Below are 57500 nucleotides of genomic sequence, written 5' to 3'. Positions count from 1 at the left end.
AAAGTATCGTTCACCAGATTGCAGGAGAAAGCAGCAACCGGGTCAAAGAATGCCTTCAACAATTTCGTCGTACAGCACTTCACAGAATAACCAAACAAATAACTCTTCTTGTTTTGTTTGTATTTGTATTTGTATTTGTATTTGTTGCCAACCGTGCCTTTATTTCATATTTGGAATTAAAGTGTTGAAACAGTAGTAGTAGTAGTAGTAGTAGTAGTAGTAGTAGTAGTAGTAGTAGTAGTAGTAGTAGTAGTAGTAGTAGTAGTTGTAGTAGTAGTAGTAGTAGTAGTAGTAGTAGTAGTAGTAGTAGTAGTAGTAGTAGTAGTAGTAGTAGTAGTAGTAGTAGTAGTAGTAGTAGTAGTAGTAGTAGTAGTAGTAGTAGTAGTAGTAGTAGTAGTAGTAGTAGTAGTAGTAGTAGTAGTAGTAGTAGTAGTAGTAGTAGTAGTAGTAGTAGTAGTAGTAGTAGTAGTAGTAGTAGTAGTAGTAGTAGTAGTAGTAGTAGTAGTAGTAGTAGTAGTAGTAGTAGTAGTAGTAGTAGTAGTAGTAGTAGTAGAGTTTCCACTGTGGTTGTCTTCGGAGAATTCTACGTGTGTCATATCTGGAGAAAGCAACGAACGATGAAATTATGTCAAGATCGCGAATGCCCCAACTATCCACTATCCACGATGATCATGCTCAAACGGATAAAATGGTACGGTCACATCCAGAGAATGGAACCAGGAAGATTAGCCCGCAGTGCCTTCGATTGGGACCCGCCCGATCAATACGCCCATGCCAGACGCGCTCCTGGGGGGGCAACGGAAAACGTGGATGAGTCAAATCGAAGGAGACTGTGTACGAAACAAAGTATCGTTCACCAGATTGCAGGAGAAAGCAGCAACCGGGTCAAAGAATGCCTTCAACAATTTCGTCGTACAGCACTTCACAGAATAACCAAACAAATAACTTGTTTTGTTTGTATTTGTATTTGTATTTGTATTTGTTGCCAACCGTGCCTTTATTTCATATTTGGAATTAAAGTGTTGAAACAGTAGTAGTAGTAGTAGTAGTAGTAGTAGTAGTAGTAGTAGTAGTAGTAGTAGTAGTAGTAGTAGTAGTAGTAGTAGTAGTAGTAGTAGTAGTAGTAGTAGTAGTAGTAGTAGTAGTAGTAGTAGTAGTAGTAGTAGTAGTAGTAGTAGTAGTAGTAGTAGTAGTAGTAGTAGTAGTAGTAGTAGTAGTAGTAGTAGTAGTAGTAGTAGTAGTAGTAGTAGTAGTAGTAGTAGTAGTAGTAGTAGTAGTAGTAGTAGTAGTAGTAGTAGTAGTAGTAGTAGTAGTAGTAGTAGTAGTAGTAGTAGTAGTAGTAGTAGTAGTAGTAGCAGCAGCAGCAGCAGCAGCAGCAGCAGCAGCAGCAGCAGCAGCAGCAGCAGCAGCAGCAGCAGCAGCAGCAGCAGCAGCAGCAGCAGCAGCAGCAGCAGCAGCAGCAGCAGCAGCAGCAGCAGCAGCAGCAGCAGCAGCAGCAGCAGCAGCAGCAGCAGCAGCAGCAGCAGCAGCAGCAGCAGCAGCAGCAGCAGCAGCAGCAGCAGCAGCAGCAGCAGCAGCAGCAGCAGCAGCAGCAGCAGCAGCAGCAGCAGCAGCAGCAGCAGCAGCAGCAGCGAAGTTTTTTGGATATACCATGGGTTTTCACCGTTTATGTCATTATTGAGTAAGTTTTTGAAGAGTACCGCGCCATCAATGTTTTATTTAAAAACTGCTGTTTTTCAAATTATTTGAATAATTATGTTTGAAACCCGAACTACTTTTTGACACTCTAACTCAGCAGCTTTTGAATCTTAAGGACACCAATTTTTTTGGAAAAAACCAAAAAAAAACTCGAGGTTCAATGGTGTATTTTAAGTCAAATTATGTCGAATTCAAATACGCTTGATTTTGAACCCTATTTTTTTTATCAAAAAACATATATGAACCGATTTACGATATTCTAATTTTTAGGGAGTACTCACTTAAAAGTTCGAAGATGGCATTGTTCCTTGTCGAATCCCGACACCAGTTCAAAATTCCTCTTTCGGGTCGTGATGTTAAGACGTCAGACTCGTATCGAAAGTTGATTTTCAAACAAAAATAGATTTCTTTTAGAAATCAGTACAAAGCTCAATATTATAGGTTGGAGGTTTTCTGTTTAAATTTAATCTATGTCGCCACTTTAGTAGTCGCCCGCGCGCAATACTCTGTCATTGGCTAATTGAGCGTGGTACTTGGTAAAAATGCAAAGTTAGAAGTTAAATTGTTAAGTAGATTAAGGTGAAGAAAAGTTGGTTTAAATAGATTAAGATTTAATAGAGTGGTTAGCTCTGATGGTAAGTTTGGTGTTCAATGAATGAATTCAATCCTTGTTTTAGTCGGTACCCAATATGGATTCTATCATCGTGGTAATTTAACCGATTCAACAAAGATATGTCAGTTTCGTTGATTTCGCTCGAAGCCCGAGATTTGTCTAATCACAGGTCTATTACCTTAAATCAGGTAATAAATCAAGTGTTAAAATGAATCTTTAACCTTGAAACCCAAGGTTTTTAGTATATATTTATATACGTGTGACACTCACACAGTTGTCCCGAGCCTGCGATGCATCTTTTCACTTATCTTTCCCTGTTTTATTAGTTGATGCAAACATCTATTTAACAATTTCTCAGTTTTTATGGTCCACTTTCTCCATCACGAGCCTCAAAGTAACTAGTTGCTTACGAGCCTCAAACTGACCATTACTAACCTCAAACTCCATTACTAGCTCCAGACTGACTAATTGTTTAGTTGTCACTATTTTTTTTAAAAATAAATATAGGCCTTATAATCTTAAGCTCGATTATTAGGAGTCGTTATCTGTCGTCCAAATGTATTTAAAGGATTTCGACTTTTCTACAGAACGCCGTATTCTGCAAATCAAGTTGCAATTGAATGCTCATATAAGACTAAAGCGTTAAAAGTAAGAAACTAAAACTTGCGTAGGTTCTTCGGCTGTTTCTCCATTGAGAACAGTTCTGGCTCGCAAAGTTTCCTCTGGCTGTTAAAATTGTAAAAGTTTTTATCAACTACCTGTTTTTCCAAACATTAACTGCAGTAACTCTCATTTCTTGGATCTTTTCAGTTTTTGCCCCCCCCCCCCCCCCCCCCAGTTACAGAGCACGTGCCATTAAATAGTTTATCCTTTTGTAAAAATGTTTCACTTGCGTCTGGGGGGGGGGGGGGTGCAAATAATCAAATAATATGCACCCACTAAGCTGGGGGAGGGGGGACAAACGGAAAAGATCCCATTTTTGATAGCATATGTACCATTGTTCAAGCGATTGGGGTAAAGGGTCACTATTTTATTGTTCTGATTATCATCAAATATTTAATGATTAGCATACGGGAACTTGTCTTCGGTAGCTCATGGCCAAATGTCTGAAAAGAAAAGACAATGCTGCATAGATGTTTATTTCATCAGCTCATAAGTACTGTTATTTAGTGCTCCTAAACTGTTTTGTTGACATGTAAATAGAAAATCTACGATGTTAGCCGTGAAGTGAACGAGTTCATCTGGGCCCTAGCAAGTTTCGTCATGTTATTGAATCCAAGGTAAATGGTCAACAATGGCCTTCGTCTTGTTTGAATTTGAGTTCCTTGTGCTTTTTCGAGGCAAACAAATTCAAGAGAAAGTGTTAGACAGCCATAGTAGAGTTTTAATAGATGGCGAGCTTCAGTCTTTTTCTCCTATTTTCAGTAGGTAAGTTTTTATTTTCGAACAAGTTAATTACATTTATAAACCGTTGTCTAATATTATAAGCCAAATTTATCACTTAAATCGCCGTTTGAAATTAAAATTACAGATGTCCTATTTTTTCAGATATAAAAATAAACTTTAAAATATACCGTATTTCTTTCGATTTGTTTGCCCCCCCCCCTCAGCTTACTGGGCTTATATCTGTTACACCCCTAAGCGCACGTGCTATTTTTTTACACAGTAACGTGCTATATAACAACAGATAATTTGCTACTGGGGATTAAAAAACACTGGGGGAACCGGAGTAGATCCTTTGATCTTTCAAAACGTGATAAACAGGCAAAGCCCCTCGGGCATTGTTTCATTAGAGGCCCAAAGTGGGCTTTAGTAGTCCTTCAAGTGCTTAGAGTGGTGCAGCTGCTGGGATGGCCTTAATTTAAGGTTAAAAGGTCATCTTTAGGAATTTTTGGGCTCTAAGTAGTGCAATTTTTCTTTTTTTTTTAAAATTTTCTGAGTTTTTTGGTTAGTCTTAGGTTGAATTTTTTAAAAGTAGATGAATGTCTTTTGCGAGACAAATTTACTCTGTTATGACCATTTTATGAGCTATATTTTTTAGTACTACAAACACGCAAAATAATGCTAATTTTTGCAATTTCTTTTCAAGTTTTTTTTTGAAAATTTTGTCATTTTTAGTGTTTCCAGCCTCAGGGGCCATGGAGTCTACTTAAGGTTTAATAATAGGGCACTGCATAGTTTCTAGTAACAACGGAATGGAACATCTTAATATCTCGATTCTTTTAGCATGTTTTTGATAAATCTGCAATTTTTAAGTTTTCCTAAAATTTGTCAATTTTTGATATTTGTCCAGTCTCAGGTGCCAGAAAAACTATTCCATGGTCTGATAAAAAGTTACTGCATTGTTGTCAGTGTCAATGAAATTGTTTTTTAAAAAAACATTTGTCTTTTAATCAGTTATTCTTGTCTCAGTAGCCAGGCAACCTCCACCAGGGTTTGATTATTGTATAGTTATTAAGGGGCAATGGAATGGTTTTCAACATTTTAATAGAACGAATTTCTATTTTTTGAAATATTATATTTTTTCTTAAAATTATTGTCTATCGATGGTACTGAGCCAGTGAATTTTTTAAGGCTCGGAATTGGGTTAATGGATGGCCTCTAGAGACACAGAAATAATTCTTAAGATATTATTATCACGATTCTCGGCAACATTTCTTTAAAACTTGAAATTGATTTAGTCTTATAGAAAGTTTTGTCATTTTCCGAGTTAATCAATCTTCAAGGACAATGAATTTTTTACAGGTCTTGCTGATTATCTTGGACCGAACATAGAGACAAAAATTGTTTTTGAACAAACGGAAAAGATCCCATTTTTGATAGCATATGTACCACTGTTCAAGCGATTCGGGTAAAGGGTCACTATTTTATTGTTCTGATTATCATCAAATATTTAATGATTAGCATACGGGAACTTGTCTTCGGTAGCTCATGGCCAAATGTCTGAAAAGAAAAGACAATGCTGCATAGATGTTTATTTCATCAGCTCATAAGTACTGTTATTTAGTGCTCCTAAACTGTTTTGTTGACATGTAAATAGAAAATCTACGATGTTAGCCGTGAAGTGAACGAGTTCATCTGGGCCCTAGCAAGTTTCGTCATGTTATTGAATCCAAGGTAAATGGTCAACAATGGCCTTCGTCTTGTTTGATTTTGAGTTCCTTGTGCTTTTTCGAGGCAAACAAATTCAAGAGAAAGTGTTAGACAGCCATAGTAGAGTTTTAATAGATGGCGAGCTTCAGTCTTTTTCTCCTATTTTCAGTAGGTAAGTTTTTATTTTCGAACAAGTTAATTACATTTATAAACCGTTGTCTAATATTATAAGCCAAATTTATCATTTAAATCGCCGTTTGAAATTAAAATTACAGATGTCCTATTCTTTCAGATATAAAAATAAACTTTAAAATATACCGTATTTCTTTCGATTTGTTTGTCCCCCTCAGCTTACTGGGCTTATATCTTTTACACCCCTAAGCGCACGTGCTATTTTTTTACACATGAACGTGCTATATAATAACAGATAATTTGCTACTGGGGAGTAAAAAACACTGGGGGAAACAGAGTAGATCCTTTGATCTTTCAAAAACGTGATAAACAGGCAAAGCCCCTCGGGTATTAAGTTTCCTTAGAGGCCCAAAGTGAGCTTTAGTAGTCCTTCAAGTGCTTAGAGTGTTGCAGCTGCTGGGATGGCCTTAGTTTAAGGTTAAAAGGTCATTTTTACGAATTTTTGGGCTCTAAGTAGTGCAATTTTTCTTTTTTAAAAAAATTTTTTTCTGATTTTTTTGGTTAGTCTTAGGTTGAATTTTTTAAAAGTAGATGAATGTCTTTTGCGAGACAAATTTACTCTCTTATGACCATTTTATGAGCTATGTTTTTTAGTACTACAAACGCAAACACGCAAAATGATGCTAATTTTTGCAGTTTTCAAGTTTTTTTGAAAATTTTTGTCGTTTTTAGTGTTTCCAGCCTCAGGGGCCAGGGAGTCTACTTAAGGTTTAATAATAGGGCACTGCATAGTTTCTAGTAACAACGGAATGGAACATCTTAATATCTCGATTCTTTTAGCATGTTTTTGATAAAATCTGCAATTTTTAAGTTTTCCTAAAATTTGTCAATTTTTGATATTTGTCCAGTCTCGGGTGCCAGAAAAATTATTCCATGGTCTGATAAAAAGTTACTGCATGGTTGTCAGTGTCAATGAAATTGTTTTTTAAAAAAATCATTTGTCTTTTATTCAGTTATTCTTGTCTCAGTAGCCAGGCAACCTCCACCAGGATTTGATTATTGTATAGTTATTAAGGGGCAATGGAATGGTTTTCAACATTTTAATAGAACGAATTTCTATTTTTTGAAATTTGATTTTTTTTCTTAAAATTATTGTCTATCGATGGTACTGAGCCAGTGAATTTTTTAAGGCTCGGAATTGGCATAATGGATGGCCTCTAGAGACACAGAAATAATTCTTAAGATATTAATATCACGAATCTCGGCAACTTTTCTTTAAAACTTGAAATTGATTTAGTCTTTTAGAAAAAGTTTTATTATTTTCCGAGTTAATCAATCTTCAAGGACAATGAATTTTACTTTCTTGTCTTGCCGATTATCTTGGACCGAACACAGAGACAAAAATTGTTTTTGAACATATTTTTGAAATAGGTACATTTGTTGGGATCAAGTTTTGTTGGGATCAAGTTTTGGGAGCAAGTCTTTCAGGTCTTGCTGATTATCTTGGACCGAACACAGAGACAAAAATTGTTTTTGAACATATTTTTGAAATAGGTACATTTGTTGGGATCAAGTTTTGACTTCGGAGTTGTAGCAATTAGTATATTTTTGTTAAGTTGGGTGATTGTTTTAGTTTCTCAACTTTTGAGATAATTTCATTTGTGTTTTGGCTGGCATTGTTCAATTGAATTCTGCTGGTCAGCTAGAGTACTTTAAGTTTTTTATTCAGTTCTTTGGATTATGTTTCAGGACTTTCCGGCTATGTTTTTTATTCGTTTTCTCCGTCGATGATTCTTACGACCTGACTTCTTGGAATTGACTTTTTCAATCACTTCAGTGACTTCTATTGCTTTGCTGTTAAAATTTGTGTACGTGACGTCATTTGTTTTGCTCTTAGGTCAATTGCGTGACTTAGCTCACTAAAATTGGCCTCTGAAATCACTTAATGAACTTTAAATTTTATGAACATTTACTACTTAAAGATCAATAGTGCGAATCCAAGTAGAGTCAGACGCATAATCACTAATTCTTGAGTATTAGAGTCTGGTCAATCTTTCTATCTCATTTCTTTAGTTGTTTAATTTCATGGAAGGCCACAAGCGTCTATCGCGGCTATTTTCCGGCAATCTGCCGGCTATGTTTTTATTGCGTTTTAGTGTTTTCAGTTAATTATGTCCATGGATATTACAAGGAGTCGTACAGTTTCATTTTACCCGACAAAGGCAGCCCGCTCGGCAGACAATGCGCAAGATATAGGTAAGCTAAATTTTACAAATTCTCGCAACAGCGTACCCGACCTCGAGTCACGTTGTTTAGTTACTGTTATACTCACATGTTTTTGTCGAGTTTATTTTTCAAGTAGGACTGAATCGAGTGTTGCTGGAATGAAGTATGCTTTAATAACGGTGATGTGATTTGTATTCTACAAGTACTGATGCAGTTTGGATCGAATTAAGAAGGACCTTGAAAGCACTAATGGAAAACTCAATTTTATACATTTACTGATCTCATTCTCTCAAACAACACGTGACTATCAAAGAATCGACAAGGACTGTTAATGAGCTGCAGCGCAACCAAATAAGTCGATGTAGCTCAGCCAAAAACCGTAGTTAACTAAGACGAAGTAACTTAAAGGTTTAAATTGGAATTAAATTTGAGCTCTCGAATTCTCCTTATTATCAGGTTATTTACGATACTTTAGGTAACCGAAGCTATAGCGGCTATCTTATAGTAATCTGGCTACGTATAAAATTCCGCTGCTCTTTGATGTATCCTTAAATTAAGCTTAAATATAAATTGTGGATGTTCCTAATGAGTTTGTTTACAGCCTTGCAACCAAGAAGAAATTATCATTCAATTTTATTGAAGCAAGACCGACCGTGTCGCAGTATCCAGGATTTAGTTGTGTCATGAATTTTCTTGCTGAACAACACCGAACCGACTGCTAATACTAGTATTAATAGCTGCAATAGCTGATCGGAGTAATGTTGACCCTCTCGTGGTTTTTTATTTCAGCAAGATTTTCGTTACAACCCTATGACGTCACGCTCAATTCAAATCAGCTTTTCTCCATCCATTCGTGCAATTTTCTCGACTGCGTTGCGTGGGTGACGTCATTTTCAGCCTTACTGGACGTTTTTTAGAATTTTTTTCAGGTCTCTTTTCATCGGTTATTTGAGACTATAGGTCTACAAAGCTATCGCATCTTTTTCTGGCAATCTACTGAGCTTCGTATTATGGCGCTGTGTTAAGATATGTTTACAGTATTTTTGAGTTTTGATTTTGATTACACTGAATTAGGAAGGGGGGGGGAAGCGAGTAATTTTGCGGCGTGAAAGTCATTGCTCTAATCATAAAGTTTTTTGTTAACGAGTGGATCGGATATACTTTGAATTGTATGTCAGGACATGTCTTGTTATGTTTTTTTGTCGCAAGATTTTCGTTACGACCATATGACGTCACACTCACTTCAAATCTGCCATTTGTTCATACAGTCATGCATTGTTAGCTGAATTGCGTGCGTGACGTCATTTTTCACTCTGAGTGTTTTGTTTGTTCGTGTGATTAAGTTTTTGGTCTCACGTGACTTACATCACTCTGAAAAATGACTTCTTCACTCTGAAATTTACTTTTTCCTACTTTAATTCCAAGAGATAAGGTCAAGTGAGTGCGTGTCACTCGAATGAAAGGTTATTTGTCAGCAGCGATAACATTTCAGCATTTAATAAAAATTTCCTTTTTTGATCTGTTTCTTATACTATCTTTTTGAGACTGCAGATCTAGGAATCTAATGCTGCTATTTTTTGGCAATCTGCCAGGTCTTTTATTCTCTTTTTCTTGCTGTTGTTCTATTTTTTATTATCAAAGGGTGGTCAGTTATTGAATGGAGATTTTTTTGTGTTGCGAGTTGTTTGTTTGACAATTGTAGTTTCGGTGCGCAACTTGGCATGAAATATTATCAGATATTTATCTGATATAATTAATTGCTCTTGAACGAAGTTCATAGCAATTATTGTAAACATGTGTGTCTTTTTGCGACTTAAAGAGGAGTATTGAGATTCTACAGGTTTTTTTGAGCAGAAAGCAAGTTTGTTCATGACTTGAATTTTGACTTCTTTGTGTTCGAGCATTTACCTCCGTTTTTGATGGTGGACTTCTGTTTTCGAACATCGGACTTTACCAGTAGCTTTGTTTTTAATGTAAAGTAATTAGGAACTGCTTGTAATGTTCAAGGCGTAGAGGTCATTTTGAGATTTTTTGTTCCTATGTAACTCACCCCTAATTATCTAAACTACACAGCACAAACTCCCCCCACCAGCTATCTACCCCCCCCAACACCACCTACCTAAACCCCCCCACCGCCCCCGCACGACCCCCCCCCCTCCCCAACCTACCCCCCACCTACCCCTACCCCCTCCCTTCACCTAGGTACCCCCACCTACCCCTTCCCCCCCAACTACCCCAGCACTACCCACCTCCCATACCTATCTAACCACCCACCTACCTACCCCCCTAAACCTACCTACCCCCCCCCCCCACCTACCCCTACCCCCAAACTACCCCCTCCCTTCACCTAACTAACCCCACCTAACCCCCCCCCCCCCCCCCCCCCCAACTACCCCATCATTAATCACCTCCCCAACCTATCTACCCACCCACCCTACCTAGCTCCCCTTTTAAAAACACTTTAATGTGGTTTGTTGGGCTACTTTTATTTTTTTCTCTTGTCTATTTTGATGTTCAGATTTCGTAAGCTTAGGTTAGAGATTATAATGCACGACGGTTCGAGTCGTTTCCGGTATTCTGCCGGCTATGTTTTTATGCAAAATTATCGCTTGACCGTTTTGACTTCTCGAGTGACTTTTACGCCCTTGATTTTTTGCGTTTCGCGTGATCTAAAATTCTCTCTCAATCACAATATCAAGCAGCTAAACTCATTTGGCGGCAAATTAATGCTAAAAGTCAAATGAAAAGTGCGCCGAAACTTGTGCATTTTTCTTAGTCCCATTTAGGCTCTCCCTCACCCCCCCTGACTGAAGCAGGTTGCAATTGATTAGAGCTCCCACTAGTCGTTCGAGAGCAATTCTTCCGACGTTTAGTCGGTTATGTTTTTCCTCCTTTCTCATTTTATCTTTTCTCCTAGTTATTGCATATAAAATAAAACAACCCTATTCAGATTGCTGCTACCTGTTTCAGTGTTCCTCATAATGTGTTCAAGCAGTTAGAGTTTACTTTTTAAATTGTCTTTCATCATTGAAAGGTTCCTTGCCCCCCCCCACCCCGCCTCCAAAAAAACCCACGTCTCATTCCATACCTAAAGCTGCGCGCCTGAGACCCCCCACTCCACTCAACCCCCCCCCCCCCCCCTCCCTCACCACTTAATGCACACATTGATACTGGACTCCAGCTGGCTTCCACCGAAGCACTTCGCTTGACTGTAGTCGTTTATATTTAATTGTGTTAAATAGTTCAAAGTCTTAGGCAAATGTTGAGGCGGGTAGCATGTAGGAGTCCGTTGAAGTAAATGAGATCTGAAGCTTCTAGGTTGAATGCGAAAATCATAAATATAACAGATTACTCCTTAGGGAAACAGACATCGTAAAAAAGTTCTGCGTGGGGTGAGGCAATAGAAATGTCCTCGTAAACAATATAAAAGAGAAACTCCCGCTTTAATTAATAGTAAGAAAAGTCCTCAAAAAAGAAATGTTTGCTGACAGAATTGTCCTCCGTAAATAATAAAACTTTAAACTTAAATATTTTTTCGTATGATTGATGATATTGAATGAGAGTGACTTCGGACACAACATGGTAATGAAGCTCGACTATTTCCGAAGAATTCATAGCGGAAAATGGGAAGAGTTTTATGCCCTAATAAATGTGCAACTCGTGATTTGATAGTTTTCACCCCGAGGGAGATATTTATTCAGTTTCAGAAAAGTAACTGATGAACTAGCATTGCAATCTTAGTTTTACGGTGACAAAAAACAGTTGCTGCAAGTACATTTAAATCGTTCAGTATGTTTTCAGTATGTACAGTATTTCAAAATGAATTATTCTCGAGGAGAAATTTGATAGACAGGAATCTTTTGAGTAACATGATTTCAATTCCAATGAAATAGCTGACTGAAAAGGCAATGTTTCAAATGAAGAGAGCTATTTGCAGCGATGAGTTAGGGTTGTCTCTTTCTCCGATAAAGTAGCTACATTTTGTTCTAATACTTTACAACGAGGCTTTTTCATGCCAGTGAGGCATGGCAAGGGATATATAGATCAATCGTAAGGAGAAATAAGTTTCTTTGTGAATATGCTTCAGCCGACTATTTTCTACATTAGTACCTGCCTGTAAAATCTTAACCAACATGACCGAACCTGTGATTTGCGATAGTATTTGTTCGTGTGTTTAAATATTATTTAAAATTTGGACAATTAGTCTGCTAGATGGGACTGACTCTATTTTACTATTTCAGTAATGTGTACTGCTTCAACGGCTTCAACGTTCCCGAGCTGCAGAATGGAAGATTCCCAATGCCTGGCGACGCAGGAATGTTTGCATCCGCTGTTTTGCCTTTTTATCAACGGTTGAATTGGTTCGCCCTGAATAACCCAACAGGCCTAGGTAAAATATTACTTTAGAATACATTTTTTCTCATGTCACGTACTTTGTATGTGTTTTTGTGGCAAAAACAAAACTGATATGCTTACCTGAACAAACCACTGCGTGAGTTTGCGCGAATAATTGTTCAAGAGGAGTAGCGTTTCATGTATCCATGTCTATTGCATCGTTAAACCAGCCGGAGACCAACTACTGTATCGTCAGACAAACCAAGATTTTTTCAAAGCTAAACCGCTTATTTACGACCGAATGTATTCAAAATTATTTAAATTTCAGTACAAAAAACATAAGAATGGTGCCTGATTAATTGCTCTCAAACGAAGTTTGTAGCGACTATATTAGTCTTGTGGTCTTTTAATGCAATTTGCTGCTTGACCGATTTGTTGTCTGACCCATTTGACTTTTCGTTTTCCAAAACGGGAAAACTGGGTAGCGCTCGGAGGGCATTATGTGACCGAGCAGCTCTCTCAGAGCCTCAAGTTTTACTAGTCTCTAATTATGCGATTCACCGAAGCTGTTTTGAGGAGACAATTTCAGGGTGTGAGGGAGTGGTTTTTAGTCTTAAAACTTTAGCCCCCTCATTCGCCCCCTCAGTCGCAATGTTTTCTTAGCCGTTTATTGCGGTTTTGTTCTAGAACATTTTTTTCGATTTCACTTCTCGAGTGACTTTTTCGCGCTTAAGTCTGTAATTTATCATGCTGGTGGTTGGGAGTTCACACCCCTCCTTAGTCTGCATGTTCTACACCCTTAGCTTACGGCCGCTCTGAATTAAGTTGCCCCAAATGTCGTTGGACAGCAATTTGTGCGACGTTAGCTGTTTTTTTTATCGTTAGTACAATGTTCTGCTCGTTAAACTGATTGGAGCCACACTATCTAAAGGTTGAAAATCAATATGAAGTAAATACAATTGTTGCACTATTGTTTGACATTTCCAAAACCTAGCCGGAAACGACTCGAAGAGCTCTGTAGACATAACTCTTAACTTACCTCACCTCTAGAATGGTCAGAATAATCGATAAGAAGCAAGGAAGTATATAGTTAGAAGAAATTTTAGCTATGAATGTGATTAGGTGTGTGTGTGTATGTGTGACTAAGCGCGCGTGTCTGTGCTTGTGGGTGTGCGTTTGTTGGGGGTGTGTGTGCTTTTGTCTGTGTGTGTGTCTGTTTTCATGTTGTGTGCGCGCGCTTGTGTGTTCCTGTCTGTGTTTGTCTGTGTGAGCGCGCGCTTGTGTGCGTGTGTATGTTTGTTTGTGTGTGTGCGTGTGTCTTGTCTCCGTTTGTGTATTTGTCTGTCTCGCGATTATTTGTGTGCGTGTGTGTGTTTGTGCTTGCTCGTGTGTGTATGTGTAGCAGCGTGCGTGTGTTTGTGTTTGTCTGTGTGAGCGGCACTGAGTATCTGAACGTTGAAAGTTTATTTGAAGTGAATACAATTGTTTCCCTATTGTCTGACATTTCATAAACATAGTCGGAAACGACTCGAAGAGCTCTGCAGACAAAACTTTTAACTTACTCACCTCTAGAATGGCCAGAATTACCGATTATAAGCAAGTAAGTAACAGGTTAGAATAAGTTTTGAGCTAGGAATGTGATTAAGTGTGTGACTGCGTGTGCGCGTGTCTGTGCTTGTGGGTGTGCGTTTGCTGGAGTGTTTGTGTCCCTCTGTGTGTGCGTGTCTGTGAGTGTTTTTTTTGTGTTTGTGTGTATATTTGTGTCTGTGCGCTTGTGTGCGTGTGTGTGTGTGTTTGTGTATGTATGTGTCTGTGTGTGTGAGCGCGCGCCTGTGTGCGTGTGCATGTCGGAAACAACTTGAAGAGCTCTGTAGACAAAATTCTCAACTAACTCAACTCTAGAATGGTCAGAATAACCGATAAGAAGCAAGGAAGTATTTAGTTAAAATTTTTTTTAGCTAGGAATGTGATTAGGTGTGTGTGACTTCGCGCGCGGGTGTCTGTACTTGTGGATGTGCGTATGTTGGGGTTGTGCGTGTATGTGTGTGTGTGTGTGTGTGTGTGTGTGTGTGCGTGTATTGTGGGTGCGCGCGCTTGTATGTGCTTGTCTGTGTATTTTTGTATCTGTGTGTGGGCGCGCGCTTGTGTGTGCGTGTATGTTTGTGTGCGTGTGTGTGTGCGTGTTTTTGTCTGCGTTTGTGTATCTGTCTGTCTTTGCATGTGTGCATGTGTTTGTGTGTCTGTTTGTGTATGTTAGCGTGTATTTGTGTGCGTGTGTGATATTGCGCGCGTGTGTGTACGTGTAGGTCCGTGCATGTGTTTGTGTGTGTGTATGTGTGCTTGTGTGTTCATTAGTGTCTATGCGTTTGTTTGTTTGTGTGCGCGCGTCTATATGCGTTTGCTTGTGCGTGTGTTTGTGTGTGCTTTTGTGTGCGTGTGTTTGCTGGCGTGCGTGTGTGAATGTGAGTGTTTGCGTGTATTTGTGTGCGTGTGTGTGTTATTGCGCGCGCGTGTGTACGTGTAGGTCCGTGCGTGTGTGAATATGAGTGTTTGCGCGCGCGCGCGTGTGTGTGTGTGTGTGTGTGTGTGTGTGTGTGTGAGTCCATTTATGTGTTTACGCGCGCCTGTGTGTTAGTGTCTGTTTTTGTTTGCTTGCGTGTGGCTTTCTGCGTGTGTGTGTGTGCAATTGTAGGTTTGTGCGTGCGTGTATTTGTTTTTGTGTGTGCGCGCGTGTGTGCACGTTTGTGCTTTTGCTTGTGCATGTGTCTCCGTGTTTGTTTATGAGTGCGCTCCTGCGTGTGTGTACATGTGCTTGTGTGTTTGTTCGTGTGTGTGTGTGTGTGTGATTGTGTTTGTGTGTGTATGCGTGGGTATGTGTGTGCGAGTGCGTGTCTGTATGCGTGCATATGTGCGCGTGTATGTGTGCTTGCGCTCGTGCGTGTGTGTACATGTGCTTGTGTGTTTGTTCGTGTGTGTGTGTGTGATTGTGTTTTTCTGTGTATGCGTGGGTATGTGTGTGCGAGTGCGTGTCTGTATGCGTGCATGTGCGCGTGTATGTGTGCTTGCGCTTGTGTGTGTTTTAGTGTTGGTGTATGCGCGTACGTGCGTGTGTTTGAGCCCTTGTTTGTGTGTTTTTGTGTGCGTACGTGTGTGCGTCTGTTTATCTGTTTGTGCTTGCCCGTGTGCATTTGTGTCTGTGCGTGTTTGTGTACGTGCTTGTGTTTGTAGGTTGGTGTGTGTGCTTGCATATGTGTGTGTGTGCGTGAATGCGTGTGCTGTGCTTCTCTCTGTGTCTTTGTGTGCTTGTATATGTTCATGTGTGCGTGCGTGTGGTTGAGTGCCTGTGTGTATTTTCGTGTGCGTGTACATTGATGTCTGTGTATGTGTGTGGGTGTGTGTGTGTGTGTGTGTGCGTTTGTCTGTGTGCGCGCGTGCGTGTGTGTGGCTGTTTGTGTGTTTGTTCATTTGGGTGGTTTCATGTATGTTTGTGTGCAAGCGTGTGGGTGTGTTTATGTGCGTGTTTTTTGCGTGCGTGTCTTCATTTGTTTGTGCGTGAGTGTTTGTGTGTGTGCGTGCGTTTGTGTGCACTCGCGTGCGTTTGTGTGCATGTACTGGCGTATGTTAGTGTTTCTAAATGCGTTAGTGTCTTTGCGTGTATGTTTGCAAGTGGGTGTGTGCCTGTGCTTGTATGAGTGTTTGCGCGTGTGTATAAAAGTGTCTGTGTGAGGGTTTGTGTCTGTGCTTGTGTGTGCGTGCATGTGTGGTGGTGTGCGCCTCTACTTGTGCGTGTGTGTGCATTTGCATACATTGTCTGTGTGTGTGCGTGCCTGTGTCTGTAAATGTGTTTGTGTTCTCGTGTGTGTGTATATATGTTTGTGTGTGCGCGCGCGTTTGTGCATTTCTGTGTATGCGCGTGCGCGCGTGCAAACGTGTGTGTTTGTTTGTGTGCGTGCGCGTTTGTGCTTGTGTGTGCGTGCCTGTGTTTGTGTTCGTTTTTTTTTGTGTTCGTGTGTTTGTGTACGTGTGTTTGTGTTCGTGTGTGGGTTTGTTTTTTGGTTAGTTTGTGTGTGTGTGTGTGTGTGTGTGTGTGTGGGTGCTTGTGTGTCTGTGTAATGTCTGCGTTTGTCCGTGCGCGCGCGTGTGTGTCATTGTGTGTGTGCGTTTTTGACTGTGCGCAAGCGTGCGTGTGTTCACGCGTGTGTGCACTAGACATTGCGTGTGTGTGTGGGTGTGTGTGTGAGCGCGCGCCTGTGTGCCTGTGCATGTTTGTATGTTCTCGTGTGTGTTTGTGTGCGTTTGTGTATCTGTCTGTTGTCTGTCTCTGCATGTGTTTGTGTGTGTGTGTCTGTGTGTGAGCGTGAGTTTGTGTGCGTGTGTTTGTGCGCGCGTGTGTATGTGTGGGTGCTTGCGTGTGTTTGTGTGTGTCTGTATTAGCCGCACTGAATATCTAAACGTTGAAAATCCATTTGAAGTGAATACATTTGTCGCCCTAATGTCTGACATTTCAGAAACATAGTCGGAAACAATTTGAAGAGCTCTGTAGACAAAATTCTTAACTAACTCAACTCTAGAATGGTCAGAATAACCGATAAGAAGCAAGGAAGTTTTTAGTTAAAATTTTTTTAGCTAGGAATGTGATTAGGTGTGTGTGACTTTGCGCGCGCGTGTCTGTACTTGTGGATGTGCGTATGTTGGGGTTGTGCGTGCGTGTGTGTGTGTGTGTTTGTGTGTGTGCGTGTATTGTGGGTGCGCGCGCTTGTATGTGCTTGTCTGTGTTTTTTGTATCTGTGTGTGGGCGCGCGCTTGTGTGTGCGTGTATGTTTTTGTGCGTGTGTGTCTGCGTGTTTTTTGTCTGCGTTTGTGTATCTGTCTGTCTTTGCATGTGTGCATGTGTTTGTGTGTCTGTTTGTGTATGTTAGCGTGTATTTGTGTGCGTGTGTGTTATTGCACGCGCGTGTGTACGTGTAGGTCCGTGCATGTGTTTGTGTGTGTGTATGTGTGCTTGTGTGTTCATTAGTGTCTATGCTTTTGTTTGTTTGTGTGCGCGCGTCTATATGCGTTTGCTTGTGCGTGTGTTTGTGCGTGCTTTTGTGTGCGTGTGTTTGCTGGCGTGCGTGTGTGAATGTGAGTGTTTGCGTGTGTGTGTGTGTGTGTGTGTGTGTGTGTGTGTGTGTGTGTGTCTGAGTCCATTTATGTGTTTGCGCGCGCCTGTGTGTTAGTTTCTGTTTTTGTTTGCGTGCGTGTGGTTTTCTGCGTGTGTGTGTGTGCAATTGTAGGTGTCTGTGTGCGTGCGTGTATATGTTTTTGTGTGTGCGCGCGTGTGTGCACGTTTGTGCCTTTGCTTTTGCATGTGTCTCCGTGTTTGTTTATGAGTGCGCTCGTGCGTGTGTGTACATGTGCTTGTGTGTTTGTTCGTGTGTGTGTGTGTGTGATTGTGTTTGTGTGTGTATGCGTGGGTATGTGTGTGCGAGTGCGTGTCTGTATGCGTGCATATGTGCGCGTGTATGTGTGCTTGCGCTTGTGTGTGTTTTAGTGTTGTTGTATGCGCGTACGTGCGTGTGTTTGAGCCCTTGTTTGTGTTTTTGTGTGCGTACGTGTGTGCGTCTGTTTATCTGTTTGTGCTTGCTCGTGTGCATTTGTGTCTGTGCGTGTTTGTGTACGTGCTTGTGTTTGTAGGTTGGTGTGTGTGCTTGCATATGTGTGTGTGTGCGTGAATGCGTGTGCTGTGCTTCTCTCTGTGTCTTTGTGTGCTTGTATATGTTCATGTGTGCGTGCGTGTGTGTGGTTGAGTGCCTGTGTGTGTATTTTCGTGTGGGTGTACATTGATGTCTGTGTATGTGTGTGGGTGTGTGTGTGTGTGTGTGTGCGTTTGTCTGTGTGCGCGCGTACGTGTGTGTGGCTGTTTGTGTGTTTGTTCATTTGGGTGGTTTCATGTATGTTTGTGTGCAAGCGTGTGGGTGTGTTTATGTGCGTGTTTTTGCGTGCGTGTCTTCATTTGTTTGTGCGTGAGTGTTTGTGTGTGTGTGCGTGTTCGTTTGTGTGCACTCGCGTGCGTGTGTGTGCATGTACTGGCGTATGTTTGTGTTTCTAAATGCGTTAGTGTCTTTGCGTGTATGTTTGCAAGTGGGTGTGTGCCTGTGCTTGTATGAGTGTTTGCGCGTGTGTATAAAAGTGTCTGTGTGAGGGTTTGTGTCTGTGCTTGTGTGTGCGTGCATGTGTGGTGGTGTGCGCCTCTACTTGTGCGTGTGTGTGCTTTTGCATACATTGTCTGTGTGTGTGCGTGCCTGTGTCTGTAAATGTGTTTGTGTTCTCGTGTGTGTGTGTATGTTTGTGTGTGCGCGCGCGTTAGTGCATTTCTGTGTATGCGCGTGCGTGAGTGTTTGCTTCTGCATGTGTGTTAGTTTTTGTGCAAACGTGTGTGTTTGTTTGTGTGCGTGCGCGTTTGTGCTTGTGTGTGCGTGCCTGTGTTTGTGTTCGTGTGTTTGTGTACGTGTGTTTGTGTTCGTGTGTGGGTTTGTTTTTTGGTTAGTTTGTGTGTGTGTGTGTGTGTGTGTGTGTGTGTGTGTGGGTGCTTGTGTGTCTCTGTAATGTCTGCGTTTGTCCTTGCGCGCGCGTGTGTGTCATTGTGTGTGTGCGTTTTTGACTGTGCGCAAGCGTGCGTGGGATCACTCGTGTGTGCACTAGACATTGCGTGTGTGTGGGTGTGTGTGCTTGCTTGTTTTTGTGTGCGTGCATGTGTACGTATGTTTGTATGTGTGTGTCTGTGTTTGTGTCTGTACATGTGTTTGTGTGCGTTTGTATGTTTGTGTTTGTTCTGCGGGTTGATGTCTCTGCGTGTTTGTTTGCGTGCGTGTGTCTGTGTTTGTGCGTGTTTATGTGCGCGCGTGTGTTTGTCACTGTGCGTGTGTGCAGGTTCGTGTCTGTGCGCAATCGCGTGTGTGGGTACGTGCGTGTGCCCGTGTGTGCTTTAGTGTCTTGCGTGCCTGTTTGTGTATGTGTGCGTGTTTTTGTGTGTGCGCGCGCGCTTATGTGTTTGTACGAATGCTTGCTATTTGTATGTGTATGTGTGCGCGTGCTTGGGTTAGTGCGTTCGTGCGCGTTCTTTTTTGTGTGTGCGTGTGTGTGTATATTTACTTTTATGCGTGTGCGTCATTTTCAATGTGTGTGTGCTCGCGTGAGGGTTTGTGTATTTGCGTGTGTGTGTGTGTGCGCGCGCTTGCGTATCTGTCCGTGTGTGTGCGTTAATATCTGAGTGCGCGCTTTTGTGCTTGTGCGTGTGGCTGTGGGTGCCTGTGTTTGTTTGTGTGTGCATGTGTGTGTGCGCGCGTGCGTTTGTACTTGTTTTTGTGCGTGTGTGCGTGTATGTATGTGTTCGTGTTTGCGAGCGTTTATGCGCGCGTGTGTATGTTTGTGCACGTGCATGTCCGTTTATGTATGTGTGCGTTAGTGTCTCTGCTTGTGTGTGTGTGCGTTTGTGTCTATGCGTGCATGTGGTTGTGTGCCTGTGCGTGTGTTTTTGTGTGCGTTAGTGTATGCGCGAGCGTGCGTTCGTGTGGTTGTTTGTGCCTGTGCTTGTGTGTGCGAGGATGTGTGTGTGTGTGTATGTATGTATGTATGTATGTATGTGTGAGATTTGAGATGAATATCCTAATGGTTTGAGTAGTTTTATGAGGAAGGGTGAGGGCTTTTTTGGGGGAGGTATCGGGCGGACGTAGCTAGGTTTGTTTTTTTTTGGGGGGGGGGGGGGGTTATGCAGCTGTTTCAATCAGTTCTTAGTTGGTAGATAGGGGTAGGTGTGTGTGCGGTGTGGGCGCAGATGGGGGCTGGCAGTAGTTGAGGGTAGGTGGAGAGTACAGGTGGGCGGGGTGTTAGGTAGGCTGTAGGGGAGGAGGGCTAGGTAGGTCTAGGTGGTTAGGTATTTGGTGGGGGTAGGTTGCTGGGGTGTTTGTGTTAGCAGGGGGTAGATTGGTGCACAGAGGGTAAATGCGGGTTGCGATTAGGTAGGTGTAGGGGAAGGGGGGTTAGTGGTTGTCTATATGGGGGATACGTGTAGGGGTTGATAGGCAGGTTGTTGGCTTGTAGTTTAGATAGGTAGAAGAAACTTTTATGGGATCAAAAATTTTCAAAATGACCTTTTCACTTTGAATATTATCAGCAGTTCATTAATACTGCAGGGTGTACTGTTCAAAAACAAGTAATTTTTCAATTACTGGTAATTTTCGAAAAGAATGAAGTGAAAATTCGTTTCGTGAACAAGTTTGACTTAGGTAAAAAATCTAGCCGATAGAATAACGGAAACGACTCAAAGTGTCGCATAATAAAAATATAATTTAACAGGCCAAACTTCAGCTTAAGAAACCTGTAGAATATTGTAAAATTCTGTGTAATACCAATACTCCTCTTCGAGTCTGTTAAACCTCTAATACAATTATTCCTCTTCGGGTCGTAAGAACACAATTTATGCTATCATGGATGTATACAGCCGATTCTCATTTTTTCTCAAGAACTAGTGACCATGCAACACTGGAGTTTTTTTAAAATGGAGGCACGCCATAACCTACAATTCACCCAGCCATACTATCCCAAATTATGGTGCCTTTTGTTGAAAAAAACGTCGTTCGTGCAATAAATCGTTGTAAAAAAAACAAAGAAGCTACAGGGCTAAGGTAAAATTGTCTCTAAAAGCTCACTCAGATCCGTCACCATCGTCAGTTATTAGACCACTGACCCGGTCATCGAAGTACTCTGGCTACGTTATCGTCTCATGAGACTGACTTTAAACGACATACTCAAACTATCAGTTGAAATTTTATTGGCAGTCAGAATGCGGTGTTGAAGCTGAGCAATAAATCAATTTTGAAGCACTTTTAGGTACATTTTTGGAATAGGTGCAATTTTTCGACTATTTGAAAGTGGTTCGACGTCTAGAAAATTAATTTCATTTGTTGCAGATAGTAGATTCATTCAAATGTTGTTTTGACGATTATTAATTTCAAATGATACATAGCGCGGAGGAACTGAATAATTATGCAAAGCAAGATTTTGTTGAAATATTTTTCAAATCTTTTTGATGAGCAAGATATTGGCTGAGGACTAGAAATATTTAATTGTATGTTTGAATAATATGCGTTTTCTGACTTTGAATTGTAGTGAGTGTATTTGCTGCAGTAATTGCATTAACTTGAGACATTGATCTGCTCGCTCAATATTGGATCTATAAAATATTTGTGAAACAACCTTTTGTATTTAATACGAGAAGTTAATGCATCATTTGAAAAAATTGAGCGGAGCAGGCTGGCTGAGTTTAGAATTGACGGTCATCAAAGAAAAAGTTTTGTTTTGCATCTCAAATGTCGTACCTTTATTGTACCTTTTGATAAGCATGAGAAAAGGTAATATAGCAGAAATGTCATTAAACATAATTAAATTAAAAGATTTTACTATAGCGTGTTTAAAAAAATTTTTTAATAAATGATTAATAATTCTCATCTCTCCCATTTCTTCCCGGGTCGAGGTTTGGCGGTGAATTTTTGTCAGAAATGCGGTGAACAAAAAAAATGTCACCGAGTATTTCTTGCATCTTTTTGGCGGTGAATTATTTATTTTCACTGCGTTCTCACCGCATTCTGACAAAAAAGAAAATTCCGGGTTCGAACCTCTCGCCTCTGCATGTCTACAAATTCTTATTCCATTGCGCTATCTGTCACTTGCTTCTATGAAATTTCTTGTGAATTTAAATCAGATTCAATAAACGTTATTGAAAACAAATGCGGTGAATTTTTGTAAGAAATGCGTTGAATTTTGCTGTGGATTTTTGTTAGCCTAATTGTTGTGATAAACTTATTAAATAGATTTGTTATGGCAAAATCATTGTACTGGGGACCTCCAATGGGAGGGTTTTAGAGGCAAGGTTCGGGTATGGTTCGTTAGAGTCAAGGTCCGACTCATCACATCAGGTCGTATCATTCTAACAGATTTCTTTTTTAGAACAATTTCTTGTGTTTTTGAATGTTAGCAGGCTCCGTGAATGGGATGTTTTGATGCCAACCATCTTCCTTCATCACATCAGGTCGTAGCATTCTAATTGATTTCATTTTTAGAGCATTTTTTGTGTTTTGAATGTTAGCAGGCTCTGTGAATGGGACGTTTTGATGCCTACCCTCTTCCCTCCAGCTGCTCGGACTTGGTCTTGGGTACTTCTCGTACCAAATATATAGACGAGGGTCAAGTAAAGGGTTGTGTTCACTCCTATCGAGGTGCTAAACTGCTAGATCTCTGTGATGTTATCAATAAATACCCAGACCAGAAGCTGAACACTGTTGTAGTAATTGCCGGCTTCAATGATCACCGTAGTAGTATTGAAACTTTCATAGAGCATTGGAAATTCCTCATTCAGCTGATTATTGTTAAATTTAGCCCAAATAATTTGATTGTTCCCAAAGTTATACCCAGCAGCTGTAATCGCCTCATAAATAAGAAAATCAGTGCCCTTAACTACGCTTTGTATATTTATATTGATTCTTGTGCCCTAAAGTTGTTTATTGTTTCACCCTCATTTAGAAATGTTCTTGAACCTAACCTGTTCTGTAAAGACACCGTGCATTAGTAGTAATATAGTGAGCTACACTCCCCGGGGGGGTGAGGTCCCCCATGTATTAAGATAGGGTATAGCGTATTTTTCGGGATTTGGGTCCTCCCTAACGTATTAAGATAGGGAATGAATTAGCATGTATTAAGATTAGGTATAGCGGTGTTAATGTATTAAGATTAGGTATAGGTTGCATGTATTAAGATTAGGAATAGAATCTCCATGTATTAAGATTAGGAATAGAATCTCCATGTATTAAGATTGGGTATAGCCGCCATGTATTAAGATTGGGTATAGCCGCCATGTATTAAGATTAGTTATAGCCGGCGACATGTATTAAGATTATGCGCCGACATGTATTAAGATTAGTAATAGCCGCCGACATGTATTGAGATTAGTAATAGCCGCCGACATGTATTAAGATTAGTTATAGCCGCCGCCATGTATTAAGAGTAGTATAGTCGGTGCAAATGTGGGGGGTAGGTTCGGAGACGCTCCTGATAGGCTGAAATTTTGAGGGGAAAATATCAATGTTTGTGTAGTTATTAAGTGTTTACTTGAGAACAATAGAATTGGCGTGGGTAATTAATTGCTGTAATTATGTGAGGGGTAATTATGTGACAGGTTGAATTTTGTTTACAAATTTTATGTTATTAAATTGTGAAATTAATTGGTGGGGGTTTTCAATTACCCTAGTTATCTGAGGGGTAATTATGTGACATGTTGAATTTTTGTTTACAAATTTTAGGTCAATTGCAAAGATTGTTCCCCTAATTGTTTGAATCAATTGTGTAACAAATGTCTTTTGCGCGCTCATTAATTGGAAAAAGTCAAGATAGCAAGAGGTAGTTTTGATCTACCGTCCTCTGGGTTATGGGCCCAGCGCGCTCCCACTGCGCCATCTTGCTAATTACATGCATATATGCATTATTTTTTGTACATTATTTGAAAAAAGATGTTAAATAAAAGAAAAAAATGAATTAAAATAGTATAAAATGACAGACACAGTACAAATTATGAGCATCAAAATACAAAATTACTCAATCATTTACAATAAACTGTATAAATTTCAATGAACATCAAGGTACACTTAGCCGAGTGGTTAATAAAGTTCGATAAAAAAAGTTTAGAAAACTCACGAGAAACAGTTACGAGAAACATATACTATCGACTTTATTAACTTCAGCTTACTAAATACCAAAATGAACACTACTACATATAGTTACTTATAAAATTTAACACGTGTACATCATGAATATTGTTCAAGTTGGTTTGAAAAAACTTAAATAGTTGAAATGCTGCAAAAATTGCGTAGAATCCACACAAATTTTGCATCTTCTGAAGTGGTCGATGTATTATTTTTTGGTACTTTTTACCTAAAAATTTGTAATGTGTTACTGATCGAGCCAGAGAATCCGCATAATAGTAACTTCTGTTGAGTCGAGCAATCAATATCCAATGTTCACCGACTTCTTTACTCGAAGCAGTGTTAATGATTGCAAAGCTGAATTTGGGTAAATTTGGAATGAAATCTGCTGGAAACGATCCAATGTATTTGAATTTTAGCTCAGGAATGCGTTCAATAATTTGTTGAAGAGATTGATTATCCATGACAAATAATCTTCTGTTTCAATTCGCAAGCTCCGTTTGAACAGGGATTTCTCACATTACAATCAAGTTGAAATGATTCGTTCTTTTCAATAAAGCAACAATCTTTAGATTGGGGAATTTTACGTATCAGATCTCCTGTAGATTTACTTACTCTGTCTTCACTATTACCTGTGACATCGGGATGAAAGATAATAATGATGATTAAAAGTCCCAGGAATACTGCACAAATAAGGTATACATATAAGTTTGGAGTAGGTCTACCCCAATTTTCATCCATTCCCTATCTTGATATTATAGTGTGAAAAGGGTTGCAACTGGGCGATGAAAGTACATATCCAACAAATGTTCCAACGCAGAAGGCAATAATATAAAAACCATAAAAAATTGAGAAGAAAATTAAAAAATCTTGATTAATGCAGAGTTCTTCAGACATTCTTAGCAACTGTTCCAAACTGATCAATTTTAACTGTTGAGATTCGTTCTCCGAGAACAATTAACTCGGTAACATTGGTTAGCGGACGTTCAAAGAACATTTCTAAACGAAGACTTTCCCCACTGAGTTCAGGATAATGGACATTTTCACCAGCATCTTGGAGTGATGTGAGATCGAATACAAGCACATAATGATCTGTGAAGAAATCATTCGGTAACGCAGGAGTTTCTTCGTTGAAGTTCATTGCCTTCATTGTTGTAACATAAGCTCTACAATTGTTGGTTGTATCAATTGAGACAACAGCTCTCCCCCCTCGAACAATTCTCAGCTCCCGCAGTCCAAACTTTCGATAATGAAAAGGATTTTCTTGAAAATGTCCGGTGAATGCTGAATTAGTGTTCATTGCTATTGCAATTCGTCTGATTGGGGCATTATTGAAAACATTTTCCTGAATAAATTGATTTTGTCCAGAAGGAATAATAAATGTTCGCGCAATTGTCTCCATAAAATTATAGCAAGCTGGTTGATGTGTTAGTTGATACTTGATTGTCTGGTGATAGACCTCATTAACGACAACACGTCTCGTAAAAAGTGAACAGTCAAGAACTCTAAGGGAAACATGTGGATTGTAGGAAATCATGTAAAAATTTGGTCTCGCTCGAATCAATTTGAGTCTAATTTTTGTATTTGGAAGTAATAATTTTTCACATTGAAATAAGTCGATTGCAAGTTTACCATATAAGGTAACCCCATCTTTCACTAAAAGCTCTTCTTCCCTATCTATGAACGGACTTTTTTCATAATCACTAGGATCTTTCTCAAATTCGTATCCATGACAAGCCAAAATTCCTTCATTATTCATTGTAGAAGCATTGAATTCATTGGATATCAGAGCTTTGTGTCCATAGAGTCCGTTAGAGTTGTACACTTGTTGATTGTTTAAATACACTTCGCAGTTGGAGAAAAGAGAGTGTAACAAGTTGTTGACATGAGTCAAATATTGTAAATCATCATCGGTGAAAGTCATACCCATATCTGGTTTTCCATGCTCCTCTTTTTTCATGAAATCGTCAAATAATCTTCCCTTTTGTAATCCAACTTTAATTTGTAAATGAATATCTCTCATATCGAGATAAATACTTCTATCTGTTTCAAATTCAAATTCAATGCTGCTTTCATCCAATGAAGTGCTGGGATAAACTTCTTGAATATGGGATGATTCAATTGGTTCCAAAACCGGAATTTTGTCAAAAATCTCCAAGCAAGAATTTGTAAAGTGTCCATAACGGAAATTACTGTCATTTGTTGATCTGGTATTCATTTTAGTTTGGTAAAAATATCCCTCCTAGTTCGACGACGTCGACTGATTTTTGGCGAGCGTTTTCGAATAATACGTCGTTTTCTAGGTTTTCCTCCTCCTAGTTGTTTACGTAAAGTTTTCTTTCCAACATCTGTGGCTGCAGATTTGAACTTTTTCCTTCCAGCTAATACATTTCCGATTTCTGGCGCAGCTAATTCAATCAAGTCAGCACCAACTCTTTTAGCTGCTGGTACAACATATCGTCTCAAAAAAGGAATTGCAGTTCTCCCAATTGTTTGTGCTAAAGCTCCATATCCTCTTCCCCTTTGTCTTGAATAACCACGAAAATACGGTAAATCACTGTCTGCAACCATTTTTTGTAAACTTAATTTTAAAAATGATTGTCTGAAGCTCTTCTGAACATCAATACAGCTCTTGTTACACCTACTGAATTGAAGGGAACTTTTTCACCGTATGAGTCGCGGAGCTCAAGTTTAATGCTGTGGAAAGAATTTTTAAGAATTTTTTTAAATTGTAGATTTGGGAAGTTTTGATAATTCATATATTGTCCAGTAGATATTATGTCTCCATTCTTAATTTTAGAAATAAACGGAATACATCTCAAAAGCGCGGCTTTTGTATCACCTACAATATTGTATTCAACAATATCACTGTATACCATGAGAGTATGAATTCGAACAATATCATAAGGAAATTTAGGAAAATGTGGTCCAGCACCACTCATAAAAACACCCATTCCGTAAACAGCTTCCTCACACCCAAATACGTGACAGAGATCAGTACTGAAGATAACTAGTAACGAGTTTTCATTAGGAAGGCTTAGGGATATTCTCTGTGTAATTCTGTTGACTTTTATTTTGATTGGAGTTTTCTCATACTTTTCTCTTTCCTGAATTTGTTTGTTCATTTCGTTCACAATATCAGATATTGATGGATATAGTCCTGCATCAATTGAATAATAATCGGAAGGTTTTGTATCTGGAGTTGCAGCATCTAGATAGAAAAATTTTCCATCTGTAATATTCTGGTACAAAGACGGATATGATAGTTCGGTTATTGCCACCTCCCATTCTCCTTCAAGGTTAATCTGTTCGGGAAGGAAATTGGTAAAAGAACTCAATGTATTATTTGGATAACAATCAAAGGATGCGTTGGAAACCAGCTCTACCGTAAAAGAGTTCATCACTAAATGATACACTTTGAGAGCTCTTGTTCATAAAATTTTCCTAGTATTTCATCACCCTGCTCTCCCTTGAGGTTGTATGTTGGAGGTTTGTACGTAGCAATCTTAACAATTTCAAAGATTTCACTCGTGAACTGTGACTTGTATCCTTTTCTAAAAGGAATGTCGTATTTCGAAATTCGTACTTTATCCCCTACTTTAAACCGAGGTTTTTTGTATTGTCTGATCGGATTTTTGTAAAAGATTGATAAAAAGTCTTTGTTTTTTACCTCCTTTGGAGCTTTACCTGTAGATCTATTTACTCTACTATTCATTGTATTTAGGAAAGATCCCATTTTTACAAGGTACTTATGTCCGTTTTCTTCCATGAAGCGATAAATAATGTTTTTCAAAGATCTGATAGCTCTCTCAGCTACGGCAGCTTTTGTTTCACTTCTCGTTGAATAAATTTTAATTTTCTTTTCTCCACAAAATTTCCGAAATTCGCCACCAAACTCTGTTCCTTGATCAACCCATACTTTTTGTGGGATGTTGTTTTTTCGTAGCATTTTTTTGAAAGCTGCTACAGCATCTGTAGAATACTTTGATTTCATTGGTTGAACACGGACAAAACGAGAAAATACATCAACGCAGATTAATAAATACTTTACTCCGTTATTAAACTCTGACAATTTGTCCATAAAAGCTAAATCAAGACACCAAATTTCATTTATCCGCTTTGCAAATGCAGGTAATCGTCTAAAATGTCGATTTGCTTGACGGTATTTTGTATAGGAATTTTCAGTGTGGAGAAAGGAAATAACCTTACCTCTTGATAAACCGCTCGCTTTTTGAAGATTTCTAACCGATCCAAATGCAGCTTTTCCTTCTTTGTATAATCGTTGAAGTTTCGCTTTTTCAGATTTTGAAAGGGATCCAACTCCCTCTGTCTTTGCTTTTGGCATCCTTGTTTACAATTTTGCTCGGACTTATCCCTGTAGCATCAAGTATTGTGTAATATATATCAGGAAATGCAATATTTTTTCTCTTCAATGCGTAAATAAAATCGGTAAATGCTACATTTGTATCTCTTCCATCCAGTAAAATGGAGTCACTGAGGGACAGCTTGATTCGAGGACATTTGAGTATTTGATCTACAACTGACTCGTTTTTGAATGATTTTGTGTTAGTGGTGATGTCCTTGTGAAGAGAATCTAAATTTTGTGGAACGAAGTTAACTTTTTCCTCACTCTCGTCCAATTTATACACATGTAATTTGAATTTTTGTTCGTAAAGCTGTTGAGGAATCAAAACAAACTGTTCCATTTCAAGAAAGACGGTTAATGATAGACGGAGTTAGAATTGATATAAGTTCTATTCCTTTCCTTGAACTTAAAATTGCTCTCCTTTTATTTATTCCAGTTCTTTTTAGAATAAGCTGATGAATTTCGTCTTGATACTTTTTTACGTCTCGTTTTTGAATATCTTGCAGTTCTCCTCTGAGCATGTTTACGATGCACTCGTTTAGGAACTGAATAAATTCTTTCGGACAATTTTTTAGGTAAGTTCTTTTGAAGTTCCGGGAATAACTTTGGAACGTTGTCAGAGTAGAGAGATGTTGTGTGCTCATCACTCAAAAATGTGGTCTGCTGTTTATGTTGTGGAAGGAAAAAAATTGAAGAAATCGATCCACTATTTGTACAAAATCGAAGAGAGTCGACTGTTTTGGGAGTTAAATCAATAAGTAAATGACCATAAGGAATAGAAGTTGCTTTGGTATACCAATCTTTTAATTGTGAACCTAATCCCAACTGTTGGCTCAGAGTGTTTATTTGCAGTACATCTCTAGGAGATTTGAACAAGACGATATGAGTATTTTGTAACTCTATATCTCTTCCTAATCTACTCTGATGAAATAAATTGTGTTTGATGTATATTGTGCTGAGTCCTTTATGTCTTCCAGCTGTTGCAATTTTAACGAAATCTTTAGAGCTGGAAATCTCCTCACAAGAGTCGTCAAAAATTAACAGATACTTTGTTCCGTTATTTGGGAGGTTTTGAATAAACTCAAAGTCAACTCCTTCTATGAACTCAATATTTTTAACATCTTTAGACATTAAACCATAAAGAGATTGATAATGTTGATAGAAGTAGTAAATTTTGTCGAACTCTGGTTGAAAAGTTCCAATTGTTAACCATTCATGTATAAGATGAGATTTCCCAGATCCGCTTGGGCCAACCAATGAAATAAAAATTCGTTCTTTTATTGAAATTATCTTGTTCATAATTTAGGTGAAGGTAAAATATAACCAACTGTACTAGAAAGGATTGCAATCCAAACTGTTGTTTCTTCACACGTTGTAGCCAATGTTATTCGTACTATACAACAGACCAGAATTACGAGTATAACAAAAAATTGGGACAGAAAAACGACTAGAGACCTATTACAAGCCTGTCCAAAACATTTCCATGATTGTCGTTCCTGATTATTATCATCAAAGACAAAATTACCCAAATTTAATCCTTTATCTGTATGCTCAGTCATTTAAACGTAATCATTGAGACGATAGAGAAAATGTTTCAACTGAATTGTGATGTAAATAAATAAAAAAATGAGATAAGCTTCTAAACATAAAAAAGAAACAAACAACAGCGACAGCCAAAACACTGTCTCTTCACAGGAATTAATAACAGAAAGCATAAAAAAGGAGAATAAATTCAAAATTAAGAAAAACGACAGAATTGAAATGAAGAATAACTGTGTAACGCTAGGACAAAATTTGTTCAACTTTCTCATTTTTGAAGCAACTTTTCTATGTTTTGTAGGCGAAAAAAATGATTTTAAAAATTAATTAAAAGACAATATGATACATTACAATCAAAGTACATAAAAATTTTTACAAATATTAAATTTTGTCAAAAAAATTAAGAACCCAAGTTCCATAAGCATAAGCTTTCTTCTCTGCACAGTGCAATGTTTTCTTGTGTCGGAAGGGGTAGTTACTACATTCCCAGATGGTATCTTCGTTGGAAATCAACTTAGAGGCTTTTGGACATCCAAAATCGTCCAAATTTTCCACATCCTTACACCAATAATTGGATAGGATTTTACATTTCTCCAATCCTTTGGCAAAGTATTCGGTTGTAGGAGAACAATGTTGATGAATTATGGTTGGAAGATCTGAGTAATCAACTTTTCCATTATTCCAGTTTATTCCATGTAAATTCTTTGTGTTCCACTTTGCTTGAAATGTTGGCTTGTAGTCATTCGGTGGGAGGAATGTATATCCTAACACAATTCCGTCCTTGAAAATTCCCAGCTCCTTGACAACTGTTCCCTCCAAGCACTCAATATCAAACACAACGAGAGTCATCTAGTATAACAATCTAGTATTTTAAAAATATGAGGATGACAAACTTTGATGTAGAGACAAAAGAATAATCCAGTTATATGACCTAGAAGACAGGAGCTGGGTAATTGCGGCAGTATGTAACAATAACCTGGTCCTTCGTCTGTTGTTGTTTTCACAGCTCCAGCAGAATCATGTAAAATTGCATGTAGACGAAAAATTTTTGATCTAGCTAAGAAAAAGTCCAAAAGAGAGTTTTCATATCCAATTCTTCCTCCGTGAGGAAACTTTTGATCAATTTCGTCCAAATCGACATTTCGGTCCCAAATTTTACACGCTGCGAGAAAACAGTTTTTACGTTTTTCGTTCGTAGGGAACATTGAAAGTATGCTTCCGTAACAATTGAAAATGTTTACCAGAGTAACAATATTCATTAACTCTGAGTTGTTTCGTCCAAAATAATGCAAGTCTTTTTGTAATTTTCTATATAGGAAAGAAGTGTTGGTAGATGATCTACTAGATTTTTATACTCCTCTTTTTTCAAATCAATCTTTGTAAGAAAACTCCACTGATATCCGTTCCAGCGATGTTGAGAAATGGAAATTTCTTGTTTGTCAGAACGATATGTTAGAGTTGTTCTGCGCAGCCCATTATGAATAACCCACTTGAATTCAGAAATTTGGGACTCTACGTCTAAATTATCCAAATTGGGAAAATTTTGCGCTTCAAGAACTGTATATGAATACCTTTTAAGCTCGTGATGTAACCTGACGTGAAAAACTTTTGATTTATCTCTGAGACTTAAGAAAATGTTTCTAGAGCATCCAATATCCCAACTCATTCTAAGAAGAAAAAAGTTTCAAATGAAAAAATGTTTACTGAAAGTCAAATACATATAATCACCAAATATTCATCATTCAATTTAAAAAACACATAATATTGCGCAGCAGTAGTTATTGAAATGTACATTGTTCAATATTAGAGAAGTCTTTAAGATTTTCAATGAGTTCCTTGAATTCTTCCATTTTATAGCTGACGTAAGTCACTTGCTTGAACTCATTGCTCTCTTTGCGACAAAATATTCGGATCTGGACATAAACTGAAGCTGGATTGTCCTGAACGTACTGTATAAAGGTAACGTAGAGTCTTCGATTTTTTCCAATGCTGATCTCTCTTGCTTTGTGACATTGTTGCAGCACGTCTTCCATTTTTGGGTTCTTCTCAAATTGAGCTGGATTCTCGAATTTCCCAGTCTCCATTCAGCAGATCGTTCTTCAGAAGACAAAATTTCTTGAATTCGTAATCTCCAATTCTCAGTTGTTGGTACTTTTTAAATGTTCCACATTTATCTTTTTTAAAGACTTGAAAAGTTGGTTCCGAGTAATTTTGTCCATTTCTAAATATTTGGGACACAGTAAATCTCCCAAATCTGTTTGGATGAGAACCAAAGTCAATATAAAATGGGACGGAATCAGTACCCAATTTAGGTTGTGAATCTGTAAACATTGATGGAGCGCTCGAGTAACAAGGAGATACTTTGGAGAGAGACATTTACGTAACTTGTGTAAGCTGCGAGAAGTTGATTAAATGATTTGCTTAAAAAATTAAGGGCCTCTACAACGCAGAATTTCCTTTTATGCTAATGACATCATTGTTTTCGCACAATTTCCTAAAAAGGAAGAGAAAAATGTGTCTATTTAGAATTCTTCCTTAAAAGGATTTATAATCAGAAATTTTCAATAAAGAAAACTTCTGAATCATTATAGAAAAAGAGTCTTTGTGTTTAGCACGTCTGTGTTGCATTAGAGAGAAGTAGTGACGAAAATATTTTGATTAAGTAAAACATCGAAATTTCTTAATCCGCTGTTTCTTGAATTGATTCATAGTTCAAATGAGATTTTAAATTGCACATAACAATTTCATTGGTTTCCTTATTTGGAATTTGAATTCCTTTATAATTTATAAGTTGATTTCCTTATTCGGAATTTGGTTTTATTTTTAGTAAATAAATTAGTTTCCTTATTTGGAATTTAAGTTCAAATAAGGAAATCAATTTCTTTAGAACTAAATAATTTTACAGAATGGCAGCAGTTATGTGTCAGGTTTTACCACACTTTTACAAAAAATTCTGTGAAAAGGCGTTGTTTATATCTGTATCTGTCAAAGATTATAGACCATATATTCTTACAAGTGAATATGTTGTTGCTTCACACAACAGTTTCTGTCCCCTGAAAACCTGTCGATATCACATTGTTCTCATTTCTCTCTCCATCGGAGACTTGCTTCAAAAACTGGAAGATCTCTCCTATTTATATCAGACAGTTGATTGTTTATATACATTATATAAACATCAATTTTTTGGCAATATTTTGGAAGAATCGGGACTTGTCTTTACTCAGTTAGACAGAGCAGTACAACACAATTATGAGAACAAATATGTTGAGAAGTTACCTAGTGTGTCTAAAAAAAGATTGAGTAGAAAGAAGTTCAAGAGACATCTACTACGCGCTGAACAAAGAAATGTAAGCACACAAACAATGGGATCTTCTTTTCTGGACAGAATTCAATCTCTTAAAAACTCAAAATATGAGGGTGAATTGATAAAAATTGTTGACTGTTTGTTAGACGGCCATGGCTTAATTGATAATTCTCTGTTATATCTTGAAATTAGAAAGTAATAAATTTGTAATTGCATCACAATTATTTACATAATATCAGTTTTATATTTGGTTTAAAAATCAAGAAAATTCAATTTTTCATTTTATACAATCTTTTTCTTAAATGTTTAAATTGATACCTCTAATCTGTTAAATGTCAAGTTTTGTAACAAATTATTCTTTTAAAAGTCGAGTTTTCTCACAAAAATTTTTGTTAACTGTTGGGTTTTGGAACAATTTATTTTAATAAAAGTCGAGTTTTCTCAACGAAATTTTTGTTAAATGTCGAGTTTTCATTCAATCTTTTTGTTTAAATATCAAAAAACAGTTTCCAATTGGATACAATAAAGCGCAAATTTTTTCCTGATTTTCACCAGTTTACGGTATAATTCAACGCAAAAAAGGAAGAGATTTTTTAATTTGTAAAATGACAAGTTTTTTTTTTCTATAACAACTTAAAAATCGAGTTTTCATACAGGTTTTTTTCTTAGAAATCAAATTTCTGCTCAGTTTTTTTTCTCAAATATCAAATTTTTGATCAAAAACTTTTGTTAAATGTCGAGTTTTGATAATGCTATTTCCGTTAAATATCAAGTTTTGTAACGAAGTTTCAAAATTCAAAATTTTGTTTGATTATATCCTTGTGGACTGGTTTAGAAAAGAAAGCTCACATGAGAAAAATTATATTATAAAGAATGTTTAAATACATCACCAGGAAAATGTATAAATCAACATACAACTTTTCCGTTAAGATCGATTACAAATGAAGCTGCAAAATTGTACCAACTCGAATCTATTCAAACAGAGTTCTCACAACATACTCTGGTAAGTTTTGAATCTCATTCCCAAAAGGTCTAGAACGTTCAAATATTACTGGAGGATCAGTTGGTTGAACGCTGATTGAAGTTGTTGAGTTTTCATCAGTCAGCAAAATTGGATTGTGCGCCGTTCCATCCTCTATGGAAGGTGTTGTCATTGATGGAGTAGTCGACATATCAGTAGAACCATAGTACTGTGCCGGATCAAAGTTCTGCTGTTCATTTGTTGTCCAAGTGCTAGTATCAACACTTAGCTCGCTCCCATCAAAGCTTGACACAGTTTGAAGCAAATTCCCTGACTCCTCCACTGAACTCAAAACTTGATTTACATCCGGGCTAGAGAACCAAGAGTTGGGAATTTGCCCTTCTTCCCAAGGGAAAGTATATTGAATGTTGCCAGTGACGTAGGTAGGTGGAAATTCTGTCCCAGCAACGTGGGGATAGTGGTGCCCACTAATAACAGCAACTTCGTGTCCCATCGCTTGAGTTCCAAGCTGATTCTCCGTAATTGGAACCTGACCCTGATGATAGGTGTCGAACTGTTGTCGCTGGTGTTCAATAATATGCCACACAGTGATGGGTAAAGTCATTACAGACTCATATAATCCGTTTGATAAGTCTTTAATACTTATCCGAGCAGTCTCCTCAGTGAAGGAAAATGAGTACAGAAGACTGTTGTTTTGCACAGTAAACTCCATTTTGTTCAGATGAGTTGATAGAAGTGGATTTTTTAGGAACAAAAGCAGTTTGTAAATGAACGTATTGAAAACTGTCAAGTAGAGAGTAAGTTAGAAAACAACAAAATTCACTTTATAGTAGGACAAAAAGAATATCTAAGTTAGAAACAGATAAACGTTACAACTGAAGTAGGATCTGTAGATAAGAAGAATGTGAATGTAGGAACTCAATTGTATAAAGTTTTGAAGAGTAGTTAGCAGGACGATGAGGAACAGAGGTGAAATTAATTTTGAGGAAATGAAAGAGAATGATGAAGTCTAACTTTGTCGCTCCTATTTATAGTGAATTCCGTCCAATAAGAACAAAGTAACCAAAGAAGGAAATATTTTGTAGAAAAACTGACGTTAGTAACCGAAACAGGAAATGGAAATCATTTAATGTATCCAAATATGGAAGAATTTGTTATAAAATGATGCTCGTATACGAAGCAGGAACATCAATGCGTGAAAAGAAACCAAATATGGTTTTTGAATAATACATGTATCACATGATATGACTACTTGTTTACTAAATAAGGATAGCTCATTGGGAACGAAGTGACATAATTTACCAAAAATGTTAAGCTCTGATAAATTTGTTCAACTTCGTTAAATTTTAAATCAATCTCGGAAAGTATTCCATTTTTGGAACAGAACTTTTGTACATATATATTTGGGAGCCGAATTCCAAATCGAATTTTTACTCCTTCAGAATTGTAATCTGTATAATAATGAAAAAACAACGCGCTTTGTACAGATGAAGTGATTGCTATGGGGTCAGGAATTGGAATACAGTTCGCTTGTGCTAGATTTCTGTACTGTTCTAACATTTCGGGAACAGAATTCAAAATAAATAAAATTTTGTACTTGTTAATGTGTAGCTCTGACGATAAATCAAATGATTGTTTCGTTATATAATCATCATATTTGAATTTTTTAATGGAAAATGTTGCATATTCGAATCCTTTACTAAATCGGATTATTCTGTCATTCTGAACGCAAATGTCCAAGAAATTGTAGAAAAAATAGGAATCAACATCAATCTCGTCAACTTTGTAAGCATCGGCAATTCCTTCTTTCCTCTTATATATTTTTTCCAACAACTGTAAATGATTTTTGATTAACATTTTTCGCAAATGAGCAAAATTTCACGCAATACTCTGTTTATGTAAAAGAAAATTAAAATTAAGAAACAATTACACAAAATAAAATTGTTAATCTTCAGAATAATTTCTTTAACACGGGATTTTGATTGGTTGAGAGGTTCCAAGACAATAACGTTAAGTTGTAAAGTAAATATTTGTTCGTGAAGTATGGATGAATATTTGTTTTCGACATCTTTAACATTGTTGTAAAAGCACATTCATGTGCTAATTTCAATTTTCAATAGGACTAGATTTGTTTGCAAGCACCGGATTCTGTCAATTGCGGATAGACACAAATTTGAATCACAGAGTTTGTTAAGATTGGAACAATTTGTTTTAATTTGTTGTGAGTCTGTTTTTGGATTATGGCTGGATGAAATATGAAAACTTAAATAAAATGTAAAAGAAATGATTAAGAAGATATATAAGAATGATTTGCTATTTTTTAGTTTACTCCAAGGAATGAATTCACACATTTAAAAAGAATGTTCTTAATTATTAAAGGTATTTGTAAATGGAAGAATCTGATTGGTTTATTCATTATGTTCTAGAATGTTCGGTTATGACAACAAGCTTCTTAAAATGGAAATGATAAATTTCCATATATGGAGTGATGCGTCATAGCTGCGTTCCCTAAATGTACAAAAATAATTTCTTTCATTCTCACTTTGTTATTGTCACAATTAGTTGCTCGTCACAATACCCGAATTTGTTTCATCTTGTACCAAAACAATGCCTTCTCTCGATAGAAATCTCCCAGTGAAATGCACAAAGTGCAACAAAATGGTGGTGAAGAAGAATATGGCAAGGCAAAAGCAGTCTTGTGATAGTGGGACTCTATTTTGTCCCAAATGTCCACATTTCAGTACAAAGAAGAAAGAAGACATGAATTACCACATTGCTAAGCATCACGCTCCTAAGGATACAAAGCTAAGCACTATGTGTACTGTATGCTTGGAGGAGTTTCCGAGTTTCTATTCTCTTCAACAACACAAGAGGAGAAAGCATGGAACTTCAACAAAAGTTGGAACAAAATCGAGTGAAAAGCTTAAAGAAGTTCTAGAATCAGAGGAGCTAGAAAAGGACAACGAGCAGCTACAACAAGAACTTAGTGCTTGCCAGCACTTTTTTGACGATACTGAGATGGAAAATGGAAGACATCAAGTGTTCAACTTCAAGCTGTCCAAGCTCGATCCTCATGAAATTAATAAAAAGTTGAAAGAAGTATTCGAAAAACTCAACTGTGCAGCCAAAGTCAACTTAGCTCTAGGATTTATATTAAGAAATGTGGATACGGACGAATATCGATACTTCTACGCTCACGAGAACAACACTTTCTTCGAGAAATCTCATCTACTCTGTTCCAAAGGAGACTTAGTCTCTCTTCAGGACAGGATTGAAAAGATGGATTTAGTGGAGACGTGTGCTCAGGAGCGGGAGAATACAAAATGGCGATTTGCTCTGACTACAAATGTAACAATATTTTGCGCTCTCCTAAAATCCATTCCAATGGTATGTACCGATGCTGTTCTTCCTGAACAGTTACTCAGACGACCAGATGTGAATTGTCTCGTATCGAATGGCTATGGTGAGACTTACAAAGATTATCTTTGCTTATTCCGAGCTATAGCTGTTCACTTATATGGATCATCGGAGCTTGAGATCAATGCAAAAAATTTGTTTAGTGCATTCCTCCACGAATCTGGACAAGACGCAATCAATTTCAGAGGGGTATCGATCGATCATCTTGTATTTGTTGAAAATGCGATAAAGCACAACATATTTATTTACGATATTGACATTGTAGATGGAGATTTTGTTGGTCAACTTGCGAGAAGTATTGAAATGTATGAGAAAAATATTAATTTATTACGTTACAACAACCACATATGCTATGTAGATGATATCAACACATTCTTTAAACGATTCCATTGTCCCAGTTGCGATACGTTCATTCAGAAAGCGGGAAATTTCAACCGCCATGTTAAAACGTGTAAAGATAGAGTACAGCATATTTACCCAAAGAGTGTGTATACATTGCGCGAGACCTTATTTGATAAGCTTGACGGATTTGGAATTTCCTACAACGATGATCAAAAATTGTTCAAGAACTTAGCTATTTTTGACTTTGAATCGATATGTGTACCCTCCGACCAATTAAAAGATACAAACACAACCACTTGGATTGGAAAGCATGAACCAATCTCTGTCTCTATTTCCTCCAATTTAATTGATGAACCTGTCTTCCTATGCGATAAAGATCCGAAAGCTCTCATTATATCTTTTGTTGAAGCTATTGAAGACTTAGCGAACAAAAGTAAAACTGAAATGTGGACAAAGTTTTCCTCTATTGAAGCAGTAATCAGAGCACGAGTTAACGCAATTGGCGAAAATTTAATTAAAAGAAAGGATCAAAACGCTTCAGCATTTGAGTGTGAAGATGAACGTACCGAAGAAGATGATGAAGCTGATATGTCTACGCAATTTCTCCAAATGCAGAAAAACCAGCTTTTGGACTTACAGCAGCACTTTGAGCGTTATGTGAACACTTTACCTGTGTTCGGATTCAATAGTGGAAAATATGATTTAAATCTCATTAAGTCCTATCTCCTACCCTATCTTATTCATGAGCGCGACATTCAACCTACTGTTATTAAAAAAGCAAATCACTTTGTTTCTCTTAAGTTTGGTGATGTACAATTTCTCGATATCCTCAACTTTCTCGGTGGAGCTACATCACTTGATTCTTTCCTTAAAGCATACAAGACAAATGAGACCAAAGGATTCTTCCCCTATGAGTGGTTTGACTCTCCCGAAAAGCTCGATGCAACTTTTCTCCCCCCTTACGACCGTTTCTTTAGCAAACTGAGAAACTATAATCCACTGGAGAAGGAATTTACTGATTTCACTAAATTGCTTAACAGTGGATTTTCTCAACAACAGTCATTAAAAAAGTTGAGGTTGAAAAATGTTCCTCCATCTGGAATTGACAATTACAATTACCTGAAAGTGGTCTGGGAGCAAGAAAAAATGGCTACATTCAGAGATTTTGTCAAGTGGTACAACAACAAGGATGTTGTTCCAACACTGGAGGCAATGCAAAAAATGATGGAGTTTTATCACAACAAGGGTATCGATATGTTAGAACTTGGATTTACACTTCCGAACTTGGCTAATATCTGTCTTCACAAGTCAACAAACCACAAGTTTTTTCCATTTGTTGAAGCTGACAAAGATTTACATAACAAAATACGTGAGGATATGACTGGTGGTCCATCTATTGTTTTTACTAGAAAAGCAGTAGTTGATCAGACCTTCATACGAAACTCTGAAAACCTTTGCAAGTCTATCGTAGGTATTGACGCTAGCCAACTCTATCCCTTTTCAATGTGTCAAGAAATGCCCACTGGACTTTACACTCGATGGGAATTTGATACAGATTCTCAAAAATTCAGGGCTCGAACAAACAGATCTCGAACATTTGAGAACATGGTTATGTCATATCTTCAATCACAACGTGCCGAATGTAAAATTGAGAGCTACTACACAACCGGAAAACAGAAGAAGATTGATTGTTTTAGCGTAGACGGATTTTGCACACATTGTAATACGGTGTTTGAAGCCATGGGTTGTTACTTTCATTTCTGTCCTTGTCAGGAAGCTAAAGCAAGTCTCTCGGAAGAGGAAACACAGAGAGGGATTAGAAAAAGAGAACATGATGAATTGAGAAGAGATTACTTAAAAAGTAAAGGATATAAGATTGTTGAAATCTGGGAGTGTAAATGGTGGGAAAGTGTTAAAGAAGAAGAAAATGTCAGAAATCACGTGAGAAAGAACTTTCCTTTCAAATTACCTTTGAAGCAAGAGTCTTTACTAGCTAAAATAAGAGATGGGGAGATGTTTGGATACGTACAATGTGATTTGGAAGTTCCCACAGGTTTGAAGTACAAGTTTTCGAATTTCCCGCCTATTTTTAAAAATTTCAACGTTAGTCGAGCTGATATTGGGGATTATATGAGAGATTACGCTGTCGAAAACAACTTACTGAAGCAACCTCAGCGAATGCTAATTTCAAGTTTCAATCTGGAAAATGGAACAATTATTACTCCCCTACTAAATTTCTACATCAGCCTCGGTCTGAAATGTACAAGAATTTATAGATTTGTACAGTACACGCCGCGCAAATGTTTCAACACCTTTGTACAGTCAGTGGTGGACGCTAGAAGAGGTGGAGATGAAAATCCTGATTCCAGCGTTGTTGCTGAGACTATGAAATTATTGGGTAATAGCTCTTACGGTTATCAGATTATGGACAGAAGCAAACATACAGAAACCAAATAATTGAACGATGAGAAGACGCACAAAGCAATCAATGGGAAAATGTTTAAGCGGTTGAACAATGTCTCAAAAGAGCTTTACGAAGTTGAGCTAGCAAAATCAAAAATTGAACACCGCGAACCTATAATAGTTGGATTCTTCATACTTCAGTACGCTAAATTACGTATGTTGGAGCTCTACTATAACTTCTTTGACAGATTTTGCGACGTGGATAAATTCGAGGAGTTAGAGATGGATACAGATTCCCTCTATTTAGCCTTATTTCATGAGAATTTGTATGATTGTATTCGACCTGCTAAAAAACAAGAATGGGAAGCATTGAGAAAGCAGGACTGTAACGACTCTTTCCAAGCAGATGCTATTAAAAATTTCTTCCCTAGAACATGTTGTTCTAAGCATAAGAAGCATGATAAACGGGAACCAGGACTTTTCAAGGAAGAATTCAGATGTACGGAAATGATTTGTCTTTGTAGCAAAACTTATTGTTGCTACGATGCACAGTCTGACAAATACAAGTTCAGCAGTAAAGGTCTCAATAAAAGAACACTAGAAGAGAACGGAGATGGACCGATGGAGAAATATCGACGTGTGATGGATGAAATTATCAATCTTACTTCAACAAATAGAGGGTTCAGAACAATAAACCATTGTGTTGCTACGTATGAGCAGACAAAGAAGGGACTGTCCTATTTCTACCCTAAGCGCATTGTTCAGTCTGACGGTATTCATACAGCACCACTCAACATATAACTTAAATCCTTTTACTATAGCACAATTCTTTAGTATTCTCTATTACATTTATACTGTGTCTGTAATTTTATACAATTTTAATTCATTTTTTTCTATCATTGAATTTTTTCCAATTAATGAGCGCGCAAAAGACATTTGTTACACAATTGATTCAAACAATTAGGGGAACAATCTTTGCAATTGACCTAAAATTTGTAAACAAAAATTCAACATGTCACATAATTACCCCTCAGATAACTAGGGTAATTGAAAACCCCCACCAATTAATTTCACAATTTAATAACATAAAATTTGTAAACAAAATTCAACCTGTCCCATAATTACCCCTCACATAATTACAGCAATTAATTACCCACGCCAATTCTATTGTTCTCACGTAATCACTTAATAACTACACAAACATTGATATTTTCCCCTCAAAATTTCAGCCTATCAGGAGCGTCTCCGAACCTACCCCCCACATTTGCACCGACTATACTACTAGAAAATGTACATGCACAAATACATACACAAAACCTATACCCTATCTTAATACATGGCGGCACCTAATCAATACATGTCCGCGGCTATAACTAATCTCAATACATGTCGGCGGCTATTACTAATCTCAATACATGTCGGCGGCTATTACTAATCTTAATACATGTCGGCGGCTATTACTAATCTTAATACATGTCGGCGGCTATTACTAATCTTAATACATGTCGGCGGCTATTACTAATCTTAATACATGTCGGCGGCTATTACTAATCTTAATACATGTCGGCGCATAATCTTAATACATGTCGCCGGCTATAACTAATCTTAATACATGGCGGCTATACCCTATCTTAATACATTAACGCCCCTATACCTAATCTTAATACATGCTCATTCATTCCCTATCTTAATACGTTACGGAGGACCCAAATCCCGAAAAATACGCTATACCCTATCTTAATACATGGGGGACCTCACCCCCCCCCCCCCCCCCGGGGAGTGTAGCTCACTATAATACTACTTGCACTTCTCTTTTCAAGGAAACCATGTTTTCACTATTATTCTGTTTAACATCATTCAATACTTTAAATATCGTTGCTGTTATTGCTCTCCTGTAATTAACTTAATCTAGTCCCCCTCAGTGCAGCCTTCCCAACTCCTAGCCCGCAGCTTGATGGCTGATCAAACCCACTGTCCACTCTGCAAGGGTCCCCTACGTAGGGGAGGCGTCTGGTGTCATACATGTTATAAATATTTGCACGTGAAATGCAGTGGTCTAGCCGCAGCGAAAGATTGGACCGAAAACTTCAGCTGCAAAAACTGCTCTGAGATCACCGCAGCCACCGAAACAGCAATCGCAACGCCGGCACCACACAACGCTTTGACCGTTCCCGACACTGCACTCATAGATCCTGCAACATCGCACGCCCCCGAACGTTCCGTCGCCGCAGCATCGAATAATTTTTGGGACCACTTCCAGCCTCATCACGCTGTAACAGTGCGCCAAATATACCGCGAGGTCGTCACTTGGAAGCCCTCGTTCTTCACGCTCGGTAAGAACAAGACAGGGGAACAGTTCGCCGAAGCCCTTCACAGTGTCCTCTCCCCGATTGCCGTAAACACGGATAGATCCGATATATCTCTGACCCTCTGTATGATACTTCCGCACCTAACCCTCAGTCGAACAAAGAACACGGACGATGGATCGAACAATAAGACCATCAAGCGTAGACTGCAAGCATGGTACAGCTGCAACTTCTCAGAACTGTTCTGTGAAGCGAAGGCAATCCAAATGAGAATGAATTCAAGGAACAAACAGCAGCACTCTGACCTCAAGATGTTCAACGATTTCATGTCTCGTGGTAAGATCAGTAATGCTATTCGCGTTCTTTCGGATGAGCACAAAGGCGGCGTGCTCGCACCTACCGATCTCATAGACGGTAGACCGGTCCTCGAGATTTTACGCGACAAACATCCTGAAGGTCAACCCTTGGAGCCCAACTGCATTCAGAGCGAACATCCACGCACGCTTCCTTACCACCCTGCTGTCTTCGACAAAATCAGTGCCAGGCTCGTCCGAAAGCATGCAATGAAGACTCATGGCAGTGCCGGGCCTTCAGGTCTCGATGCCGATGACTGGCGTAGACTACTTTCTGCTTTCGGGCAAACCTCCACGAACCTGTGCAAGCTTGTTGCAAAGTTTGCTAAGAGGCTGGCCACGTCCATAATACCACCGGATGATTTGATTACATACAATGGTTGTCGACTAGTGGCTCTGGATAAATGTCCAGGTGTGAGACCTATTGGTATTGGTGAAGTAATGCGTCGCATCACCGGACGCATAATCGTCGACTGCATCAAGCAAGATCTAACATCTCTCGGTGGAAACATGCAACTGTGCCTGGGCCAGAAATGTGGCATAGAACATGCCATACATTCGCTTCGCCACAGTTTTGATGATCCCGAAAACGAAGCAATTCTTCTAATTGATGCCAAAAACGCTTTTAACGTGCTCAATAGACGAACAGCATTAGAGAACGTGAAAGCCTTATGCCCATCTTTGCATGTTGCCTTACAGAATTCCTATAGCCACCCGTCTCATCTCTACATCGGTAAGTTGACCATACTGTCTCAGGAAGGTACGACACAAGGCGATCCCCTTGCGATGGCAATGTATGGAATCGCAATCCTACCCCTAATAACAAGACTTCATAATGACTCTTTGACACAAAAATGGTATGCTGATGATGGTAGCGTCGTCGGTAAGTTAGAAGATATCAGGGCACTCTTCGACAAGCTCACTGAGCTCGGTCCCAAGTATGGATATCTTGTCAATCCTCCGAAGTGTCAGTTGATAATTAAGCCAGGAGGCGAGCGCCAAGCATCAACTGTGTTTGCAGGCACAAATGTGGAAATCACGCAGGGCGCTCGAGTCCTGGGATCAGTTATCGGAAGCTCTGAGGCCAGTAAAAATTTCCTGAAAGATGCAGAAACTAAATACACAAAAAGTTTAGACAGACTTGGTCAATTTGCTCTCACCTCTCCCCAGAATGCCTATGCATGTTTGACGAAGGGGGTTCAACAGAAGTTGAGCTTCCTCTCGCGTACTACACCTTCCATGGACGGGGTTCTGGACAAGGTGGAGGAGCGGCTTGGCCGAGTCATACCGAACATCGTCGGCAAAGAAGTAATCCAAGAGGAAAGAGAACTTTTTTCTCTCCCTCTCAGAATGGGTGGGCTTAACATCGCCCTCCCACAAGATCTTCACAAAAATCTTGAGCAATCAGTTGAACTCTCAAGACCATTGGCGTCATTCAATAATATTCAACAATGTGAAGTAGAACAAACCAAGATCAGTCTCAGACAGAAAGCAGACAATCAACGCGAACTCATCTCGAAAAAATCCAGAATCGAAAACAATCTACCAGAAATGAAGTATACCATCCAGCTGGCCTCGGAGAAAGGAGCATCAAGCTGGCTTAACGCGCTTCCGTTGTCAAAACATGGTTTTGACCTCACGAAGACTGAGTTCCGTGATGGAATAGCACTTCGCTACACCTGGGAAGCGAAGAACACGCCAGCCATATGCCCATGCGGGAAAGAATTCAGCCTCACCCATGCCCTCCATTGCGCCAAAGGCGGTTATACGCACCTACGACACAATGAAATTAGAGATGTGTTTGCAAACCTGATGGATGACGTTTGCCACGATGTACAGATAGAGCCTACTCATCATGCCCTATTTTTCGACCTACATACATGATGCCGGATGGTGTACACGGCCCTTTATTGTTTTTTTAAACAGAAGAGAAGAAAAACGAAGAGAGAAACGTGGATTTTTGTAAGAAATGCGGTGAGTTTTTTTTATCACCGCATTTCTTGCATTAATTTGCCACTAAAGTCGATGCGGTGAATTTTTGTAAGAAATGTGATGAATTTTTGTAAGAAATGCGGCAAATTATTTTTCGCCGCAGTCACCGCATCTTTTACAAAAATTCACCCAAAAACCTCGACCCGGGTTATGTGGCATTTACGTCTAAATAGTTGGAATTTATTTGCGGTCGCGCATTAACTAGATTTCTGGTTGAACATTCCTATTTCTTTTACATATAGCCCAGAACTTAACGGTTGGCTATTTTGTTTAGTGACATGTTGTGAGTATCAAACAAACACCTATTTGGAGAAAGGTCAAAGGTATGGCATGTCACCCGTAGAATACATCAATGCAGCCTCCAATTATTCTAGTGATGACATGACGCTTATGGAAATATGGGTAAGTGAACGATTAAGACTTAGTCAGTGGTACTCTTTCGCCGAATTAAATTATTGTATGGTCGAAATACAAACGCTTGTTGTACAAATACAAATGAGAATACTGTTTAATTGCTCTTGAACGAAGTTCATAGCAATTATTGTAAACGTGTGTCTTTTTTATGCAAAATTTTCGCTTGACAATTTTGACTTTTCGCGTGACTTTTACGCCCTTGACTTTTTGCGTTTCGCGTGATCTAAAATTCTCTCTCAATCACAATTTCAACCGGCTGAACTCAATTGGCGGCAATTTAATACTAAAAGTCAAACGAAAAGTGCGCCGAAACTGGTGTCATTTTTTACTTTAAATCTTAATAGTGGTATATGTTAACATCTAATGTGGTTATTTGAAGCCCACTATTGAACTTCTTATTCCCATTTATGCTCCCCTCCCTACCTACTCCCCCCCCCCCCCGACTGAAGCAGGCTGCAATTGATTAGAGCTCCCCCTAGTCGTTCGAGAGCAATTCTTCCCACGTTTAGTCGGTTATGTTTCTATCTTTTTAATTTTTTAAGCTCTGGCACAGAATGTGTTAAAGCCATACATACCTGCATGCATCCTTATAGCGGGTGTTGGGGTTCAATTATTGATTACTCTCGAATGAATTTTGAAGCAGCTTTCGTAAACGTGTATGCAAAATTCTCCTTGAACGTTTTGGGCTGTTGTTCTAGGACATTCTCTGACTTCGGGGGTTCGAATCCCTCCCTTGTCGGATGATTTTGCACCCATAAAAATATAGGCTAGAGCCCTCGAATTAAGTTGCACCCGCCTGTCGTGCAAGAGCGATTTGTCCGACGTAAGTTGTTTATGTAGGCGAGTAAAAACTCTTTTCCGGAAATTTAACTTTTCTAAGACGCTGAAACTGTTCGAAAAGGTTCACTCGATAATAATCACCTGTGTGTAATTTAAATAATTCGTCAACTAATTTTGTGGTAACCGGCTGCAATTTTAAAAAAATGTAATCTAATTGATGTATTCGCGGATGCTTTTTAATTTTTCTTGATTGAAAATCTATTATTTCAGGCTCGTTACGATTACCGGTTGTGTGTGAACGTCATTCAAGAACTAACCTTCGCCAGAGGCTACGAGGAGCGACCTGCGCTATTTGGTGCAATGATAGCCGATGCCAACTTCGTCATTCCAAAAGCACCCACATCTAGGGGAACAGAATATGCGGTAACCTTCGCAATGAATGCAAGACAACTGACGAGAATACTAACTTTCGATTGGTTTAAAAATTATTTCATTTGTAGTGAACAGCCGTGGATTTGCAGCACACAGAATTGGTAATTATAGTGCTCATGAAGTTATGCTATTAAATATTGTTGATTTTCTTTCAGTTTTTGAAATTGCCAGTAAACTCTTTTAGTTAAGGTTTTTTCCTTTAGAAGAGATTGTGTTGCAAGAGTTGTGGGAATTGAGTTTTGACAGACATTTAAGAGTATTTGAGCGTCTTTAAAGTACGCGTCAGAGGTGAAGATGAATGCTGATCCATCATAAAACTGCAACTGGTGATCATTTTGATGGCAGTGCTGATTTTGCGAATCATTTTGCAAACAGACGGGTGCTTTTACTTACCAAGGAATGTCAAGAATTTTCTTCAATCTTTGGTTTGCTTGAAACAAATGACGTTTTATGCCATGAAAAATCGCGTTGGTTGTTAAGTTTTACTATTGGAAAACAAAGAAGAGAAGGTTTAATTTCTTAGGCGTGTTGTCAGGATAGACCGCAAGATAAATGTCTTATAAAGGACAAAAAGGTATTTGCATTTTCTAAGATTTGACATGTTATGAAACAACTAGAGACCAAAGTGCTTCTACATATTCTATCATATACATTTTATTAGCGTAAATCAACTTTGAACCTTCTGTTTTGCTAAAATTTTGATGAAGGGCGGAACAAGGTGGCAAGGTATCGTGTTCAGATATGAGATTCTTTGTATTCAACATATTTTAATAGCTCTCAAAGGAAGCTTGAAGCATTTATTGTAAAAGTGTGTCTTTTAATGCAAAAATTTCGCTCAACCTCGAAACTCTCCCTAGTTTAATGTTTGCACACCTTGAAAATCTATTGAGACTACAACAACCTCAAAATTGAATTGCCCCGCCAGTCGCTTGGGAGCAATTTGTCCGACGATAGTTGGTTTATGCGCATTTTTAAAGACTAAAATTATTTTAAGAAAATGTATAAATTCTTATTTATGCACTTCCAAGTTGCTGCATGTTGATAGTTGTTTTCAGCGAAACGAATCATAATGAAAAAAGTTTGATTGCTAACAGTTTGCTGAGTGGACTTCGTGATTTTATTAAAACCAAATTTTTTGCAATTTTGCTCGTGCTGCAAAAATATCGGGAGGATTCTGCGAAGATAATGACTGTTCATATGCGGTTGCCGTGAAGATGCGTGAGTGACTCTATGGTTATTGTTAATCACAATGAATGATAAGGTTAAACGGAAAATAGTTTATATTCTCATCGTGCTCCGGGTGTACTGATCAAATGTTGACTACACATTGCTAGCGAGGAATATTCGATAAATACATTCTTGTCAAAGTTATCTAAACTGCAATCTCATTTTTGTTGAATAAATGACAAATCTATCAAAATGAATGAATCAATCAACATTTCTATCAGGATTTTTCAGCTGCAAAAATGTTGATCATTTTCATAAAAAGATCATCGTTTGAACAAGAAGTTATCCTTCACATCTGAGGTCACGATTGTAAGTAACGCTTTCTTATCGCGTCCTCTGGATTTCTATCTGATTTCAAGCAGGTTGAAACTGATATGTACTAACTTGCGAAAGGGCACGTTTACAGTTGAAGAAATTGACCACTGTTAAAAAGAACACAATTGCTTGCGTTTTTTGCCCTTAATTGTTCGATTTTTCAAAAGCTATTGCAATTTTTTGCTCGGTGGATTTGTTTTGTCTAGATCGATTTGTCTTCTTCGTCCGTAAAAAACTAGTAGAAAATACCGCGGGTACGTAAGGATTCCCGAGGTCTCTGTAAAACTTTCTTTGAGCTGTAGCGGGTACTTCTTGTACAGCTTATCGAGGCAAAAATTCTTGGCATATAGGCCAGTATTGAAGGTTGGCACCCACCCAACTTTTCTCTTTTTATCCTCACTTGGCACTTTGAGACTATCCTTAGTAACTCGAAGATAGCTAATATTAATTGCAGCTCCTGGATTTTTATAGCTATTGCGCTTATTAGTTGCTTATGATTTTAAATGCTCTCGAACGAAGTTCATAGCAAATAATGTAAACTTGTCGGTCTTTTTTATGCAAATTTTTTGCTTGACCATCTTCGCGCTTTTGTTCAAGAACATTCTTTGACTTCTCAAGTGACTTTTTTTCGCTTTCGTTCGTCATTTTTGTGCGATCTCTATTGCTCTCACTCCGAAGTAAAGGTTGTTGCTAAAAATAAAATTGATTGCAGCATAGCAAGAAGTGCCGAATAGCCGAGTAGGCAGTGCGTCTGTTGAGGGAGCGGGAGGCCAATTGCTCGAGTCCCGGCGTGGTTAACTATTTTTGCACGCATAAAGAAAAAGGTATGTAGGCTACAGCCCCTGAATTAAATTGCATCGCCTGTCGTTCGAGAGCAATTCTTCCGACAGTTTCCATTACGCAGTTTCCATTACGCAGCTTCTCAATCATATTGCGCATGCCGTATTTCAGCTTTGGTGTTCTACGCATTGCATAGTTAGGCTGCAGTTTTCTATGCAGATGTACTAATCGATAATTTTTGTGGGACAAGTGCTTTGCATAAGTTAGGTTCAAACAAAAAACTAAGTTCTTTCATGTGTAGTTTACATTTTGAAGGTTACTTCATTTTGCAAATCACATTTCGATAAAGTTATCAATTTTTACCATTCACCAGTTTTCCTTTTCATTAAGATTCTCTATCTATTGAAATAATGAGGAAAATCAGTCGCACATCTTTGCCAGTGCTCATCTCTTGAACAGATATCTAAATCAAAATAAAATATTTTATAGGGATATATTGTATTTCTATGTTTTCAGTCTTGAAAATCGCAAAACAACTTAAGTAAAAAAAGTTTCTATTTATGAGATCTTTGGTTCTTGTTCTGTACAATTCTTATGTGGCTAGCAGAATGCGTAAGGTATTGAGATGATGATCTACAAGAAAGTTCTACATGAGATACTCCTGTGAGTCAAACTTATGCTCTTTCAAATAACAATTCAAATTGCTCTAATTGATAGACTGTTAGCAAAACACTTGAAGTGCTAGACCATCCATAAGACTTCAAATCTGTTTAAGTATAATTAAACTAACACCAACAGTTTAGATGAACAGTTTAGCTTGCAGGATCCGATGTTTTAAATTAAGATAACGACAGCAGTTTTTTTTACTTTAGCAAAAATTTGTTCCCGAACTTGTTTGACATTTAATGCTCTTTAAATTCTACTGGCTAAAGTTTGCGGGAATACTCCATCGAATGAGCGATTTGAAAGCACCGATATTTTGAAAACAAGACATTTAAGCTCCATAAAATCTCATTACCCCGAAGTCATGATGAACGAATTGAATCACTTTTTTTTGCATAAAAGTGAACAATATTTCCAAACGTTAACGGTTGTGATAACCCTGACTATAGGGTACAATCGTGCTTTGAATCCACGTAGATTTAGATGTATGGATTCGAGGTACGAATCCAAGTTTCCAACGTCAAATGGATTGTTACTTTTAGAATTGACTACAATCGCGGTGCGAATGTAGACAAGTTAAATGATGATGGATTTCTCCTTCAAATCCGCTAAGATTTTATCTAGTGGAAAAGAGATTAGATTGTGAACGACTGAATTCAGTAAGAAGATCCAAAAGAATGAATAGTTGAGTAAAAGTGGGAGGTGTGAACAGTATGAAATAATGACTTTTTAGTCGGCGGTAATTTATAATTATGTGAACATTGACTTTTAGTTTTACAAGGACAAGTATAAATTAATTAAGTACAATTTACTAAATGAGAACTAAATTATGGTACAACCGTACCACATATCCTGCGCTGAGCGAAAGTTTTTAAACTGCATCAGTATAAAATTTAGAATAATATTAAAATATGTACTGGTTATTATAGATAGTATACATAATGAGTAACGATAAATGAGTGCCGTAGGATTAGTGTAATTGAGTCTCGAATGTAAGAGAAAACGAACATAACGGAAACTGACAGCATATGCAGTAAATTTTAAGCACGCGATATAAATTAATGCACAAACGTGATGCGAATCCATCCAACTTTATAATACGCGAATTAGCGTTACAAATGCAACATCAAATTAAAGGAATGTAGAACTAACACACAATGAGAATTAAAATTAAACGAAAACATGAAATGAATGGAAAAGCAGGGCAATTCCGAAATGATTTTAACAATTACAGATTGGAAATAATTCAATAAGTTAACAATGACAGTTTGAAATAGTTTTAGTTTAAATTTGGTTTTCCGCATCGAATACACTCATGCTAATTTCACGAGCGTAATCGTCGTAATTGTACTCTTCAGGAGACCAAGTTCCCACTGGTGGTGGTGCAGAGGGGCTTGCAATCGTCAATTCATAGTCTGTTTCGGGAACTGGCGGCCGTGTAGCTTCTTCATGGAGAATTGTTTCGATCACCGGATTTGTTCGTTTCGGTTTCTTGGAAACCGGAGCTGTGGTATCGTCACTAACTGAATTGACCGAACTTTCGAATCCGTAATATTCTGGGGCTCGTCGGTTTCGTTTAGTACTAGTATTTGAGGGTGACGTGGTTGAAGACGTTACTGAAGGGGCAGCAACAGACGATGCATTTGACGTGTTCAGACTCACCGATGTGTTACGTGACCGTTTTCCTCCAGCTTGGGGCTTTCTGGTTTTCGTGCCAACATTGCTTTTGAGATGTTGCTATTTGCAGATGACACGCCCGATGCTGCATCTGACTGTGTTGGACGGTGTCGAATTTTGATCTCCCCGCGAAACTTCTTCTTTAAGTCCTCCGTGTGCTGTGCGATTTTTTCATCCGTGGTTTTATCGTATGGGAGGGGTCGACGTTGCGCATATTGCCATAGTTCAGTATTCCTCTCGGCGCGAGTACCGAATTTAGCAATATCGCTATTGCGAACACTTACTTCAGGTACTCCTGGTTCTTTGATGACGGTTGTCGTATCTGATGTACGAACAACCGTACTTCCTGGTGCCAGTGTTTCCCAAAGACCGCGAAGGTCTCGTTTGGATCGTTTAGTCACCTTGCGAGCGAGCTTCAAGTCCAGTGACTTTTCCGATCTGGGGATGGGGTTATTCAGTTTTGGATGTAATGTGAAGCGAGAGACAGATTTGTTGTGTTCGCCGTTGTAGCGGCGTCCGGCGTCAACTTGTGCCCTTTGCATTGCCTCTTCAATTAGAATGTCGCTTTTGTCTCCCGTCACCTATCCATTGTCATCCAGGTAGTCCTCAACAGGGACAGTATCAGCGTCTAAATAGTGGTGAAGAATGTTTTCATATGACAGATTAGATGATTTAGGTGTTGTACTTATATTACTTAGCGGTGTGTTTGGCTTTCGTCCAAAGTGTGCTTGGAAAGGTGTTACATTTGTAGTCTTTTGTTTACATATACGTAATTGATATACAATTGACTTTATTGCTTCTTTAATTGTGAATGTTTTATTTCTATTGTCTAATTTCATGCAGCCTAAGCGTCTTTTAATTGTTTGTATCAAACGCTCCACTAATCCTATGGCTCTATGATCGTTTACAGGGGCAGGTAGTATGTTAATATTATGTTGTTTGCAAAAGTTTTTAACTTTATAACCTATTAAACATCGTGCTTGGTCAAGTCTAATATTTCGGGGAACACCGTGGATTTGAATGTAATCGTCTAAAAATTTTAGTACATTTGGTTCATTAGCTTTATCAAATACTTCTACAGAAGGATATTTGGAAAAACGATCAATACATGCAAGAAAATATGTATCTTGATCTTTTTCATTCGTGATAGGACCTCCAAAGTCAATCTGTATTTCTTCATTTGGCTCTGTACATGGCAATAAAGGTTTCCAATTAGACGCCGGAATAACAGGTTTAAGGTTCTTACCAATATCCGTGCAAGGCTTGCACGTGGCCGCTTTATTTAGAATTTCGCGGTGCATGTACGGCCAGAACGCGTATTGGCCAAGCGTTATCATCCCCCAACTTCCTGGATGCGTTAAGTGGAGGCTTTCCAAGACCGCGTCTTGAATGGAGTGTGGAATCGCAACGCGTTCGTCCACACAAACACATCCTGAGCGGACGTGCAAGTCTCGCCAGTACGAGAATAGGTACGGGTTGACTTCTTTGCATCTCTGGGGGTCATCTTGAAGTATGCAATCCCGTACCTCCTTCAGAACTGCGTCCTTGCTGGTCAGTACTGCCAGAAAGCCTTTTGTGAACAACTGTGTCAAGTTGTTCTCAAACACCTCTTCTTTGGACAATTCGACACTAGGTGAAGGGTGTCCATCATTTGAAGATCGAGTCGTTCCTGAATTTGGAGTGGATTGAAATGTCACTCGGCTGTGGGTAGGGGGAGTTTGCGGGTTTCGGCTGTGTGAAGGAGAAGTACTCATTTTGTGGTTTTCAATTACGTGGATATGAGTTTGGTTGGATTTAGTATTTAATTGTGACTGGATTTGAGTTGGATTTGTACTGGTATTAGAATGAGATTGCAATTGTGCTGCGTGTGCAGAGTATTTAAGAAGCAACTGATTTGTGTTTCGATTAATGGCAGAAAGCAAATTGGAAAAGTTTGTTGAGCGAGGATGTGAGGAACGTGTGGAATGTGTGTTAATGACGCTGTTAAAGTGTCGTGATTCGCAGGTTTGTGGTGTGGTATTTACATAAATTGCTGCAATTGCGTCACGAATGCGGGTAATTGTTGCTACCGCAAATTCCTCGTCATATTTGTTTGTAACTTTTGCTTTTTGATTTGGTTGGCGGGAAATATAATCTACCAGCCCCATTTTTGCACCGGGGATATGTTCAATGTTAAAGTCAAAAGGTAAAAGACGATCAATTCATCGTGTTAATCTACTATTATGAGATTTGTTTGATCTGTGTTCTTTCATGATTGAGAGTAATGCTCGATGATCTGTGATGATTGTAAATGATTTGCCAAATAAATAATATTTAAAATATTCGACGGACCACACAACATCTAGTAATTCAAGTTCGTTAATGCTATAACGTTTCTCATTTGAGTTAAGGAATCGAGATGCAAATGCAACTGTATGCCAACCTGTAGGTGAACGTTGTTCTAGTGCTGCTCCTAACCCTGCTCTAGAAGCATCGCATTTGATCCGCTTTTCCAAGTGAGGATTGTAGTGTGTGTTTTCTGTGGAGTTTGCTACTCTATTTTTAATTGCTTGGAAATGTGTGTCATGTTTCATGTTCCAAATGAATTTTGTGTTCTTTTTTAATAATGGACGAAGAGGATGACATAATTGGGATAAGTTAGGAATGAATTTACCAAGGTAGTGTACAGAACCTAAAAATGATCGGAGTTGTTTTAAATTTTTAGGTGCTGTTAGTGATGCGATTTCCGCTGTTTTTGACTCAAGTGGAGCTATTCCAGAATGACTGAATTTATGTCCTAACCATTCTATTTCGGTTTTTTCAAAATGACATTTAGGTAAGTTGATTCGTAGATTACCCTCATCTAATTTTTGTAAGCACTGATAAACAAGTTTTAAGTGGTCTTCTTTGGACCCACGGCTAACCACTATAATGTCATCTAGAAAGCAGTAAGTATTTTTTAGTCCGACTAAAGTATAGTCCATTACTTTTTGGAAAGCTGCTGGCATATCAGTTAAACCGTAGAAACCTGTAATGAACCGATATGTTCCCGTTCTCTCACCGCTGATAATATTAAAGTTACAATGTCTGGCCGTTTCCGGGTCTAATTTAAGTTGGCTGTATGCGTACTTCAAATCCAGTGTGGAATAATATGCTGTTTCCTGTGATGCGGATGTGTTTAAGTTTTGCTGAATTGTGTCAATCAAATTATCAATATTTGGCATTTGATATTTGTTTTTGTGAATAGACTTATTTGAAATTTTTGAATCTAGTGCTAATTTAACTGTTTTATCTCTTTTAACTGTAATAACTATAGGTGAGATGAAATTTTTGTCGGAACAACTGTTTAATTTTATGATGTGTTTTTCATCAAGTAATTTTTTAAGTTCTATATTAACTAATGGTTGTAAATTAATAGGTACTCGTCTTCCTTTTTGATGAGTAGGTGTAAATTCACTATGAAATGTAGACTTTACTTAATGTTTTAAAGATTTACCGACACGGGTGATGAGTTCAGGAAAGTCAAAAGAAATTTGCCGCTTAATTGGGCAGTGATTTTGATCAATGTTTGCCACTTGTTTTGATTGGATTACTGAGAAACCTAGTTTTGGGAAAAGGTCTCGTCCAATGATTGGTCGGTGACCATCTTCAACGACAGTTACATCAACATCTGTGGCTATCCAGTCGTTACACTTTATTGATGTCTTGATTATACCTATTATCTTGATTATGTCATTGGAGAAAGTTTTTAAATCGTGTATTTCAGGGGACTGTATCCAATAGCTATCTTTGCATTCCGATACCACTTTGTCTGCTAGACTTTTGTTAACGATCGTACAAACACTTCCTGAATCCACCAATGCTTTCGTGCTTGTATTTCCAACTCGAATGTCCAAATTTACGGGTTCTACCTCACGGGTGTCAGGGGTGTCAGTATTGTATGAGATTGCCGCTACACAATTGTCATCGGAATCATCGTAGTCTGAATCGTAATTGGCATCGTATATGCTCTTTTGTTGAAGGAGTTTGCTAATATTATTTACTTGTTCGGTTACTGATGTCGTGGTGCCGACTGTAGCCGCTTCCGAAATTGAGTCATCTACGTAATTTACTCGAGATCTAGGTTTGTTAGCTTGTTTTGGTTTTCGACAAACCTTAGCGAAATGGTTAGAGATTCCACAATTTTTACATATTTTCCCACGGGCGGGACAATTTTGTCTATGAGAGGGAGTCCAACCATGCCCACAAGTTGGACAGATTGTCGGTTTTACGAATTGATTTGTAGATGGTCGCTTTCTCTTCCACGATCCTTGGACATTGTTTATCGAATGAACTTCATTAGTTGAATTGGTTGTTGAGGTTCCAGAGATTTTTAGTTGTGTTTGTATGCCCATTTCGATACTGATCGCAACTTCGAGAGCTTTTTTAGGTTCTCGTGTTTCATTTAGCAATTCTCTTTGGATTTCTCCATCTTGCATGTTAGCGATAAACACATCCCGTATTATCGATTCCTCACGGCTTCCTAAATCACAATTTAGGGAAAGTTCTCGAAGGCACCCGTAGAACTTTTCCACTGGTTCGCCTTTCATTTGTTTTCGAGATAAGAATGTATATCTGTCAAATGTAATATTCCTTTGTTTGGTGAACACTTCATCAAGGCATTCCCAAAGAACTTTCATGGTCACTCTGTCAACTTGAATACTTGGTTCCTGTGAACCAAAAATTCGTCTCCCTTCAACTTCCAGGCTGAGATACGTTAGGGATACTGCTTTACTGTCACAGTATTTCCAAGGCTTTTCCCCACATAGTATGCCAACAAGTTCTGCTTTCTGGCATCGGTTAAGCCATGAGTTTTTTAGTTCTAGTACGTCTGTCTCTTTCGCTTTGAGCAGTGCTGTTTTGAACGTCCTCCTCGTAGATGAGTTCTGGAGGTAGGGTAACATTGTCTGGGGGGTCATCAAGAAGAGTATCGATTGATATTCCTTCTTTAGCCATGATGGCTAACTTTAGCATGACCTGCCATCTGTCCCATTGCAATGGAGGTTCCAACGTCGGTTTTTCCCAAAAGGGCTCGATTCCCAAGAGTGCGCGTTCTTTTGTAGCTGACTGCGCCATGTGATAACCCTGACTATAGGGTACAATCGTGCTGTGAATCCACGTAGATTTAGATGTATGTATTCGAGGTACGAATCCAAGTTTCCAACGTCAATTGGATTGTTACTTTTAGAATTGACTACAATCGCGGTGCGAATGTAGACAAATTAAATGATGATGGATTTCTCCTTCAAATCCGCTAAGATTTTATCTAGTGGAAAAGAGATTAGATTGTGAACGACTGAATTCAGTAAGAAGATTCAAAAGAATGAATAGTTGAGTAAAAGTGGGAGGTGTGAACAGTATGAAATAATGACTTTTTAGTCGGCGGTAATTTATAATTATGTGAACATTGACTTTTAGTTTTACAAGGACAAGTATAAATTAATTAAGTACAATTTACTAAATGAGAACTAAATTATGGTACAACCGTACCACACCACTGATTTGCAGAAGCAAACCATATTGGGTAACCCTTGCGACCCCCACTATAAATCACGGTGCTAAGATTAGTTTTGTATCTTGACTTTTTCACACTGATAATGGGTATATATACAGCTGATTTTTGAGTCCTTTTTTATCCCCAGATTCAAATCTCCATCTTGATCTAATAATCAGATCTCTCCTGTAAATCTCTAAATTCTTCTGTAAAATATCATTTTGTTATTCTCTCATTTTTGAGAAATTAATTCTTTTACTTAGTTAAAAACGCTTTTTATTCCGCTTGCGAAAGTCCATAACCCAACAGGTTATGGGCCCAGCAATTTTCTAAGTCATAAAATTAATTTCCAAAACAAAACTATTTTGTTGTTGACAGTCATAATCCTTTTCTGCTTAGTACCTTTTCTTTTCACAACTGTTTTGCCTGCTCAAACTTCAATGGCTCAACAGACAGTGAAGCTGCTGACCTACACAGGAAAGGCACAGGACTTTCCAATCTGGAGCACAAGGTTTGTGGCGATGATGCAGACGAAGGGACTCTACAAATCACTACTAGGGACAGAGGAGCAACCCAATGAGCCTGCGCCACTGGCCAATGGGGCAACCAACGATGAGAAGAAGAACCACAAGGTGCTGAAAGATGCATATGAGAAGGAAGTTGCAGACATCAAGGAGAAACGGAACAATGTGTGGTGCCTTCTGGCACTGACTCTAGATGCAACAACCCTCATGCTGATGAGACATGACTGTGTGGGAGATGATGGCATTGGAGATGGAGCAAAGGCTTGGAAAATTTTGCAAGAGAGATTTCAGTGGAGAGTGTGGAGACACCGACAGTGGTGACTTTAGTGGCACAGCTTGC

At 38.4% G+C, this 57500-nt stretch overlaps 1 protein-coding gene and 1 non-coding gene across 3 annotated transcripts; one reads left to right on the top strand and one right to left on the bottom strand.

The window, feature by feature from the left end:
* The first annotated feature begins 5459 nt into the window (after positions 1 to 5459).
* Positions 5460 to 46650, top strand: LOC142348418 (uncharacterized). 2 transcript variants are annotated; one of them, XM_075399776.1, is made up of 5 exons: positions 5460 to 5576; positions 7702 to 7792; positions 12004 to 12152; positions 45111 to 45238; positions 46301 to 46650. In XM_075399776.1, exons 1-5 carry the CDS (start codon positions 5540 to 5542, stop codon positions 46565 to 46567), a joined length of 672 nt encoding a protein of 223 aa, XP_075255891.1. In that variant the 5' UTR covers positions 5460 to 5539; the 3' UTR covers positions 46568 to 46650. The 2 variants fall into 2 exon arrangements, with proteins under 2 accessions (XP_075255891.1, XP_075255890.1); XM_075399775.1 differs by having other exon boundaries at positions 5525 to 5576; positions 7693 to 7792.
* Positions 23522 to 23593, bottom strand: Trnam-cau (transfer RNA methionine (anticodon CAU)). The gene has a single exon. It is a non-coding gene; the product is annotated as a tRNA-Met (tRNA).
* Positions 46651 to 57500: the final 10850 nt, after the last annotated feature.

The sequence above is a fragment of the Convolutriloba macropyga genome, chromosome 10 (assembly GCF_964194025.1).
Source record: "Convolutriloba macropyga chromosome 10, txConMacr16.3, whole genome shotgun sequence".
Classification (NCBI taxonomy): domain Eukaryota; kingdom Metazoa; phylum Xenacoelomorpha; order Acoela; family Convolutidae; genus Convolutriloba; species Convolutriloba macropyga.
This window is presented reverse-complemented; position numbering and strand designations above follow the sequence as displayed.

Bases quoted from the DNA above. Each gene is read 5' to 3' on its own strand.
- LOC142348418 (XM_075399775.1), top strand. From the start codon at position 5,540: ATGGCGAGCTTCAGTCTTTTTCTCCTATTTTCAGTAG. The intron at 5,577-7,692 runs GTAAGTTTTTAT...ATTGCGTTTTAG, and splicing joins TTTTCTCCTATTTTCAGTAG to TGTTTTCAGTTAATTATGTC. The intron at 45,239-46,300 runs GTAAGTGAACGA...CTATTATTTCAG, and splicing joins TGACGCTTATGGAAATATGG to GCTCGTTACGATTACCGGTT.